Source organism: Amblyomma americanum, chromosome 2, assembly GCF_052857255.1.
Source record: "Amblyomma americanum isolate KBUSLIRL-KWMA chromosome 2, ASM5285725v1, whole genome shotgun sequence".
NCBI lineage: Eukaryota > Metazoa > Arthropoda > Arachnida > Ixodida > Ixodidae > Amblyomma > Amblyomma americanum.
The window spans coordinates 162,708,247-162,780,335 of record NC_135498.1 but is presented as its reverse complement, the minus strand read 5'-3'; the positions used below and the strand labels follow the sequence as shown (position 1 = coordinate 162,780,335).

The window sequence follows — 72,089 nt, the reverse complement described above, 5'->3', positions numbered from 1 at the left end:
CTTGCAAAAAAGGTGGTTGAAAACGACCTCGATAAACAACAACGGCACACCTCATTGCTCTCGGGCAGGTTACACGCTTAAGAGCACGTTTATCTCAAATTTAAGAAATCTGTGCAGCGCTATTAAGTTCTGCTTACCCGCTCATACAGTCGAGTCCCGGAGACGTAAGCGCGGTGCAGGTCGGTGCCCGTACGTTTGGCGAAACGCCTACTGCCGTCAGGCATGACGGCGACGTGCTGTGGAATGGAACCCAGCTGCAGGCACCATAGCACAGCCTGCTGGTACCACGGCAGCTGGCCTTCCCACAGCATTTCGTCAGAGGTCTCTGCAGGACGGAGCAGCGAAACAGCGCTGAGAAAAAGTCTCGATCCATTGTGTGTGTCGTGCTTTTATTTTCCAGCTGACGACGGTGCTGCACCTAAGGTGCCACTAACTCCCACTACCCCAGAAGCTAGCGGCTTGACGTGTGTGTGCTCTTGGCTAAGTTTGGTGCACTAAAATGAGCTTATTTTTGACGCGTGCGAATGCGGAATGTGGAGTTCTTGCGTAATCAAAGTTTTGGAAGGAGCTGGATCGCGTTAGCTATGGTACTGTGCTGAAAAGAAGGAAAAGCTTTTCTATCCGAGAATTGTTATGAGAAAAAAACCTGACAATTTAGAAACTTTCAATCTATTGCTTGATGGGGTGATTTTAATGCATATTTTAGCTTTTAACTACCTGGTTTATGCAGAGAAAATTGTGGCGTTTGACAACTATGCCTCGGTGTTCTTTAAGCTAGATGTTCAAAATTATAGCAGATTCTCTTGCAATTGTTGATATTTCTACCAAATACATGATATATAAATATTAAACCAATTTAAGCTATAATATTGTCAGTTTAACCATTTGCTATAACATGCCAATCAAGGAAACGATGTCTTTTTCGAGCTAAAAATTCAGATTGCCCAAAATAATAAAACGCTGCTCTCTCATGCAAGCAGAATGCCTTGGTGTTATTTCGGAAGGAAATTTGCCATATAGCTATCACAGCTGCGAGTCTTGTCTTGTAAAATTTTCTGCACTATTGATGGATACAACTCAAGAGCTACGCGTCAGATGCCCCTTAAAGCCGGTCGTACTGCCAATGGGATCGACTGATTTCCATGAGGTTCTGGTTAATCCGATTAAACCGTCATTGTTCCCGATTCAGCTGCCATCCACTGCGATTTCACGCTAGCAAGTCTAAGAAGAGATGTCAAGGGGGAGAATCAGGCAAGGAGGAGAATCAGCCGACGCCATTGGTTTGAAAAGCTCTTCGGAACGGTATTTAGCGCTTTGTTCTTGAGTTCTATCTGTCTTTAGTAATGTTGTTACAAAATAATGATCTTTCCTGCCATTCCAGATTAAATTATGAATTCCTAACTTCTATTATTTTTTATCAGTCGTGTGGGTTAGGGTAACACAACAACCACTAATATTCGAAAGCGGTTTCCTGTATACAAAAATGCTCTTCGCACCACCGGCTTTGTATATATGTCGCACCCTCAGAGGAGTTTCACATGATTATACAATACTCAAGAGAATCCCTTGTGCCATTCATATTTATGAGGTTGATATTTTTGAAAGCGGTTTCCTCTATAAAAAAAGCTCTTCGCGCCACCGCCTTTGTATATATTTTTCAACTTCAGGTGCGTTCCACATGAGTATTCAATGCTCAAGTAAACCCCTTTTGCCGTTCATATTTATGACAATGATATCACGCGCAAAACAACTTATCACGCGGTGCTCACCTGTACTCAAAGGCGAAATAGAATGATTGTATTACCGAGAATTTCACGCCACTTCACGGAGCCCCCAAGTCGATGGTGTCGACCGATCGTCCATACACAGCAAATAACCACAACTAACGAAGGCACCTGTCAGCTACCTGTGGTTACGAGATTAAATGTGATGTCGTGACAAGCGGTCGACGCGATTGGCTGAGAAGCCTTCTTTGAAGTATGTTTGCCGCCTTAATCTTGATTTGTACCAAAACGATAAATCCGATACACGGCTCTGATATACTCCGCTATACTGTTTACATTGTCCTACGAAGTCATACAGGGGATGAATTGTAGAGTATGAAGTAAGTGGTCGGACAAATTGCTTAACATGACGGAGTACCCTGAGATGCAGAGCAGAACGGTGGGTCTGAAATTTAAAATAAATAAAAATAAAGTTGAGTAGCGTTGGAAGAAACTTTAGATAGCTAGCGAAGCATTTGAAATGGCGAAGGATTACATCTGCTTAGTGCAAGCAGTGGCCGCATGTCAGAACTACAAGCGCGAAATAGCTACAGGATAAGAAAGAATAGGGTGGAGCATATTTGGTTGACACTCGCACTTAATAAATAGCTGGTTGCAAATACCTCAAGAGGAAAGTTTGAGACTGTTTGATCTTGGCAGTTGTTTCCAATGAAACAAAAATGTGGAGGCTAACGAAAGGTTGTGAACTGAAAATGAGGACAGAGCAGCTAGGTATGGAAAGGAAAATGATTGTTGTAACGTTGAGAGGGAGCAGGAGAGAAGAATAGGTCAGGCAAATAACGCGAGGTAATGATCTCCTAGTCAAAGACAAGAAGAGGGAACGGGCGTGGGCAAGGCACGCAATGCGAAGGCAACATAACTGGGTAAGCGATGTTCCCTCAGTTTAAAGATGTGGATTTCAAGTGAAGGCAAAAGTAGCAGAGTTTCAGGCGGTAGAAATCTACAAACATCAAGCAACGGAACCGATGAACCTGAGGTGGTCAAGAAAATTTGCAATCATACATAGCTCGTAGTCCGCAGTGTTGCTCCAGCACGTAAAATAGCTCTAAAAGAATATATTCGTGCCTGATATCCTGCTGCAGCCCGAGATGCGGGAACGAATCTGCCCGGGGCGACGTCGGCGCAGTTCGATGAGTTAGTTCGTCGGGGGGGGGGGGGATTACTTACATAATATAGCCGTCAAAAAACAACAACAAACGACGTTAGCCCTCTGGCCGCAGGCACCACTGGGAAACAACTGCTCGAACCAATGAGCGTAACAATGTTAGCTCGAGATCAATCGTCGCTTCTCTATTTTCCGCACCCGCGTCAGCAGCCTGCTATCCGTGGATGACGAGTACTGAAAGACTCAAGGCTTACCATTTCGATCTTGTGCTCTGGTAGCGTCCATGCAGTGCGATACGTAATTTTCTTCTCTGCACGCCCGTTCGGTTCCGCGCGGTTTCTGTTTCTGCAATCGTTGGCACGGATGAGCACTGGAAAAACAGTGTGTGCTGATAGAGCTGCAGTCAAATCAGGCCAGTCACCTTCTGGCGCTGCTCGCTGATTGAAACAGGTTTCGGAGTGACAGAGCATTTGTGGAGAAACCCCCCTGGTTTCTCCGCCTCCTTCTCATACAAAGCACTCACGGTGCTATGCAACTAAAAGAACAGGGAGCAATGAGCGCTAGCACCTGGTAATTGAGTTGGAACTGGAATGTGCCGCTGCAGCTGCTGGAAATATGACGCCAGTGCAAGCGAGGACTGAAGCCCACGGCCATCTCGTTGGAAGATATTGAGTGCGCTGTTGAATTCAAGATGCACGTTGAAATGTACGCTGCTAAGCTCACTGGCACAGGCGAGGAGAATGTACGAAAAAATTATGCAGCACTTTCGAGTCCAGCGTTTGCCACATGAGTGGCCTCCTTATAGATCGAAATTTAGTCGAGGGCGATCAAATCACACCAACTCCTCCGAGAAATTTTATCAGCAGCCAACTAGTTTCATAAGAAGCAAAACGGAGAGAACGTAAGAGACAAGAGTGCAGATCTGGAGAGCTCTACAGCAGTTGTGATGTTTTACCTTGAAACACAAGCCCAAGGGAGTACGTGTGCGTGAGTGCAGGTCTTGACAACCACGGGAAAAAAACCAGCGAAACAAAGGCATGTTCAAGTTTAGAAATTAAGTCATAAATAAAACAGTGACCTGACAAACCGCACACCAAAAAAAGCATAGAACAAGACCCGAAGCACGTATATGAAATTTGTAGTAACCTTCCCATCAAGTGGTCCTCACAATAACAGCTCTTATTGTTGGGAAAGTTGGTTATGCTTGATGGGAAAAGAGCGCAACGGCACACGTACACAAAATGAGGTGAAAGGACGCAATGTAGCGATCACTAAGAACAGTAGTTTCTTGGCACGCCACAAGTATAAATGCAGGCGAGAAAGACACGAGATTTCCTCGCATGTATATTATACGTACGGAGGCCTAATAAACAAAACTTCTTAGTAAGCGGTAAGTTGCATGCTTCCATCTATTTTGTGTGCTTGTTCCATTGCTATTTTTCACCATTACTCACAATGACAGTCGAGGCATGGCGAGACTACGCTTATGCCCTTCAGGCATGCAGGCAGTTTATAACAGGTGTGGCTTTCGAGATTTCATTCGTTAGTTTTCTTGAAAAATAGAAAATTGGTTTTGAGGAAAGGAAATGACGCACTGTCTCACATATCTTGGTGGACACACGAACCACATCGTAAGGGGTGAGGAGGAATAAACTTTATTAGACTTTTCTGTCGTCGTTATCCAACTTTCGCTCCAGATGGCCTATATGAAGGGGTGACCTCGAGGATACAACATGCGATGTTGGCTTGTACTTATACGTTTGTCTTCACGGCGTATTATCTTTTCCCAGCTGTCAGCTGTGGGATATTGCAGGAACTTTCTGGAGGATCTCCCTCGCATCCCCAGAGAATATGATCATGATCTGCGTTAAACTTGTTGTCACAAATTTTGCAAATAGGATTAACTTCACCTTTTGTAATTAAGGACAATCGATACGGGCTCATAAATTTTTTTCTCTGAGCTCTTCGAAGACCTGTGGCTTGTGTCCTGGTAAACTCTGGGTGTGGGCGTAGGTAAAGATGTCTGTTTTCGCTATATATGTTTGTCATCTCGTTGTATGTGGTGCGCGGCTCCGCCAGCGGCTCATTTTTGCAGACGACCCGGTTGGTTAGCCCTGGGGCATATTCGTCCGCCTTGTTCCCTGAGAGCCGGAATGGGCTGGCACCCATACCACGGAGCTAGTGGATGAAGGTGTGTAATTATTGAGTTGGGACGTGGTGAGTTTTCCCACTCTGCTCCTCTGATAGCCGGTGATTGCGTGTTTTGAGTCACTAATGACTGTCTTCGTTCGGTGATTTCTAATGGCCAGTGCTATGGCTGCCTCCTCTGCGTCTTTGATGGAGTGGACAATTGTCGTTACGTTGATAATTTTGAAATTAGGCGTAATGACACAGACCGTGCACCTGCCAGGCTCTTGCTTGGCCGCGTACACATCCACATTCTGTTTGTCGATGGCCTCCGACCTTGCAATTCGTCTGTCATCATGTCGTACCGGTGGCATGTTTTTGATTAAAGGTTTGACCTTGAGCTACATTCTTCTATTTTCAGGAAGGACTGTGAGCTCAGCTGCCGTGTCAAGGGCCGAAGACCAAGATCGCCTAGGTTGTATCGCCCAGCATCCGTTCTCGACAGGCGCTCTCTTTGTGCGGTTTTATTTCCCTACGTTAGCTCGTCGAGGGTATTATGCACCCCAAGTTCTAGTAGCTTGTTGTTACTGGCAAAACTGGGTATACCCAGTGCCACCCGGTACGCACCAGGAATGATGCTATCAATTGCCTCCCTGTCCTTTTGCCGAATAAGATAATACGGAAATGAGCATGCGGTTTTGCTTGAGAGAAATGGTTGTGAGAGCATACAGAGGTCAAGCTCCTTCATGCCCCCGTATCTCATAGCGATTCTCTTCATCAGCCTCCATTCTGTTTATATGCTGTTTTCAGCTGCTGAATAGCCTCCGTGTTTTGCGTAATGCTTTGAACCAGCATGCTAAGTACCCTGATAGTCTTGACCTTCTATGCTGTTGCCGTTGAGAGTGATGTTTATAGTGTCGGCCGATCCGTCCACTCTTGGCTCTTTGTGTTTGTTCCGAGTGAGGAGCAGTATGGATTTGTTCGCTGAGCATGTTAGACCCTTAGTTTGAACATATTCTTGGACTGTGTCGACTGCCTACTGCAGGGCACCCTGTACGAGGCAGACTGAGCCTTGATGCGTCCAGATGGTGGTGTCATCCGCATAGATCGAGTGCTTGATGTTACATATGTCATTTAATTTGGCGGGTGAGTCCTTCATGACCACATTAACCAGGAAAGCGGAGAGAATCGCCCCTTGCAGGGTGCCTCTCATTCTAAGTGTAATTTTATCGCTTTTAAAGCCGCCCATTTGCAGAGTGGCTGTCTTGTAGCATAGAAATATTTTGACATAGTCGTACGTACGCGCTCCGACATTCTTTTGGGCTTAACCCTTCAACTGTCGAAGGCTTTGCTCACATATAACCAAAGTATGGTACGCGTTGCTTTTAGTGGGCCTGATGTGCTCGAGGAGTACGGCAGTCTACACAAGCGTTGACTCAAATCTCAGCCGTATCATGAAAGTACGTCTGGCCCGGCTCAGCAAGGAGATAGAAGAGTAAGCTCTAAAACTGAGAAGAGAGCATTGGCATCAAACGTGTGGCACGCCGTAAAGGAAGAGATAAAGGAGGGAGTGAAAGAAAAAAGTAAGAAGTAGGTGCCCTCGATGAAGTCTGCGGAATATATTCGACCCCCTGGCGGTCTTTAACGTGTACTGACGTCGGACAGCACATGGGCGCCTTTTGCGTTTCACCTCCATCGAAACGCGGCCGCCGCGGCCGGGTTTGAACCCGTGAACACCGGCTCAGTAAGCGAGCGCCTTAACCACTGAACACGCCGCGGCGGGTCTTTTAATTTTCTTGATCCTGTGAAAAAAAACTTTGGTGTTCTCGAGTTAGGATAGCAAGCACATTTATCGAAATGAGAAATAAGATTTACGTCATTCTCGATGAAAGGACTCAATTCTGCGGGAGCGAGTGTTTAGCGCACTGTGCCGACTCTCTCATGTAAACGCGGACACTGTAGACAGGAATCTTGTATGCCGCTGTCGGGATGCGGGAGATATAACACGTTGGGGGGGGGGGGGGGGGGGCGTACCACGTTCTGATTTGCACGGGTCCCTCCTTAAATCTTAGTCTACTAGTTTTCAAAATGTTGCGATAACATGCAAGGCGATGAAAACACGAGTCGGGTGCCAACTTCCACAAGGCTTTCATTCGGTGTGGGCTGAATACCACGCATAGGGTAGTATTTTAAACCGAGATCGTTCCCGGGCTTTATCACGCACTTTTACGCATATTTTGTAGCCACAGCGCGGCCACAGTCCTTAGGTGAATAAATGAGAAGCGTGACTGCTAAATCCTTATTCATCTTGTTTCTCGATTTCTTGGGGTCTGCTACTACCTCCCTTCGGCGTAAAATTTTCCAAGTCCGACGAATTAAAGATGGCGGCCCCATAATATATCGATATAGCAATCCAATTGGGAAGTTATTGGTGACGTCATTAGTCATTGATTGGTGAGGTCACTGATTTTGTGACGTCATAATTAACTAGACACATGACTGTTTAATAGCTTATAACTCTAATTAATGAGGTAATCATAAAACAATTTGATATTTCGAATCCTCTAGATGACTAGAATACGTTAGATGCCAATATTAACTAATGAAGTCATTATTTAGTTATATTTAGCTATTATTTATTTGGTTATAAATAACCATTGGCGCCATGATCTACTTAATGTCATATCAGTGACGGGCTGGATGAGTAGAACATATTATACAGCAATATCACCTAATTACGTTAATATTTTATTATAGTTAGGCTTAATGTGGGGGCCGCGATATCAGCATTCGGCAGCTCTCAAGGCTACAAGCGCCCGCTCGCAGTGAGGTATGGAAAAGTAGCCTAATCGCGTGGTAATACATCGCATGGACGATAGATTGCGCTACCAAAGAGGTAACGCTCGTTATTTCAACGTCTTCTAGACGGTGGCTGCATAATTTTCTTCATCAGGACTAAAAAAAAATTTCAAAATTTCTCGTCTTGGTCCATGCCTTTCTCTATGCCGTCAGTAAGCGGCGCGGTTTGAATTCATTTCTTCTATCAGTTTTTAGTGCTTCCCGAGGTCTAACCGGCTGGCCTAGTTTGTGTGAAGCTTGACAGGGTGACCTTGGCCAGGTTGCAACCGTACCACTTTTTAAAATACTGTAGCAGTAAAGAAAGACGACGAATTTCCGTTTCAGGACGCTGCCTTCAGAAGTGCGCGATTATATTCACGACTATATATTACTTAAAGTAGAATCCTCTGCTAAAATTAGAATTTACTGCTTTTTCTTTCTCGTTTTATTTCTCATTTTTTTGTACAAATTCTGGTCTCAGACATAAAATCATCCAAATACTCCGCTCCTTGTCCATGAGTACGTTTGTATTCGCAAAGCACCCAGGTCAATCCCCCGCCGTGGGTGTGTGTCATTAAGCCTGAGGACGTCATCATCATCCTCACGACTTATTTTTGCCATAACCAGCAAGGCGCTGCTTTCTTTTTGTCACTGCGATGGAAGTGCATGCTGCTGGGCCTCCTTTGGAGCCAGGTGGGTTGGGAGCGGCTGTCCAGAAAAAGCTCCTCTACCCCCGGAGAGCCTGAGGCACTGAGGTGTACTCGGCGCCAAGTGATAACGCTCCGACCGACGACGGGTTCATACAGGTCGTTGGCAAGAAGGTCAAGCGTAGACAGGGAGAATCCTCCTCATCAAGCCTCTCAATGATCATCAGGGCGCGAAGTGCTCAAGCACATACTGTCTTGTTTGTGCCACAGCAACCAACCGCCAACCTGAAGCTGCTGAACAGGCAAGCCACCACTATGTATCTTGAAAGACTCGTACCGGGAGCGATCAAAGACGTGAGAGTAAAAAATTCATAAAACGTCATTGCCACTAATCTCATGGCGCGGAGCGCACTAGATATGGTGACCGCCATCACCAAACCCGGCAATATCAGTGTCCGCCTTCTCGTTCTCCAAGACAGTGGCACGACTGGTGTAATTTAAAACGTCGACGTCGTCATCTGTGACGCCGATCTGCCCACGTTAATCAAGCCGGCGGCCAACAGCATTTCAATAACTCCCGTGTAGTGCCTCGGAAGGTCGAAATGCATCATGCTGAATCGCAAGGGTGAATGTACATCATCATGAGCGAAGGTTGGCCACTTTCGACACCCAGTTCAGCCTTTCGTCCCTAGGCTGCTACAGTGCATGAAGTGCATGAAGTTCGGCCACGTGAGCGGCCTCTGCAACAACATCGTCGTGTGCCCGAAGCGCTCCGAGCCACACAGAGGTGACGTTTGCCGCGCAACTGCAATGAAGTGCGACAACTGCCATAGCCCTCACGACTCTGCCTCTAAAGTTTGCCCCCGCCTAACGACTGAACGAGTGGTGCTGAAACGAATAGCATCAGACTGTTCTATGCACAAAGAAGCCGCTGCACAGGTCAGACGACGTCGTTCGCGCCGCCGAAGATCCTCAAAGAAGGCCGTCACCTTAGATGGGGTGGGGGGGGGGGGGGGGGGCGAAGAGCCAATGAGTCGAAGAATTAAAGAAAGTTTATTTCCAGACCTACAGGAAATGGGCCTCGCGCGAAAAGCTATAGGGGTAGTTTGAGAGATGCTCGAGGCCCGGCGAAGGCAGAGCAGCAGAACATGTGCCCATTCAATGCAAAAATGCTCATAGAGAATGAAATTATGCATTATAGAAAACATCAAAAACAGAAGAAATAATTGCGATCATGAAAAAACTAGAATGAACAGACTAACGATCAACGATCGTCAAGCGGTATGCAAGCATCTTGGCTGAGCCTTAAAAATAGTGAGTACTCATGACAAAGCTTGCAGCTTGTCCGCCTCCTTCAACAACCGCACTAAATCAAAGGAACCCTGCCTCTAGTGACGCCCGACTTACTCCCTCAGATATTTCTCAGCGACCACTACCAAAGCTTTGTGCGCCCACTGAGTCAGGGACGTTGCACACTCCCAACGTTGAACACCTACGGCTGACCCAGACAAAAGCCACAATGTGGACCGTGGCCAAGATATGTAAGTCATTGCAATGCTCACATCCTTGATGAATGTCAGGCGTGCTTCGTTCGCTAGTTTGTGCCCGCGAGCAGCACACAACGCACTGGAAGTGACCGATGCGTGCGCTGACAAGTGCACACCTCGACGACTAGTCAGCGCTCATCCTGTTCGATGTGTCCTTCCTTTGTGTATCGTATTTTTAAGCACACGTATAACCTGTAACACTGACAGCCAGCCACTGCAGTCTGATCTTGAAGCGATAAGCACATGGTGTTCTAATTGGTTAATGCCTTTAAATCTTTCCAAAACTAAGCTCATGTCTTTCACTAACAAGCCACGTATTCCTACCGCCTACTTTCTTGATAACAATAGTGTAGAATTCACCACAAGTTACAAGTATCTTGGCATTAACCTACAATGCGACTTATCATGGAATCATCATATTAATCTCACTCTTGCCTCCGCTAACCGTACTTTCGGACTTCTCAAACATAATTTAAAAGAGGCCGCGACACATGTAAAAAAACTAGCGTACACCACATTAATCCGTCCGAAACTCGAATACGCGTCTGCCATTTGGGATCCTCATCAGAATTATATCATCAGTAACATCGAAGCCCTGCAAAACCGTGCTGCGCGATTCATCTTTTCTGATTATTCATGTTACACCAGCGTCACCTCATTGAAGACTAAAGCCGAGTTAGATAACTTAGTACTGCGCCGAAAAATTTCCCGTCTGTCACTTTTCCACAAGCTTTATCACCATCCTTCCCTTCATGATGAATTCTTTCAGCCACCGCCAGTTATCTTTCCACGTCGCGATCATCCTTACAAAGTTAAACGCATTAACTGCCAGTCATTCCATTATGCCTATTCTTTTTTACCACGCACAATAACCGAATGGAACGCTTTGCCATCAGAAATTGCCACTGAATCTGATCTAAATAAATTCCAACATCTTATGCACTCATGTTTCAACAACTAAAAAGGTATTTTTTGAGCGTTCTTTTCTTCCGCCTTGTCTTCTTTTTATTTTATATTTTTTTATATTTTTTTGTACTTCAGCGCACCTTTTCCAGTGTTGTCTTTTTCTTTTTCTAGCGGTGCTGTTATTTATGCTCAAATTTTGCTGTTATGTGCATTGTTGCGACCCTTTCTGTGAATGCCTATTTATGATTAATATTTTGTGATTTCTATTTTATTTTAGTGCAATATTTTTAACCTTATAACAATGCTTTGTACTTACTCCCCCCCCCCCCCCCCCCTGTAATACCCTCAAATGAGGGCCTTTGGGGGTATTTTGAATAAATAAATAAATACATTTTTACCGTGGCTTCCACACCGCTCTATCTATTCACAAGAGGGTCGACAGAAGCCTCCGGAGCCGTGGACTGTCGGCCCACCCATATACGCTGCAGCCACCACCATCTTCAATAAACGTTTACCGGCTCGCTCAACTGCAGCCCGAAGGTCATTGCAAGGCACAGTTTCGCTTCCTGAGAGCGACAGGGTAGAGTGACAAATTGCGACCGCGCTCCTTGCGACCGCGCTCCTCGCCACTTTTTTCTTTCCATTTATAATCCCTCCTTCCTAGTGCAGGGTAAGCAACCGGTGCCAACTTCTGGTTAACATCCCTGCCTTCCCTCTGCCTCTATCTCTCAGTCTATCACTAAAGCCCCCACTCACCGATTTCACCACCGTCTGTCTGGTGAGTGGAGTTTCTCGGGAACGAGCCCACGAAATTCGAACGCAGCGGCCGGGAAATAGTAAGAAAGAAAAAATGCGAAAATGCAAGGCGTTACATGTAACAAGTGCCACAGATTTAATGAAAAAGCACTTCTGGCCTCAAGAGCGGCGTGTACAGGACCTGTCGGCACTGTGTGTCGACTGAGCTTGTGGACAGAGCCTTTCCGCAGGAAATGTCAGTAATCCATTATAGGGGTAATAAATGGAATATTTGAATAAATAATTACGTGATTAATTTGAATGAATAATTATCTCACGAAACCTCTAATTAAATGGGTAATACATTAGGCGAAGTAAATAATTAATAGAATTAGTCAATTACCCCACAAATTAATCGGCAATTTAATGGAATTTAGGAGGTTATTTGCTAAATTAATTATATGTACATCCAATTCTATTCAGTTAAGTCACAAAAAAGATTAACTGGGTAATTGACCGAATTACTTCAGTGAGTGAATTCACACATTGATTGGAAATTTACACGAAATGATGAACGAATTAATTACTACATGAGCTAGTTACTTTAATTTGTTAATTAGTACTTTGGTGCGCTTAGTAGATGCTCTAGCGACATCATCCACGTCGTCGGATGTGGCAGAGCCAAAGTTGCAGCGAAAACACGACTTTGAAACGACCAATTTCAAGAATAAAGAAACGAACACGCAGCGACGCAATCTGCAGTAGTCAGAGAAATGTTTTTTCATTACTGCACCTAAGCAGACTTGAGTCCCCCTGGAATTTTTAAAATAGCAACGTGCTGCACGAAGATTTGAATGAAGCAAGGTTGAATGCAGTCGCCTTAGCGACGCCTGCGTATCAATACGATAGCACTAAAGGCCCAGTTGTCTAGAACATCAGGTGGCGTTGTCTTCATCGAAGTAGTGAGCGAAAAATCATGGGCATGGCTCTGGTAGGTGGTCTACACAGAGCAAACTAGGAGACAGGTGGGCCACATAGGTCACGTGACCTTGAAGCGTAGCACAACCTGCCTACAGGGTAATGAGCAAGCTTCCCACCATTGCAGGTGGCAGTTTTACTAATGATTGGTTGACCAGGAAGAGCAACCTGGGCCTCCCAAGGCCCACCGCGGTGAGGACCCGCCATTGCAGGGCAGTGGTACATCGCTTAAGCACTGCACCACTGGGTCAGGAGGGTTATGAGGACTCTCAGAGATTTATGAATGTAAAGAGAGAATGCCCTTCTGCACATATGGGGATTACGATATTGCGTCATACACTTAAGGTAGAGCTTAAGTGTCCTCTCCATTTTTTTTTGTTTTTACCTTGAATCATAGAATGCAAAGAACAATGCAATTTTTCATTGAAGAGCACATGATCACTACGTTTTCTTTTCAAATCGGCGAAACGTGCAAATTATAAAATAGCGTTCACAGTAGCAGCGGTAATCCGGGGACGACTTTCCGAGCTGCAGCCACCGGATGCGCCTTCGCGGAGGGCAGATTCTTTGCCGCCACGAAGTTTTTGCCGATGCCCGCGGCCTGGACGGCCGCTTGTCCTCTGTAGCGGCTTAGGCGAGCCTTTCGTGGCGGGGCACCAGTCCGGACATGTTCTGCGCGAGGTCGGTGCCTAGCGGCTCGCTGTCCAGCCTCCATGCTACCAGGGCTAGCAGAGCAGACACCAGGCACAGAACGGCACCCGCCACCAGGAAGCAGCGCGCAAGCCTTGACAGCCGTGGCGGCAAAGGCTCAACCGAGAGGCGATGGGCACCGGTGAGATCATACAGCTCGGCGGAGGCCTGCGTTGCGGAGCGGCGGCGCTTCATTTAGGCCCCATTGGGCTAGAGTTGTTTGCTCCAATATTTCTTAGTCGTGTGGACATTCTTGTGCTCCGACTACGATACCAGAGGCGGTGACTGAGTCCTCTGGATTGCTGGAAGCACTGACGTCCTACGCGACGGCTGTCACGATTGAGGGGTATTGGAAAGAAATGCTTCGAAATGAGGTCCATCTGGATAATATCAATATATTCGGCGAAACTGTCTTGAGCATCCAACTGTCAACACAGTAATATGAGTGCCTTTGCTGTCGCTGAATTATTCGTTTGCACATGAAAAGCAAGTAAATTCTGAATGTTGAGGAGTTGATTACAAAAAAGTGCGATAAATTATAAACAACGAGAAAAGTTTGATAGTTAATAGTTCAATAAAAATTTGTGTGGTAACATATAAATGAATAAAAAGAAGCGATCATCACTGACCAGGCCCGGGAATTTCGCGACTTGTAAGGAATCTGTTCGGGTTCCTGGATCGTAACAAAGCGTACAGGACAAGTGGTTAGAAGTTAACCATATGACTCCACTATATGCCGCCATCACGTGACAATTTGTTATTTAAATTTCAAGCATGTCTTCACAACCTCACTAGAATCAAGGAAGTCGTACGGATTTAGAACACGTCAGTGCTCAGTGACTGCGTCGCTTCTTTGTCAGCAAAGTATTTCTGAGAGTGAAATTTGAAGTGAAAATGATTTATTGCCGCCATACGACTGGTTGACAACAGGACTGATTGACGATAAAGAGCGTTACGCATGCAAAACGACACAACCAGGAATCGCACGGCGAATGCAATGCAATGTGGTTCAACTCAGATATGCATATTGAGGATGTTACACCCAGGAATTTACACGATTTTTAAATATCGGCTTCTTTAAATAGAACAGCGCTTTTTTGAGCATAGTATTGTGAGCGGTAGAGTAAATCATAATATGGTTAAGAAGTTCTATATAGCAGGCTGGCTAAATATTATCGAATGGTTAACTTAATAACAATTACTGTGGCTCCTTATTGTGGCCCCTTAATTTTCGAGAGGCGTGTAGCCCACGGTAATATACATATCAGCTCTTTAAAATTTCTAAACGCGGTTACCCTCGCGCTGAGGCCCAATAAATACTGGCTACATTGCGCCAAAATACACGCGCTTTCGAGAAGTGTGCAGGCAAAGCAACATCTCCAGTGCGCGTAACTCGTCGAACTATTCAAAATTTGTTGGGCCACAGAGCCAGTATAAAAGCGTTTTCGAAACAAAACTCTTATGGTTATTACTAATGGTGGATTATTCAATATCAGTTAATCAGGCTGCTAGTTTGCATATCTTTGCACTATACTTATTTACTACACCGCTGATAATGCTCTGCCGAAAAAAGTGCTCTACTAACTCGAAAAGCTTACATTTCAGAATTCTGTAAAATCTTATTTGCAACACCCTATATAGAGGATGTGTGACAAAGTGAAGTTTCGAGTCTTAGGTTTTAGCTTCGATTATTTATTTTAGAAATTTGGTTACATTGGTTTACGTTTTACTAATAAACTCATTGATACAGTTAATACCCTCGCATTCCACTTCAGCTTGGTCTCACAGAGGACAGAAGGTGAAGCAGGTGGCAGTCATACGAATACAGCCGAGGTCCACAAAGCTGTCGCGGGGCTATGACTATCTTCGGCGGCTGATTTTTGAGACTGGGACCGTGTTTCCTGTCAGGTAAATAGTATCACGATTGGGGAGCGTACGAGCGCAGGAAAATCAAAGTGCAGCCTTATAAAAATAGTTTTTACCTAATATACGTTCGGCGGTCGCACGTGAATAGAGGCCGTATATATTTGACATTCCCGCAGACTCGTCCAATGCCTGCTCATGGTGCTATTTTATTGCTCATTGTAATGATAATGTTGTGTCCTTTGTGGAAATGCCAGTGCCCCCCTACTACAACTCTACATCCTTTGTGAAATCAATGCAGGCCCTCCCCGTCAGAGCGTTCCGCTAGCGCGCAGAAAGAGCCGCACCTGGCGCGAAGTCATGGCGCGACTGCTTTCCGCCTCGTCGAGTGGAGGCAGCATCCGCTGCTCGTCGTCGGAAGGCGGTGACAGCCGACCGGGAGACGGCAGGGACCGCGTCAACGCCAGCAGCGAGGGTGCCGCCGAGATGATCCGGGGAGTCTTCCTCGCCGAGAAGGGCGGAGTAGAGACAGATTCGGGCTCATTGGAGCTACTCCAGCCGGCCGGCTCCCCGAAGGACTCCTTTGAAGAGTATGCATATAAAAAAGGAAGGAAAGTTTCAGAGTTAACACCCAGCCATTTATTTGAATACATTGTGTTCTCTAGGCGATTCTTTAAAGCACATAATGGTAAAGAGCAAGTGTATTCGTGTTGTGTGCCGGCGAGACTATCTGAGTACCGGTGCCGGAATGCATATCCAGAGACTAAAGAAAATCAAACGCAAATATTCAAAAGAGAAAACAAAAAATAAATGTTGCAAACCGGTAGAATCCTCCGAAACGTTTTGTTGGCGTTGCAGAGTCAAAAGCTGCACTCACAAGGGCGCTTAGCCAGACATCCTTTTCCCGGGTCCTTCGGAACCTCGCTTAACCAAGGAGTGGCCTCATCCACCACGCCCGCATAGTCCTCCGTGCCGGTGGCCAGATCACTGATGCTGGAAACGGGGCTCTCGTCCTTCGATGTGGCGTTGATAACGTATTCCATCGAGCCAGCTCGTCGATGCGTACCAAGAGACAGCCTGGAGGCGCTATTGTTTTCTTCCTCTTATTCATCGCACACCGAAAAGCCACGCGCTTCAAATAAAAAAAATTATCTGCGTTCTCTAGAATAATTCGCCCCTAAAAGAAATAACCAAGAAAAAAAGGCGCAAGGAATATAAGAAGCTAAACAGATCCCTCAAACAGCGGTTAGAAAATATTCGTCAGCTTTTCCTTTTCTACGGCTAATCATCCATGTGTGGGCCGTGGTTCAGGAAGGAGGAGAACGAAGGTTACACGATTACATAAGTGCAACTAATCGATTATCTTGTTAGCTATACACAAAATTCTTTCGCATGTACAAAAAAGGCTAGATTGATTCTATTCCGGATGACTCATACCTCTTGAATTCATTTTATTTTTTCCAATTTTTTTTTATCTTGATTCAGTCTTCTGACGTTTCCTTCCCCGCGCAAATGCTTCATTGGCATTCTACCCTATACCTTGGCCAATCCCCCCCACGTGGGTATGTGCCATATTACTTGAGGAGAAGAAGAAGAAGAAGAAGAAATGACGCTTCAGTGTCTACTACCGGCAGACTCCCTTGCTAATTGTATAAAAAAATTCCGTATTCGAACGAGCTTTCTTAAATGTCTGACATTTGCCCCCTGTTTACTTTTTTTTTCTTATTTAAATAATCTTACTTATCGGTCAAGCACAACCATTACCTTGGCACCAGTTTGCCTTATTGTCTTGGCCCTCCTCACTGAATCCTGGCCCTGACCAATTACCCGCGTGGGTATGTGCCACGGCAATAAGGAAACAACAAAAATATCAACTCTATGGTGTGTGAGACCTTCTTCAGAAATCGTTATGTTCTTCGAGGTATCTGGCAGAGGCGCTGAGTGTTGCTTTAATACTGTTATTCCGTCTCTTCACAGAACGGCTACTAACTCGCATAGAACTCAGCAAGGACGACCCAGTACCATGGTCTTCACTTCCGTCGCCTACTCCTAGTGCTGGTTATTGTCTGCCAAAAGTGGTAACAACAGTGGAGCACAGGAGAACGATGGTTATGCAGCTGGTCTGTGCCCGGCGCCCATGTGTTCCTGTAGTATGCATGCCTTTTACCAGGAAAGCTATGCACATCTTAACCACGGTTGAAGCCGTTCCTGTTAGTCTTCCGTAGCGACCATAAGTTATGACCTAAGGGCCACCGCCACTACAGAAGGTCGCATCAGTGTGCAGCTTAGTACACCTCCTCCCTTCGGCACCTTCTCCTTATTTATGCCTTTTCCACGCCCCTCTCCCCGAGTATAGAGTAGCAGGCCAGCGACTATTACTCTAGCAAACCTCTCTCCACCATTCCGCACATTAAAGATGTCACTCTACGGCTGGGTTAGAACAAGGCTTTCTCTCAGTTGTTGCAAATTAGGCTCTGCTCATCTCGTGCAGGCCCAGGAGCTGATTGTAACACTGCCATATAATAATAATAATTGGTTTTTGGGGGAAAGGAAATGGCGTTGTATCTGTCTCATATATCGTTGGACACCTGAACCGCGCCGTAAGGGGAGGGTAAAGGAGGGAGTGAAAGAAGAAAGGAAGAGAGAGGTGCCGCAGTGGAGGGCTCCGGAATAATTTCGACCACTTGGGGATCTTTAACGTGCACTGACATCGCACAAAAGGAAACTGTTTTAGTTGTCTCCTGTCGACACATTACAGTTTCCATTATTTATGAACGGGCATTGAATCCCAATTGTCTATCACGTTGCAAATGTTTTCCCCGTATACTTTAAAAACAACGGTAATATTTTAAAAAGAAAGGCCAGTTTATTTAACCCCTAATTTGTAAGCATAGCTCAAATAGTGCTGTTAGGCCGAATAGCGCTAAATTTAAAATCTTAAAACGTACCGTTGTGTTTCAATCCAATTGGTTTCGGGGCGCATGCAGATATCTAAGCACAGAAAACAGTACGCGGCGCTTGTCACACTAGATGTTACAAAGCCTACGACAGCGTCGAGCATTGGAATATGATTTGTTGAATGAACCCTGCATTTGTAGTTTAAGCTTGTTTTCTTGTTTTGAAAGCCGGGTTATTTCTAACATATTTGCAGAAGACAAATTCATTCCTCAAGGAGCTGTTCTTTCGTCTTCTGTTCCCAACAGCTTAGCCCTACTTCATGAATTTTCGCTTGAAAAATCATGTGTACGCTGAGGCCGTTGAATTGCTAGCTTCCACAAGTGTCATACATTTTCTTCATTAGTCTTTACAGTTGTGCGTAAATCTTAAGGAGTAATGGTTAACGACTCTCACTATTACTTCTTGAAATACTGTTTAAGAATTCACAGTCATGCAGACTAACACGTTTTTAACAACGCGCGAGTCTATAAAGAGGCGCACGTATTGCGGCTCCTGGGCTTCACAAGCCAATGGCAAAAAAAGATTTGTTTCAACCCCTCTCACTTTCTTTAGTGACCACCAACATCTACTGTTTCCCTGGAGCAGTCAACTTTGGGATACCGCAAGGTTTAACTTTATTTCAAGAATATATGCGAGCAGCTGATGATTGGGTGTTGACTGGAACAGGTCTTAAAGACCGAGCGTCAACTGTACATACTTCGACATAGTGCTGTCGATAGTTTCAGAGATGCTATGCTTCTGCTTCGATCGTAACCATATGAAGTGAGGCTATCAAAATTGCTTTACTGTATTTTCAATAGATGCACCAGCTTGCGGCGTTGGTGCAGCGTGGATAGTCGTTGTAATTACTTTTTCGCTTATTTCAACGCAACTCACAGGAAGTTTCCTTATTTTAATTTTGTACGAATCACCGTTCTGCGCGAAACAAACTTGAGGACTGCGTATAATCAAAAGAAATTACGGAAAAGTACTCCAGAAGAAGTTGTTTTGCTTAGGACTTACACTATACTTTTAGTTGCATACAGTGCGACGGGAATTCAGCGGTACTTGTTTCAAGGTAGAACTTATTCAAGTGATAGTATAGGAAAAAAGAAGGAAGTTCATGAATGAAGGCATATGGTTTAACATGTTCAAAAAACATTCACTCCTGTTATAAATGTCTTGCGCTGCCGAAAGACTGCATCACAGTCGAACCGTTCAATGGCTGGAAGGTAAATGTCACGATATTACGGGTTCGTATGAAAAAAGTTGAAAACTCGATGGAATGCTAGAAATCCTGTATATGGACCAATAAATGCAGAACCAAAAAAATAGAACAAATTGTTTCGGAGTGGCAGCAGTTTCGTTACGAGTCACTGCTAAACGGGACAAAATGTGTATGGCTAAAGAGAAAGCGTTCTAGTCAGCAGCAATTTTATTACCCTTTCATCATATGGTTTCGACAGTTCTGCTTCTATTAAAATGGATGCGACGGCGAAGGTGAAGGTTAAGAATTGGCGTTCATTTTGTGACCTACACCTTAAATCGAACTATGTTGCAAAATAAGTCTTTATAATTAAAAAAAATCGTCCTTTTACAGAAAAATGAGACGATGACAAACCAAAGTGCATTGAACAGTATAACAAGAAAGGCATTTTAGTGAAATCGGTTAAGAATTGAGAGGTGAAAGCTCGTTGCACAGCTGAGAGAAAGACGTTATCCTCCTGACTGCACAGTTAGACGGAAGAGAAAGGCTGGTAAGTCACAGCTTGTAATTCTTCGCAGTATTAGGGAAGAAACATTCCATTTTGGGGTTCAAGAACATACTGCCGATTAACTCACCGTGACCGGCAAATGAATTCAAGGCCTCTATAATTTATTTTAATGTTTTGTCACTCACCATAGTTATATTGTTTCCGATAGTATGGGTGTTTCTCCACTATTAGAAAAAGATATGAGCAGTGAGCTGGTCACGCCTACTTCCATCCGTGTGCGCACTGTGCGGCCAGTTGAATGGCGAGAGAAATCTCAGTTTGTATTGACACTTTAGTGATGCATAGGGTTTGCTCTTATCGAAGAAGCTCTGAAGCAAACTGCCATCAAAAGGCAACGTATCTCATCGCAAAATGTTTGGCGCTGAGGAGGTACGGTAGCGCAGCGTGTGTGCTTAAGCATTGTTAGAAGGAATAAGCGCATTTAAGCAGTTCTTCGAACTCCACGTATTATCGAAAGCGTTTAGCATCCATACTTAACCAATAGTACGCTTCCGGGCGCAGGAGAAAACTGTGTCATATCATTTTACGAACTTTTACAATCCAATAAAGGTGTTTGAGATTACCCGTCCGGTATAACTCGCTTCCATTCTTGAGGAGGCGGTGGCGCTCTGCTGTCTAAATCGCCTGTGTCGTCTGCTTACTTAGGCCTCTTGTGTGGTTGTGTTACTTATCCGAACAAGCAGGAATCCCAAAGAACTATAGCAGGGCTGTAAGGTTTTCTTCCCTATTTTGTCAAATTGCTTTGTTCTCAAGACACCGGAATGAGGCAAAGCTTAGCGATTGTGGGACATGACTTTTTTTATGTGATTTATCGCATACACCACGGCCCAACCTCTAGAGTGTTTCGACACAACGCACCCCATTACCCATAGCAAGTTCGAGCAAATCAATAAAATGAGTTCTTCGCACCAAGGCGGCTGTCTGCAACACAGACGCAGCTTCTGAACAATATGTCATTCACAGTACAAAGGCGTGACAGGGAGGGACACAGAAGCGGTGGTTTTCTAGCTCTCGTAAATCCAGTACTGCCTTCATTTATTATTGATTTTAAAAGTCACCACGAAATTCTCACCGTGAGCTTATCCCTTTCTGAGTGGTCTACCATAATCATCGCTTGATATAGAGCGCCTGATTGTGACATCTCCATCGGCAACCAACTCTAATATGTACTGCTCAATTTAAACATCCGGTTTCCCAGAGAAAACTTTACACTTTGTGGCGGACATAATTTTGGATAACTTAATTGCCACTCCTCGTCAGTCTAAAGGCTTGATGGATTTCGAACTTATTTTTAACTTTAGTCAGATATTCAACATGCCAACATGTCACCAGGATCAGCATCACTCTTGACCTTGTTTTTGTTTCTAATCCTGAAATGATCGACTCAGTGCCTTGCATAGACGGTCTCAGCAATCACAACCTAATGCTATTTAACTTAGCAGTCTCGAAGCCTCTTTGTTACGGCTTGACTAATTTTATGCGTGATTATAAGAGGGCAAATTTCGCTTTCCTAAACGCTGAGCTCAACAATTTCTTCCCTTCTTTTGAGCAGCTCGCTTTTCCAGGACTCTCAACCAAAACTGGTTATTTTTCAAGCATAAACTGTTTGGCGCATTACCATCTGTGGCGATGCTGGAAAACCATGGCTCAGTAATGTCCTATAGAAGCTTGCAAAGAAGGAAAAAATCCCTTTTTCGCATAGCTAAGCGATCAGATTCAACCCTCGAGTGGTAAAAGTATTTCACATGTCGAAAACACTATACCAGCCTACTGAAGGTCTCCAATAAGAAATTCTTCCACGAGGATATTCTGCACATAATGACAAAAAATGCCCCAAAATTCTGGAACCTACTTTCTCCGACTGATCAACAGCCGCGCAACATATCATTTTCTAACCCGGACGATTCGCATGTGTTGCGAGATGAACGATCCGACTTAGTGAATCCTTACTTGTCTACAATTTTTACTCAAAAGCGGCAGTACATATTCCAAACCTTCCTGGTTGCAGATTTCACAGATGCCTCGCTTTAGTGTGTCTGCGGAAGGTATTGAACAGATTTATGACAAGCTAATATTATCAAGTAACCCCGGACCCGATAGCGTTTCCGCTAAATTATTTAAAGCAACGGAAGTCCTAGCCAAACGAATATTGCAGACAAATTCCACCCAGTCCCTCGCTGAAAGCGCTCTTCCGAATGACTGGGGGATTAGCAAAGTAGTTCCGGTAGTCAAAAGTGGTAACCGGTGAGATCCATCATATTATCGCCCAATATCTTAAACGCGCAATGCTTGTAAACTAATGAAACACATCATTTATTCTCAAGTTGCTTACAACTCGATAACAACGCATTTTTATTCTCTAATTATAACGGCTTTCGCTCTAGTCTTTCTCGCGAAACGCAACGTTTAGAATTCCGATCTGATCTCGATTTAAACCGTGATTCATTCCTTCAAACAGATGTATATTTTTAGATATTTAATGCCATTTGATCGTGTTCCCTGTTTACGACTCATGTGTAAACTTTTTCTCGCAACGTAGACCCATTAATTTTATCTTGGATAAAAAGATCCCCCACCGACCGCTTTCAGTACACCGTTATAGGAGAGCTTCCTTCAGCCTCAATGAAGGCACACCCTGGAGTTTGAGAAGGCTCAGTTCCTGGCCCACTTCTTTTTGTCATCGATATTAAGGAACTTCCGTACAGTGTTTCATCATTCATACGCCTGTTCGCGAATGACTGTGCCCTTTACGCGCCCAAATTCACCACAAACCGACGAGATCATGCTTAGGATAACTTAATTTTATTAGATAGCTGGTGCAATAATTGGCTGATGCCGATTAATATTTCTAAATGCAAATTCATGCAAGTTTCCCGCAAGCGCTCAACATAACCCACGCGTACTAATTATACTCGGTCTAAATTTCACTAGTAAAAACCTTTCATTGCGTTGGCGTCTTAATTGCAAGCAACTTAAATTGGTCGCAATATATCACGGAACTGGTTGCTGAAAGCTCTAAAATATTTGACGTTATCAGAAGAACATTATCGTTGTCACCCTCTTCCGTCCGTGAAATGGCATATGAATCCTTCGTATTTTCAAAACTGGAATAAGCATCCGCAATTTAGTGTCCATATGAAACTTACATAATCTCTAGAATCTCACCCGAATCGCGCCGCTGGCTACAGGTCTTCTAAGTACGACTAAAAAATCAGTCTCAGCAGTATCAAATAATCACTTGGTCTTCCGAAATTGGTCTTTTGCCGCAAAATTTTACGAAAATGCTCCTTTCACAAGTTATTCTATCACTTACAACCACCGCGCCAATCTCTTCGCCCACCAGCACGTTCGTCACGACGTTTGTTTCAGAACGTGCTGCTTTGAGAGTACCGCGACCACATGAATGAAAGCCTGCGGGTAAACCATTCCACATAGCGATGGTGTCGCGAAAGAACGACTATTTAAAGACATTAGTTTTACACAAGAACGCGGAAAGTTTTTTAGAATGAGAGGAGCGTGTAGGAAGGGGAGATGTGTGCGCAACTACAATTCCTTCCTCCAAGTTTATTTTATTTTGTGATAATATCAGTAGAATTATTTTAATTTTTCTCGATGATGACGCATGGCCAGCTGCTGAACTCCTTTACAAGTTTTGTCCTTTCACATGACAAGTTTGATGTACTTGAACAACTCAAGATGTAGTTCGCTTATTCTATTTGGCTGCCTTCTTTGAATGTGTCTTAGCTGAATTTTCATTTCATTGTAATACATTTTATTGCGCTGTCTTTATTAATAATGTATTTATTTTACTCGTATATTTGAACTGTTTTACTGCTTTTTTAACTTCTTTGACTTTGTGCTCAATGTATTGTCCCATGTGCGTCGCCCCCGTTATGTAATACCGTGTAAAGGGTCCTTAAGGATCCAATAAATGATGATAGACCCGCCGCGGCGACTGAGTGGTTACGGCTCTCGGCTGCCGGCACGAAAGACGCGGGTTCGATCCCGGCCGCGGCGGTCGAATTTCGATGGAGGCTAAATTCTAGAGGCCCGTGTACTGTGCGATGTCAGTGCACATAAAGAACCCCAGGTGGCCGAAATTTCCGGGGCCCTTCACTACGGTGTACTGTGCGATGTCAGTGCACATAAAGAACCCCAGGTGGCCGAAATTTCCGGAGCCCTTCACTACGGCGTCTCTCATTACCTGAGTCGCTTTGGGACGTTAAACCTCCATAAACCAAACCAAACCAAATGATGATGGTGATGAGTGAACACCTCCGGGACCATTTATTTTATCTTGCCACTCGTTTATACAGCTTTCGCGACGTCCTGCTGTGAGGATTTCGTCCTGTCCTGACCACTGGTGCACGTTTTTGATAATGTATGCATTCAATAATTTTCGGAAGAGCGTAATGTCCAATTTAAGCATTGCCGCTGTTTCATACGGTGTAACGCCTTTATGTTTTCCTTTTCACTCTCAGTAGGCGAACACACCGAGGCTGAACATTGGTGCTTTCCGACCATGTTCGCCTGCAACGAGTCTCTCTCATGTCTTGGCCCTCCTGCACTCAATGATGTATGTCGCGTATGTGCACGTTGAACCCGCTGATTAATTATGCTGCTGGGATTTCCTGTTTGAGGAGAAAGTTTACTACCGCATGGGTGCTTGAAGGACACATCATGGACGACTATTTCGTTTGGTGAGCTAGTGGATGGAGGATGCAACCTGTTGATATAAAGCGACAATGATCTGCCTAGAGCCCTCGAACGGCACTCTCAGGTGTGTGTAGGTGATACCTGCTTCTTGGCGGGTTGGATAGAATGTTTTGGAACATGCGTAAGCCGCTGTCAAATGATGGTGACTGCAAGATGGGGTATTGGTAAAGACGCCACTACATGTAGTTTTACGCTACTCCACTGTAAAATTGCTGGCTATTCACATGGTGAGCAGTCAAAGACTTGCATATAATTCGAAAGAAGAGCGGTAACTGAGACGATGCTGAAGAAATGTCTGCTCAAATAAGGCCAAAAAAAAAGAAAACCACGGACAGCCAAAGAGAGAGCACATGGACAGAGCGCTACATATTTTTGAAACATGGGAATCAAACAGTGAATCACCGGTACTAATAGGATATGCGCATTTTAGCGAACAACATGGCCGCCTTTTAAGCAACGCTTTCATCGGGTTGAGCGAAAGCATTGGCATTGAGTCTTCACTTCCCGCTAGCGCGCTAAGTCTAGTGGATAATTATTGACGCGGCTATTCGCAGTCGTACATGCTAGAAGGCGCGCTATGTTCGCTGAATATGGGAGCTTTTATATCTTCACACAACTGAATGAGGCGTTAAAGGGAAAGCCTGTGTGCGAGCTGCTTTAACTTTTCTCGTTATTCTTCTCAGCAATTGCAAAAGTTTTTACAGTGATTTCTCCGCTAACTTACAAAGGTATAATTGTCATAACATCCTTCGAAGCACAGAATTTCTTCTGCAGAGAAAAGCCATACGGCTGTCTCAAATATCTGGAGTGGGCACAAAATTTACCCTGAGACTGTGCTTAGACGCGGGAGGACTGCGTCAGCGGAGCCATTTCTTTGCTAACTACGCGTAAGATAACCATGTTAGCTTGCAGATTGCGTAGTACAGTCGAAATCACGAACGAAACAAATCCTATTAAGGGTAGGCAATATGCTTTAGGGCAGCCCTTCCCTGTTTGCTTGCTTGCATGACAGCTACTTCCGGAGTCAGGCTTTGAAGCTCTAGGAAGCAGATGGCAATGTCAGAGAGTTCTTATTTTCGCTCTTTTAGCTCGATAGCATATGCTACAAAAACAAATTAGTCTTCACTAGTTACATCCTATCTATTTGCAGTAATTGCGTCTGCTGTTCCCGGTGAAGCAGCTGTTCGCGTCAGATGTGTGCTCGTTGCGTTGGAGTTGCTCTGAGTTCACCCTAGTTTCGCCATATTTAGAGAGAGGTGTGATTCACGTAGCGGTGATTGTACCGCAACGTGTTTCAGAAAATGGTTCGGGCATTCACATTATTGCAGACTGCAGCTTTGCTGCACCTTGCGTGCGAAAAGTGTGCTAATTACCTTTTTTTCGTTTAAGTCGTTACGGCGGGTTCTGGTCAGGATTTATAACCAGTAACTTCTGAGTGGCTTCTGGCCTAGCATCCTTTGGCCCGTGGCCCATCTTCGCTCAAAAATTCAGTCTTGGGAGTTTTCTTCCTTGTTGCGCAGTGGTCCTCTTGTAACATGCGTTCAATTTTTATGTTTCGTGGGTGCGATGACGACAGTCCCTTTCAGCTGCAAGAAGTTTGAAACGCTGCAGATGCATAATGAGCCACACAGAATGGCCCCCGCAGAATCCCCCCCCTGGTGCTCTAAATGTTTAGAAAGAGTGTGCTTCAGTGAAATTGATGTCGACAAATGAAGATGATCGTTGTCTATGCCGAAAGAATGCTGCCATCTTTCACCAAAATGCGTGAGTGGTTGTGTTACTCAGAGCTAAAAACCAATCAACGTGAACAAACATGAAAAAATAAACTGGCACTGGCTTAGCTCGACTATGCCAGGTTATACGTAGCGAGAGGTACGTTTCCCTGGCTCAGCTTGTTGTGGTCACTGTATGTTTAGCAATGACAGACATTGGGTATACACATCTTTTATTCATTTTGCTTGACAGAGACGAAGACTTCCCGATGATCTGTGAAGTAGCATGCAGCGGTCTCAACTTTGTCGATACAGCATTTCGATTTGGTACAGCCTATTTAGTATACAAGCTCTACAGTAGTTTCCCATTATGTAGTCTGGACGTGAGGGCCGGAAGCTAATTAAAGTCAAACTTTTTATTTCATACACAGACTAAGAGAGTCCTGTTTCCTGTTGAAATCGCCCAAAGTCACACACAACTGTGAAACCGTGCCGTAGGCTGACATAGACGTGACAGCCACATCAATCGTCTGCTTGACAGATGTTCCCGATGCCACGTAGACTCCTTGGATGATAATGCCGCTTTCCAGAAGCCGAACGCAGCAGGCTTCACCATTATTCACCGCGATCAATAGGACATGTCTGACAGCGATAGTACCTTGTTTCACTTACACACAGACTACATCATTCTTATTTGGTTCAAGCCAAGTGCCAGGCGACAACCTCAGGATCGGAAGAGTTAATTTTCTCTTGTCTATGCCGGCGTTTAGCAGCGGCTGGACTCTACACCGCATGCATGTCAAATGTTTTGATACAGACGCCCACTGCATCTCCGCCCTTTATACGCAATCCTGAGCATGGGACGCGAGGTTTGGGTGATAGAGCGGCGTGCGGCGAGGCGGCGACGAAGAACGCTGCGCAGCTGTAGGGTCTTTCTGGTATTCATGATATCGGCGCATGCGCATAACGGCTCATCCGCGTGATATCGCGCTCGGCTTTGAAGGTGGAGCGCGCACGGTGAAGCGGGCGAAGCGCACGCCGCACTTTGCTCCTCTTCCGTTGCCATGGTAACAGTGCATGCGCACAACTGGACTCTCCCATGTACCGCGAAATGCTCGGCTGGTAGCCCAATGCAGCTCTCGCTACAAAAAGCGGTAGGAATTTAACGTAGTTAAACCGAGTAATCGAGCGAAGGAGTGTGTAGCCTGGTTGGCTCATGGCTTTGCTTTGCTGGGTCGTCGGAACGCCTGGAGAAAATATTGATTCAACACTAGTATTAGCTGAGGAAGACGATGGTGTGCATTGCAAAGCTCGAGCGTGGGCATACGAGTCGATAGTATTATTAGCTGGAGAAGACGATGATGTGCAATGCACAGCTGACATATACCATACAAACATACACACACACACACACACACACACATATATATATATATATATATATATATATATATATATATATATATATATATATATATATATATATACATTTACATATGTGCCATATACCTGGGGTGAAGAAGAAGAAGCTGACATAGAGGGATATAGATAAAGAGATGGAGGTAAGGCAGGGATGTTAACCAGAAGGGTATTCTTGTTGGCGATTCTGCACAGATGAAGAGGATGTGGGGAATTGGAACAGGACATGTAGAAGAGAAGAGGTGCACCGCCACAATTTGTCACTCCGTCCGGTCGCTCTTAGGTAACAAAAGAGTCCCTTGTAGCCCTTGTGGCTAGTGTACTGCTGTGGCCGCGATTCGCGTGGTGCTTTCCTTTGATACCGCAGTGTCCTTTCATGTGGATGCTCTTGCCCGATTACCTGAACGTCAGCGTGATGAGCTGCAGGTGAGCTTAGCCGAAAGAACTGGGTGTTGCACGTCCAGTGCTTGCAGCTCGTTTTTCGCTGCTGGCATGCGCAGGCTGAAAATAAGAGCACGCATGTCGTCCATCAAGGACGTGAGCGTTGCGATCACTTGCAGATCTTGACCACAGTCCAGATTGTAGGTTTTGTCTGGGTAAATCGTAGGCGCTGGGCATTGACAACGCGGCAACGTTCCTGACCCAGTGGGCGTACAAGGCTTCGATAGTGGTCGCCAAGTAACATCTGAGGCAGTAGTTCATGCGTCACCAGACCCTTGATTCAGTGTGGTTGGTGGAGGAGACGGATGCGCTGCAGTGGCGCTTAGGGCCTCCCCTTTCAAGCTGACTGGCTTCCTTTAGGACCTTCAGTGGCACGGACGACGTAGTAGCACCTTTCTAGCGGCCTCTGTGTGCGTAGACCGGTCTCGCATCATTTGCTTCATGACCGCCTACTCAGCCTTTGGAGGTGGCAGTCATTCGAGGAACACTCGCGAGGGAAACTCTAGTTGGCTCTCTTCAAGGAAGTCGCGCGGCAAATATCGCCGCTTTGAGCGTCGGAGCACCTCGGGCACACGATGGAGTTGTTGACACGCTGCTCATGTAACCGATCGTCACGCACTTCATGCACTGCAGCAGCTTAGGTACGAAAGCTTGAAACTGGGTGTGGAAAGTGCCCAACCTCCTACATGACAGCACGTACGTAAATGCTATCACGTGGTGCGAACAAGAGCATATAGCAATGGAATGATCCGGATTATAAATTTGCTATTTGGTTAGTATTCAACGACTTTGCAGGGGAAGGTCTTGTTAGTTACATTATACCTCATTTTCGCCTAAAAGCTTACACGGTGCAAAATTGCCATATCACGCGAGTTTTTTTTTATTCGACAAGTGTGCCATGAGACATAAGTTGAAAAAAGGAAGGGGGGGGGAAGGAATGCACGGGATTGAAAGTTAAATGAAGGAGTGAAGAACCGTTGCGCTGAGGTAGTCGCAGAGGTTGCTAATGAAACGGTTGTCCATAGTCGACTTCACGTAGTCACTTTCGCTGTTCCAACGCAGGCCCACCTCCCTAAGGGAGCCGTTTTCTGATAGCAGCCGTCGCTGGGGACGTCCACAAGTGCCGCACATCACAAATGTCCGGTGCAACGCTACAGTGAGGGCACCTGTGAGGTGCTGGCAGATTTTTGGCACGCCACCTATGACGGACAGACGGTGTCAGAGCCGGCCCTGCCCGAATCCGGCGCACGGATACCTCCTCCTGCCGAGTAAGACTACGGAGGAGAGGTTGCGAACACGGAGGAATTAGAGCGCGTGTTCGCTGGCGCAGAACTTCGGAATCAGAAACATGGGACAGGAACGGATCTGGGGGAAGAGGGGAAGGTGGCGAATCGTCTGATGTATGAAAATGAGTCTTAGCATCCGGTTGAATGTTATGTGGGTCCTGGGCATGGCCGCGAATACAGTGTATGCGAACAGGACATGGATACTTTGCGCATAGCACATGAACTGATTGCGAAATCTGGAATGTGCGTCGAACAGCCTTAAGCTGCGTTAACACGTTTTGGCGGGCTAGTTGGTTAAGCATCTTGAACAAACAGCGCGAACAAAGACGACAAAAGTTCGCTTTCTTGTCTTTTGTGCTCGTCTTTGTTCGCGCTGTTTGTTCAAGAGCCTTAAGCTGTTTAAAGGCGGCGCGGGAGTGGGTGTAAATATGAACTGTATTGAATGTTGGAACGAGCGGAAGGGAAGCAATAGCATTATAAATGGCTTGAAGTTCCAACGCCAGGGGAGTTCTCGTATCCGCAGTATACGTCGCGCGAGAGTTGAGATGCGGATGAGATGAACTATAGACAGCAGTAATTCCCTCTCTGCAGAATGTAATGCATCCGTGTATAATATACACCCTTCAGACAGATACGCTGCTGATACCAACAGGGAAACAGTGGGGCGATTGTCAGTGAGCTGGCAATAGGACCATGGTGGAAGTGTCTTTAAACGATGAAGTTGGAGAGACTGTTTTCGAGCCCTATTTGCCACCCGTTGGTCGATGAGTTCACTGAGTGTATTAAGTTGGGCGAACTCCTGTAGCACAGGTATGGGTGGTAAACGAGGCAGATATGTTATGACGCGCATAGCCTCACGATTGATAGCTTCAAGGGAGTCCCACTGTCTGTTGGTGAGACGTTGAAATTGTGCCTGATATACTATCCGTGGCTGAAGGATAGAGCGCACAAGCTGGCGGGCCGTATGAGCAAGTGCGCCACCAGAGCGCATAGCTATGCGACGAATCAGACCTAGAGTAGCGTGAGCCGATTTACGGGTGGCTGTCACCCACGGAGTGCCAGTCCCAGATGTATGGAGGAGAAGACCAAGAATACGAACACTTTATACCTGAGGAATCGGAGAATTATGCACTGTAAAATTTAAAGGGGGAGCTTTCCGTGAGCCGGCTTTATTTCCAATTCGAATGAAACATGATTTAGTAGGAGAGAGTGTTAGACCCAGAGGTGGGAGGTGAGATGTTAATACAACCAGCGCGTGCTCAAGGACCGACTGATGAATAGACGCATCTGGATGACAACACCACAAGGTTATATCATCGGCATACGCAAGCACGCGGATAGAAGGGATGGACTCTAGGGCTCGAACAAGAGGAATTAAAGACACATTAAATAAAGTGATGACGAGAACGGAGCCCTGAGGCACTCCTCTATTGGAAGTGAAGTTACCAAAGGGCTTTCCGTGGACACGCACGCTGAATGTTCAATTTGCTAAAAAGGCGTAAATGGAGAGGAGGAACCGGTGAGGGAGACCAAGAGTTTGAAGGGAGGCAAGAATGGCAGAGTGAAGGATGTTATCATATGCCTTTGTTATGTCTGTAGCGACTACAGTTCATACAAGGTGACTCTGCGAAGAGTGGTCAAGCACGTCAGCTGCCAAAGTAGCAAGGCCGTCCTCCGTTACAATTTGTGGGCGGAAACCAGTTTAGGAATCTGGGTACCAATATTGGCATTCCAGCCACCACGAGAAGCGTGCGGCTAGAATGTTTTCATAAAGCTTGAAGATGGTAGACATAAGAGAAATTGGACGAAGGGCAGAGAGAGATACTGGAGGCTGACCTGACTTGGGTATTGAAACCACAATAGAATGCTTCCAGTCTCCCGGCATGACGCCAGAAAGCCACACTTTGTTAAAAGTATCAAGTAGGGTTTTCAAAGCCCTCCCTTCCAAGTTACGGAATAAGGAGTTAGGTATGCCGTCGTGACCGGGAGTAATAGTAGTTTTTAAACGTTCAATGGAGGCCAGCAGCTCTGCCATGGTGAGGTCAGAAGTAATCCCATCGGAGGGCTCTGTAACCGATAAGTCAGGTGGAGACGTAGCGGTGCAGTCATGGTTTGGAAAAAAAGGACGGGCCGCTTATTGTGCAAATGTGTCCTCATCCACATTTAGCGCGAGGCGAATGCTCTCTGTGTAATCTGCAACCTGAGAAGGGCGCTCCATTGCGTGAAACATTCTCCAAAGATGTAGATTGTCCTGCGTAGAGGACAGGCGGGCCCACCATGCAGCCCAGCGTTGCCTGCCTAGCCGCTTTGTATAGCGCCGCGCCCGTGCGGTAGCGCAATGAAGAGTAGGAAGAGCCGAAGGGTCATCGGGGTTACGAGCAGCGTAAAAATCCGCCTGGCGACGAAGAGTCCACAGATTCAAGAGATATATGTCCGGGTTTGGGTCGTCTTCATTTACAGTAGTGGTAATAGTGTGAGTAGCGAGAACAGCAGAGAGAGTAGACAGTGCTGAAGAGGAGTTGAATGTAGATAAATGATTGTCTGTGCGTACAGAGTCCCATGATGTTATTCGTACAGTGCGGCGTATTTTCCGTAGACACGTAGGTGTGAGGGAGATAAAAATAGGGCTGTGATCGCTACTCCAAGTATCAGAATCAACAGCCCAACGAGGGTTACCGGGGCCTAACCACCAAGTCAAATCAGGTGAATACTGGCCACCTAGTGGGCGGGTAGAAGTATTCGGTTGGTTTAAAAGTTGAAAGGAATGATCCGAAAAGCTCCCCTGTATGTGTGCACCCTTTGAGGAATCCGATGGGTAACCCCACGCAGTGTGCGCGCCGTTGAAGTCACCACCAATTAGAATAGGGATACCCGAGTTGGCAGATCGTAGAAAACGAACCCATCCCAGATTGGGAGATGCGGAGCCAGGACGAGTATAAAAAGAAACTAGGACAAGGGGTGTGCGTGCAGGTTTTACGAGAAGGGTGGTCGGCACCTGATTGTGGCCCAGTGCTTACTCGAGGTGATTCCTCTGATGATTGCTCCCGAGTTATTAGAAATCTTCGAGAGGATTGAGAACGACGCTGTTCCCGGCGCTGGGTGAGTTCGTCTAGTCAGCGGCGAGCCTCCGCGATTGCAATGTCTAAAGCTGCGTCTTCATCTGTGGTGTCCACATGTGATGGATGCACTGGAGGTTTTGGCGTACCATTTGATCCAAGAAGGTGAGCCGCTTGTGCATATGTACGCTGGTGAGGAGACGTATGCTGAGCAGCGGGCTCAGATAAAGGAAGTTCAGGGAAGTCGTTGTGGTCAAATGCGAGAGCTGCAAAGCGATTACTTGTAGGAACATCCATTTTTGCAGGCGCCTTGTGAAACCTCTTCGCTTGCTTCTTCTTTGGACAAGCGGGGGAGCGAATATCATGGTCCGGCGATTTTCACAGGGCACAAGGAACTGTTGGTTCATTCATGTCGGCCACAGCTGCTGGATTAGGGCAGGTATTTTGCATATGTCCTCCTTTGTGGCAGTGATAACAAAAATTACTACGAGGTCAGAAGGGCTGTGGTTTGACGATTGCAGCGTAGTAGGTAAGGGACTTCGGGAGAGTCAACGGGCCTTGCAGGATGAGCAGGTATGAGCCCCAGCGCCCCATAGGCCGTGCTTGCAGTACAACGTTAGTTGAGCAGCGAATATTTGCGCGCACCTCCTCGGGTGGGCTCGTGCTGTCGACATGATAAACAATGCAGCGGAGTGTGTCAGGACCAGATGCAAAATATATTTGCACCGTTACATGCTTGCTGTCATCCAGGGGGATCCGCGTAACTGCGCACATTTTCTGGGCGCCCATCAAGGATGGCAAGTTTTCCGTGATGGTGTTCGATGGGCGATGGACGACAAACCCGCAGTAGTTCGATGAGCCAAGAGCGTGGTCAATTGTGGCTTGAACATTCCGGGCAGAGATGGCAGTCATATCAAATCGCAATGTAGGCTTGATGGTAACGCGGAACGAGTTCGCAGCAGGCGGAAGAGAGCCTTGACTCACGGAAGGCATCTGTGGAGGAGGCTCAGATGCTGGTGACGGCCCTTGGTGGGAATACTGAACCGGCGCGACGCGCACAGTTTCTTGAGGTAGTGTCACAGGCACGGAGGCGGTAGAGCAGCCCATGTCACAGGGCAAAGTCGAAGCATCGGAAGTTGGCGCAGGCTGGAGGCCCGGAGCGCTGACGATTGCGTGGACGTGGAGGCTGCGTCAGGTGGTAACACAGCGGGCATCCGCGTAGCCGTCGTCGACAACGCAGAATCCCAGCAGACGCGTAGTGCGGCCTCTCTCGGCAGCGCCGAGCTAAGCCTAGCTTGCCCCTGAGGATTCCGGTTTGGTTTTCTCAATTGAGAATGCGCCCACCTTGCCGGGAATTTCTCCGCAGGGGCGTCGTCAACATTCAGTCTCACGGAGGGCACTGTCCGACCCACGCCACACGCGAGAAGACAGTGAAAAGCAAGAACACAGAGCTAGAAGCCGACACGTAGCCACCCACTAGGTCTTCGGCGTCTTCTTCAAATCAGCTGAGTTCGCTTGTAACGGTTCGCTCTGAACGTCGCACTCCTTGTGATTTTCCACGGGGCGGTGGAAACCGAGCAGTGTTATACAGCGTGCGCTGCCTGCGCAGGGCTCCATAATGTTCACGAGAGATATTCAAATAATGTTTGCTCTTTGGTTAGTACATACTTAAAACCAGATGGACATCGAAGGTGTATTTAGCTCAGATGTATGTCTATCTCAAGCAAAGAACCACGCATATATATACATAGGTACCTATGGTAATAAATATTTTTAGTATGCAGTGGCAATTTGGAGAGATTACTATGCTCTCTTCCATGGTAAACATGATTTGATGGCTTAAGAGAAATAACGCTCGTAACAAAATGCACGAAAGCGAGCCAGAGGCAGACCCTCTATATCTTTGTAAAAAAACAGGGGCGAGCTTTTGTTTTTTAATACTGTGCCATTATCTCCAACGATACTGAATATCTGAACATCTAAAGGGAACTCACAGTTCTAATGCAGCCGGCGAAAGTGATGTGAGACCAGTAGTGGATAAAAAACAGATAAAGTAGTGCGCACGCATCGATATTCTGATGGCAGAAGTTGGTCACTCTGTCAGTGTTCGTTGTAGAATAAGCCTTCCTAACAGTAAAAGAGGTGCTGAACTTAAATAGTGCGGTCAGGAAACTGCGCGGACTGCGCATGCTCACAGGCGAGGCTCGTCCAGGTTTGCAAGAAAAACACAGCTTTGGACACGTTGTCTTCGAATCCTAAGAGAGCTTGTCGGACAGGCTTGCGCTATTTTGATTAGTATTCACATAACGCAAGTGGGGATCGCATACTATTCTGGCACGATTTACATAAAAAACGAGAAATTAAGTTTAAAAAGTGAGTGTTCCGGATGTATTCCTTGTCAGATAATAAACATAGTCAAACAGACTGGGAAGATGCTAGCAATATGAGACAGGCTACAAGGCGCTGGAAGATGATTTTTTCCATCGTATACACACCAGAAGTGGGCAATGCTCTAATAGTAACAGAGCAGGTACAATGGGATAGAAAAAGGAGTGATAGCATGCGGTCTCATCTAGTCCCATCAAATTCAAGATAGGACAATGATATTGCGAGGTGATGAGAGAGAGAGAAAGAGTAACAACTTTATTTGGTCCATTAAGGTTTTAGCGTTTGGTCTTTGTCTTCATCGCTGCAGACTCTCGACCTTCAAAGCAGGGTTGGGCCCCACGTCCAGGGCTCCACTGAGTCCCGCTGCTTCGCTTGCGTGCTGCACCATTGCCCTTTGGGCGGCGAGCTCGCAGCTGGTGAGCCGGCTCTCCCACAGCTCCGCACTCGGTGTTTTGTGTTGGTGGAACGAGTAGTTTCGCTTACACTCCCAGGTTATATGGTAAAGCGTGGGGGTTGCCCCGCACCACGGGCATGTGTTCCTATACTGTGTAGGATACATCTTCCTAAGTATTGGTAGGTTGAAGAATGTTCCCGTTAGCAGCCTCCCCCAACTAGCTACTTCTTGTGTTAGGCCCTTATGTGGCGGGGAGTATCTAATTCTACTGCCTCTTTGATAGTTTAGGTATGCTGAAAATGCGATCTCCACGGTGAAGTGCTGTCCCCGGGCGTATGGCCGCTCGGCTCGATACGTGATCTCTCGAGCCAAGCTGTCTGCCCTTTCGTTTCCTGCTATCCCCATGTGTGCCGGAATCCAGATTAATTTGTGGATTGCTGTTTTTCTGAGGTGTACTGCTTCGCGGAGGATAGCTAAGGCAGCCGTGCAGATTCTACCTTTCGTAAAGTTTCTGCATGTCTCTTTTGAGTCCGTTAGGATGACAAATGATTCGTCTTTTCGATAGCCCGCAGCTGCTGCCAGCGCAACAGCGACCTCCTGCGCTTTCGCTCTCCTGACGCTGCGTGTAGTTGCTCATGTGATTAGATTGCCTGCGTTAGCAACTACCACCGAAGCTGTCTTGTAGTAGCTTTCGCGTCTATTCCATGGATACATGGTTGCAACCATGAAGACTGTGTTTTCTAATTTTGCTAAGTACCTCTTCACACAATCTGCCCGCGCCTGTCTCCTGGCCGCGTGGAGATTTGGGTCCAGGTTTTTCGGAATGGGATTCACCTGCAGTGTTTTGCGGATCTCGTCGGGTATATCGGCGGATCGATCGAGACGCCCCCTTAGGTCGTGACCCAACCTTGTCAGGAGCGCTCTTCCTGCAGCCGTGTGTCTGAGTCGTTGCAGCTGTGCTTCGTGCTGTGCTTCTGCCAGCTCTACAAAGGTGTTGCTCTTCCTAGCTGTAGCAGCTTCTCATTCGATGTGTTTCTTGGTAGGTGGAGTGCCGTCTTGTAGGCCTTCCTGAGGATTTTCTGTGTCTGTTCCGTTTCGCTTTTGATCATGGGGTGGTATGGCAGCGAGTAGATGACACTACTTACTATGAGGCTTCTTACTAGTTTTGTCGTGTGTTCTTTCATTCCATGTCTTCTGTTGGAGACTCTGGTTATCATTCTGCCTACCTGTTCGGCCGACTTGCCGAGCAGGCAGAGTGTGTGGCTGCATTTTCTGCTTGCTTCCAGCCACATTCCTAGGACTCTTATCATGTTTTTCTCCGGGATGTTTTGCCCCTCTAATTTCACTTCGAGCGGCGCGTCGGTGGGATGTCTTCCTACCCTCAATAGTTCGGACTTTTCTGTAGAGCAGGCTAGTCCTGTTTTCTTCACGTATCTTTCAACGCATTTTGCTGCTCGTTGTAGCAGTTCTTGCTTTTCCCCCAGGGATCCATGGTTCACCCAGACCGTGATGTCGTCTGTGTACATCGCGTGCTGGATGCCCTGGATTCTACTGAGTCTTCTCGCAAGGCCGATCATCGCCACATTAAATAGTATGGGCGAGATGACCGAGCCTTGGGTTGTTCCTTTACTTGGGGTGGTGAACTCATCACTCCTCAGCTCCCCTAGTCCCACCGTGGCCATTCTGTTGGTCAAGAAGTTTTTGACATAGTCACGGATTCTTCTCCCGCAGTTGGTGTTGTTTAGCCCCTCCATTAGAGCGGCGTGGCCGACGTTGTCAAAGGCGCCTTTTATGTCGAGTGCCATGACTACGTTCTCCCCTTGTTTGGGAATTGTCTCCAGGACTTCTTTATGCTGCAGAAGTACGTCCTGCGTCGAGAGGTTCGCCCTAAACCGAACATGGTGTCTGGGTAGAGCCTCTTGATTTCTAGGTGTTGCTGGATGCATTTCGTGACGATCCTCTCGTACAGTTTTCCCAGGCAAGAAGTGAGGGAGATTGGTCTGAGGTTCTCGATCTCAAAAAATGCGGAGTTCTGTTAGCTCCGAATATAGAAGACGTCGTGAATATCAGTTTCTTGACTATCAGAAGAAAAAATTGGCACACTTTTTTGACAAGGCCGTCCACTAAAAGATGCTGTAGGTGAACACAATAGAGCGACCGCAGTTCGAAGATACTTTGACAAATTCACTAAGCATTACCAAAAAGTGCCCAGAATCCCTGATGCTTACCTCTTCAATTTTCTTTAACCAAAAGCCTGAGAAGTCTTCTTTGCCCCACTCTTTGTAACTAAACGGAAACCGGAACGAATATCTGGAACCGTTTCGAACCATTTGGGTGCGAGCTTCGTATCAGTATTCACCTCGAATGGGGAATATTTTTAAGAGAAAATGTTAGTTTGTCGCGGCTGGTTGTTCTTAGTATTGGCCACGAAATCTGCCTCAGTTAAAACGAGGACAAACTAGCCCCGACAGTGTTTGGTTTGGTACCAAACACCTGAAGAAACGACTCAAGGGAGAAGAGGCCTTCGTCTTGCGACCGCTACAAACCAATGCATATATTAACTCCAGGTTTCTACCCCTACCCCTTATCAAAGATGTGCCGATATCGTAATGAGTACCCGTCCCTATACCATATGGCCGTGCCAACTCAACCCGGCAGTCCTCCTCATCACCAACCCCCGCCCCACCCGTTGGGAAGCCGTGTTAACAGGTCTCGGACCTGGATAACCAGCCCTAGCTGCCAGACTGGGCAAGGGTGACGGCAGCCGCTGCAGGAGCATTGGACTGAGGGCTCCTGCTGGACGGGACATACTTCTAGTAGACAACATGTTTCATATCGCATTCATTATCGCCATCTCCAAATAAATACTTTGCTTTCCTGATGATTTCGAGACGGCAAACTGACCGTACTGGATGCCTCGAGGTTAACGCGACCGGTGATAAGCATGGAATTATATTAGTGAAGGGTCCACAAGGAAACTTTATAAATAACATATTTGGTCATCCTGCGTGGGGGAAAAGTGATATACAAGAGGAGTGAGGTCGTTCAAGGTCTACTCTTACACTTCTGTTTATAGCGGAGAGAAGACCCCATGGCACACACTTTTATCTGCCCAGCGACTGACCCCTGGAACATTAACCGATTCGCTGAGCCCGCGTATGTGCATGCGCACTTCAGCTGCACAGAAAAGTGCTGTTGGAGCCGCGATTATTGTAGTACGGTCCGCGTCGCTAAACAATTGCGTTTTTTTCTTTCGACTCTATTTCTTCTTCCATGGCCGCTGACCCTGAAGACAGGGTCAATGGTCTCCGAGGCACAGTACTTGCGGAACAACGTGGTTTTGCTTAGACGCAGATATCAGCGCAGTTGTTCAGAAGCTGTTAAAAGCAAGATCGGTAAATTTGATTTTTTTTGGGGAATGGGTCAAGCTACATGCCCAGAAACAAATAATCGCGCTTGATCATTTTTTTCCGCAGAAATGTTTGTTTCTGACTGTTTTACGCTTTTAGTTTGAAAGAAAAACAATTTCGCAACTGCGGCTCTTCTCAGGAGTTTTTCACAAAGCACACCCAGGACGCAGAATATACGACTGCGCCATTCCACTTTTTGTCGCAGCGCAGAGCCACAACCACTCAATTAGTGCTTTGAGCTCAACGAAGCATCCAAGTTGAAATGCAGGCATAGGATGCGACAACACGAGAACGGACGCAGCTCTTGCTTGCATTGCTTAATGCAAGCTCGCAGCCACGTTTACGACATCCACATGTCTCCTAGATGAAGGTAATCGAAAAAAGCGCGAAAGGAAGTACTTAAGGCCCTAAGGCTAACAATGAAAATAAGACCAACGAAACGACACTCGTGTTTCTTGTTAACAATGCTTCCAAAAGCTCGCGACGTGTACGGCGCGGAAATAAAATTTGATTGATGTTTTTCAGGCCCCGCTATCCAGAACATAACTTGATGCTCGGTAAAAGGGATCATGTGCAGGCGTATGTGTACTAATAGCGTGTGTAAATCCTTCCTTTGAAAAGTTGGGAGTAACATTGACGCAGTGTCGTGCTTGTCTTCCTTGAAATATGCATAACGCAGTAAATTAAGCAATTACAGAGGCCGCTGTTTCCGACCACACGTGAAGTCAAGCCAAGGAATGTCTGTCAACTATTGTCCATTGCTGGAAAGGCACATAAAGAGATGCTATAAAGGAAAAAATGACAGGATGATTACAACACCAGGTAATGCGAATTTTCATCGTAGCTATAAACGAACTCGGATATATATATATATATATATATATATATATATATATATATATATATATATATATATATATATATATATATCACTAAAGGTAATGAAATGATGCGCTCGTTTGACAAACATATGTAGGAAGCCAACAGTCACGAAAACCAAGGTACGCTGGGGAATGTTTCTTTTTTAAATTTTATTGCCAATAGATTGGCTCAAGAAAATTACTTTTAAAGCAGCAGAAAAAACAACCATGACGGCGGTGGAATCCGAACCCATGACCTCCGAATATCGCGCCGGGTGCTCTACCAACTGAACTACCGCGACGGCGGTCCAATGTGCTGCTTTTCGTGGGTGTCTATGTTTGCGTGTAAGCGAACCATGAGATTGTTCACCATCGCCACCCTCGTTCATAGGGGTGGACGTAGCACGTCCCGTAATACCGCGAGTGTGACGTAGAACGTCATCTAATGGCGGGGCGGAAACAGCCAGAACCCTCTTTTGCTATCTATGACATCAAGACTGCCAGAACTGAGACCCCTGTTAAGCTTTTAGCAGACAAGGCAAATGAAATGAGGGGCTCGTTTGACAAACATATTAAGGAAGCCAGCAGTCACCGATACAGAGGTGCATGGGGAAAGTTTCATTTTTTTAATTTGTAGTGGCGAACAATTGATTTAAATAAACCGAGACCATCGTTAATATATATATATATATATATATATATATATATATATATATATATATATATATATATCCATGTGTGTGTGTGTGTAAGTAGAGTTTCAGAGATATGCATATATGTACAGTCTTTGTCGAAAATATCAAATCCAAGGGGCCGACTTCTAAGACATGTAGTGGGTTCTCTAGCAGCGCTGGACGTCAAAAGGCTCGCAATAAGCAAGGACGAGAGCCCTATGCTCTTCTTGAGATTTGGAGCGCTGGCGATGCACAACGATCCGTACAGCAGGGCCCACAAGAAAAGCCATTGTGATGTATATTTTTGGTAAAGATTTAGTCACCATTCCTCACTAGTCCGCCGCTGAATCCATCCTCGGACGGCACGTTTTGCAGCTACCGCCGTAGACAGAGCGTTATCCCTTCCTCAGCTCTCGCCATAGCAACCATCGAAGCCACCCTCTGCCCTCCTTCGTAGTCACAACCACGGCTGACTTCCCTTGGCACTACGTTCCCTTGGTAGCCAGGCTCCTGCGCTCATCTGCTCCTTATGGCGGCAACACCGGCGCTCAGCCCACGGAAAGGGTGTTTAACAGCTACTCTGTAAAATGATAGAGCGAGAAGCAAAAGGGGGGGGGGGGCCTTAGTGCAGAAACTAGAGAAGACGCAGTCATCTTCCGAATTATAGCATGAAATCCGAGACCTCCAGGAGCAAAGTACCATTGGGAGCGGGGCTGGGGCTTTATTGGTAATGATAGGATAGAGAACGGTAATATTATAGGAAAGTTGTGAATCAAGTCCAAATTGTTCTCTGCGTAAAAGAGAAGTGCACAAGGAAATATTCACTGTGCTCCCAAAACACCTGTAATTATTCTATTCGTGCATTAGAAACTGTTGCCATCAGCCGCTTCGGCCGTTACAGACGTGAGAGCACATTCTGAACGATTTGAGGCCCGCGTTTGGCTGATAGCATTCATAGGCTCCCAAGCAGCACAGTTATTGGCCCAACATTGGTACTGTATTGGCAAAGCTGGCCCTACACAGGACCAGCATGGAACCATCCTGTTGCAATATTGGGCCAATGACGAGTGCTGCTTAGGCTAGATTCTCTTAGCGTAGATCAGATACCTGGCGCTCACCAAGTGGGGTTTCGATAGAGCGTGGAAGCTCCTGGTAAGAAGCGCAAGAATGTGGCGTGGAATGTAATACGAGTGCATCAAAGACTGCTTGCTTCTCTCGCTATGCAGTGTTCTACACTGCTACACACCACTCCGCTTTGCCTGCTATTGCGGGCAGTGGCATGTGTCCTAAAGCACATGTACAATAAGAATGTACCGAAATATCCTTTATTTCTTCATTGCAAGATAGATCATGCACGTACATGAGTGTATCTTGCGATCGATTCAGGGTGTGGCATCTCCGGATAAACGAATCACTACCTCCGGCTCCACTAATGTTCTTGAAGGCATCTATTTTCTAACTCTGTGGCCACTGCCTGAATTATTAAGACTATATGAATAAAAAGACATTCCGTGGGACACCTCTGATAATGAGTGTCGGACAAATTAAATATCTTAACCACAAATTCAACACATTTCGAGCTCCTTTGTTATCGCTGCTCTTCAAGGGATGAGGTGGTTCGGTCAGTTAAGAGAATTTGCAAAAAGTAATACTGTTGGACAATAGCGTACTGTAATACACATGCTGGTTCTACGGTAAATTCCGGGACTACATGTTTTGTTTTCGTGATTTTGGGATTTGCGTCTGTGATACCTATATAAATTGTATTTATTAGTTCTCTCCATTGGGTCTCTGTTATCGGGCATGTTTCTGTATAACGATGGCCGTCGGTGGTAAAAGCACGCTACACAGACAAATGTCAGGATGATGATGATGATGTCCTCAGGTTTAATGGTGCATATCCACGGCGGAGAGGAGGAGGAGGAGGAAAACTTTTTTATAGGATTGGCTAGGGTGCATTGCTGATACAAGCGCACTCATAGGCAAGTAGTAAAGAAATTCTATAATGTTGGGACCTAGAATTGAACTTGGATTAGGAATGGAGAAAGAAAACGGAAATGAAAAAGCAGCGAATGCTCACAGTAGCATAGGAATCTTCCTAATGCAATTACATATTCGTGAATAAAATCGCACACTGCTTTCAAGGCATATCCTTCGGCGCTTGTCCCGAAGATTTAGATAACCGGAATAGGTAGAGGACGCCACAGTTGAGCAAGCGGATCTCCAAGTAAGTTCTACAGAGCGAAGCGAACCGCCGACAAAAGAAAAAAAAGTGTTATATGGACTCAATTACGCCACAAGGCTCACAGAGGTTGGACAAAGATAACCTTGATCGACATAAATAGAGATTTAGTTGCAGTATTCTGCCGCGCAGGAGGATCATCGAAACCTCACATTGCCTTGAACTGCACATCCGCACACTCCAAGAAAATGCCAAGTGTTGAAAATCCGCTGCAGCAAGGAGAGGCTCATGGCTTAAGTAGTGGGGACGCGGGAATCGTTGAAAGCGTGCTACAGTCAAGTAGACAGTGCTAAAAAATAATCCATCTTATTAAAAAGAATGCCGCACTGCCCGGGAACCCAGTGAAAGCGTACTTATGTAATATGTGGTGGAATAAAAAAATTGAAGGTAACGTTTCTTGTATTCCTCAGTTTTTCTAGCGCTGTCTTGAAAACACAAACAGGGGTTCAAGCTTTTACCTTGGGCCCCCAGAAAAGAAAACAGAGACAAATTCAAGTATTTGCCGTATATAGGTCTTACAAAGAAAGAGCAGAGTGTCCCGACGCATACCAAATCTTTTGTTGCTGATCTTCACCAACCAGCCAAGGGCACGCTCACCTTTAAGCAAAATGCTTCTCAAAATAAAACACCCTTACAGATACTTTAGGGAATCCTTATTAAGGCCAACTCAATGGCCAGAAACTCGGTGACAAAATTAGGGGCGTAGCCAGGGGCCATGGATGAATGTCTACGGTCAAGAGGCTTAAATAAATGCGGAGGCGGTTAACTGGTAGCACAGAATTTATTGATACAGAAATTTTTGACAGCAGGGAATTAGTGAACAAAAGCTGAGGCAGCTTATATATAGGCCGAAAACACCAAAGAATAGAGACGGATTCGTTGGAAATGAACAATGGCAAACATGGGGTTTGCCAATCCAAGAACCGGCTCAAAAGACCTCAAAATGTGCGCAAAGTAAAAAGCTGAAACCGCAAATTTAGACCAGGTATCTGCGCCTCCAAGTACAACACGGCATTAGCCATTGATTTAGGCAGACCTAAGCAAAGGTGCAGAGCTCGTCGCTCATAACAAACAGGAGTTGAAGCTTATTCCTTGGGCACCCAGAAACGAGAACAGAGCCGAATTCAAGTATTGGCAGCACATAACCCTTATAATGAAAGAGCAAAATGTCGCGACGCATACCAAATTTTTTGTTGCTGATCCCAACCAACCGGCCAAAGGCACGCTCACCTTTAAGCACAATGCTTGTAATATGGGGCAGCCAGTCTAACAGCGGGACATATAGTATACGCGAGTATTTAAGCGAATCAACTTGCGGGATTAGGATAGAGTGATACGCCAAAGAAATGTAAAGAGGGGAGGACTCTGGAAAAGCAAGGACGGCCGACTCTTTGACATTTAAGGTTAACATCAGGCTGTCGAGCCAAATTTCTAGAGCATTTAATTACTCATGCAACAACTGATACAGGATATGAATATTTTTGGCAGAAGCGCAAGGAACAGCATCATCTGCATGGACATAAACTTTGACGACCGGGTGAATAGTAATTGCACGCAAAAGTATGTTAAACAATAACGGCGAAAGAACGGAGCCTTGTGGGACACCTGTAGACTTGGCGTATGTGTTAAAATTTAACGTACCTTTGGTGCAAAAGAATGATCTGTTCCTCAAGAACTCTCTTATCCACGCGAAGAGGTACCAAGGAGGTAGTGCACCAGCTAAAGTTTGAAGCAGGCTGCTGTTTTCGACGCTGTCATACGCCTTAGCAATATACAAAGTAATCAGAGCATATACCTCTTTTTGCTTCATAGCAACCTTAGTACGGCTCTCCGAGTCTATGTGCGCGGTCCAAATTGAACACCCACTGCGCAAACCAATCTGAGCCTCACTGAAGCTTAGAGGAGACAGAACATTATTCGTAAGGTGGCTGAAGAGTACCCGTTGTACAAGTTTAACCAAATTTGATGTGAGAGCAATCGGCTGTATATTGTCGAGTCAAAACCCCTTTTCTAGTCTTTTAGCAAAAACATTATTTCCGCTGTTTTCAAATTTTGTGGAATCAAGGCTTTTTCCAAAGATGAATTGACAATCTGCAAGAGGTCCGGGGCATATCTTGCATTAGTATTTTCAGCATGCCAACTGTTACTCCTTCAACCCCAGGGGCAGCCAACTGCAGAAAATTTACTACAGACGCCAAATCAGATAAAGAGACCTCAGTGAAGGATGTACCTAAATGAAATGGAGTTAATGGAAAGGCTCTGCGAGCATGAAAATGCGCAGCAAGGCCTTGAGCTTTGGACACCAGTTGGTATTTATCTTCCCGAGGGGGAAACACTGTGGTCAGAACGATATAAGAAGAGGGAAGCACGTTAGTACGTTCCCTGTATCTATAGAGAGACTTCCGGTTGACTGGGGTTATACAAATAAGTGTTCAGATTTGCATTGTGATCATCCTTAGCGTTACATATCGTTCTTTTAAAATATGCTAAAGTATTTGTAATTTATCCTGTTCTTAAGGCACTAGATGTGTGCTTGGATCTTCTATGCGCCAGTGCTTCTACCTCTTCTGTCAGTGCGCGAGGAGGGAGACTGCTCAGTTCACGAGGAAGAAGAAAGCTGTGTGCCCTGCAGCGGAGCCCAGCAGCCAAACAATGAATTTTGCTCGCCAGTGGATTCGCAATGAGCGCAAGCGGCCGAGGAGCCAAAGGTGGGCACTGCTCGAGGTATTGATCCATGTTGTTTTTAGCGCACCGGGGAGAAAACGGGAAATCGCGTACAAATGAAGAGAATGCCTCAGATAGAGACATCTTTTTGTGTCGAGAAAACGGCGTATAGAACCTTCCGCCATGAATACTCAGTCTTAAAATAGTGTATATTTAATAATAAACAAATTATAAGAAAAGGAAAGGCATAGTAATTATTTTGCCTCGGTAGAAAGCTATTTGCGCCACAACGGAAGGGATGTATAGTAATTGTCAAAAATATGCAGCACAAGCAGTTCATGCGTGAGCCTTAGAGCACGGCTCGTTTTGCACCATCACTGGCGGCAGCTGGCGTACTCGACCCTCCCGAACCAGGACTGCCAGATGTGCTTGAGAACCTCACTTCATGAGTTGGAAGCAAACCACTTGGGCTATATATTTTTGACAGAAGGCTGTACTTCATTAGCGTATGTTTCAAGGCTAATTGGTTCTGCCTATGAACTCTTAAACAAGGCGCTACATGGCGCTTGTGCTTGTCGTCTTCTCTTTTTTGTGTGTTAATGCTGCATCTTGTTGAAGAGTTCACAAAGAACTGACGAGGGAGGGGGGGCGAGAACGACAGTACACAGGGGCGTCGCAGTGGAGCGCTCTGGAATCATTTCTACCACCTGGGGTTGTTCAACGTTGCAGGGACACCGCACTGCCCAAGGGCGTCTTTTGAACATTGCCACCAGTGATACGCGGCCGTCGTGGCCGAACTGTTGCAGCATCACCAAACCTGTGTTTCTCCATTCTTGTGCTGGTGTTCTGTTAGGCATATCGTTTGCGTGATGAATTAAAGGCGATAAGCCGTACTTATTTCAAGTTCACAGGCTGCCTACGCTAAACATGCGAGGGTTCCTGTCGAGATTGCCGCAGCTAGTGTTTGATCTTGAAGCAGTTATTTTGCACTTCTTGCAGCGTAGGGAGGGGCTGTGGTTTGAAAAGCATCTGGCATTAGCCACGTATCTGCAGTTCTGAGAGTGCTGCATATGCCATGTGGCACAGGCAGCTTTAACAGTCGCCAAATGTGCGACAGTTTCTGGAAAAAATTTTGTAGCTTTTTCATGCGTGAAATCGAAACGAAGAACTATTTGCGGTCGAATGCACCGCATTCAAATTCAGTTGCGTTCGCCCTCTCGCAGCCCTGTGTACGTGCTGAGATTGGACAGTCCGCCAAGGCGCCCTGAAGGCGAATACTAAGACGTCCACTTCGCCCTCTGGAAGCAGCGGTTCGAGGGGAAAAACGCCATTGCATTCTCCATCGTGCTCGCACTGCTCATAGGAGCCGCCGCGTGCTTCGCCTTTGGAACGAACTCCGTAAGTTGTTTCATGTCAATTCCTTGCATGTTAAGGTGGGAGTTCATTCCGGCAGTAGAAATTCTTTATTTTGGGCAACGTTCGCGTGAGCATTTTGTGCGTTTTTCTTGTTCAAAGCGCACAATGCAGGCTTCATTTCAAAGCTTAATATATACTCTGTCAACGGACGCGCACCGCTGTAGCGTACATGACTTACCAACTGCACAAGAGATGCTATTGCAGAAAATGAGGTCAGTAGAGTCGTTGATTTGACATATATCTGAGAACAGGTCTGAAGAAACTACTTCACTTAGGAAAGTTTCGCGCGACCTACTTATAGTTATATATTTATCTCCTATTATATGGCCTGAACACGTGAGTTCGTTGAATTGTATTTTATCAGCAGACAATACAATTTGTTGGGCGAGTTGGTGCTTACGATGATCCATAACAGCGCGACAGACGGGACAGAGAAGAGAGGACACAGAACAGAGCCCTGACTCACAAATAAAACTTTTATTGGCCGCCAGTCAGTATATAATGCCTCTCGTGTCGCCACACAGGCCACGTAGCAAAACATTGCAGGCACTGCAAAGATCACGAAGTCGAAGAAGACGATGACGACTTAAAAGCCTGTATTCCACTCTACAATAAATGCTCTGTGATAGCAAAGAACTGCGACTCGCCACCTAGGGAAATAATAGCAGCCCGCCTGATAGCTAGGATCCCTGACCAATGTATCAGTACTCCCTCTGTAGCACTGTCAGATAAGGAAAACAGTTACCTTGATTGTGAATGCTAACTTGTGAACGCAAACTTGTGCCTGCTGCAGCGGTGATATTTCCGACGTATGACTCTTACCTGTTGACACGTGCCTGATGTACTGGTGATTTTGAATGTTACTCGAGTCAAGCGTGCTTGTATCCTTCCCGGCCACCAGGAAAGTATTTATACTGACTGGCGGCCAATAAACGTTTTAGTTCTGAGTCAGCGCACTGTGTTTTGTCCTGTCTTCTCTGTCCCGTCTGTCACGCTGTTATGGATCAAAATTTAATCAGCAGCCTTTTAAATAAAAGAGATTTTGGTTATTTTTGGCATGAGTATCTGCTGAGTATCAGGGTGCACAGCATGTTTTTACCCCTTGAGACTGACAACATACAAGTGCTTTGTGCGAGGTTTAATCAATTTATTTACATTCGTTCGTGTTAAGCCGTTTAGCCTTACTAGCCATATTGCGAGAAAAACCGGCGTCGTGTTTAGTTTGTGTACTCTCGGATGGCAGAGAAAGTCCCAAAGATGGCAAGCAAACCAGGGCGATATCATCAAGCGGCTCTACGGCGCACACATCAAGCCAAGCAGCGCCAATTAAAACAGTAATTTGCATGATCATTTTTCTTGTATATTCCCTACCGACTGATCTTCATGCAGCATCGGATTTCCCTAGTACATTGCTACCAAATTTGAGCAACCGCTTGTCGTACAGTACTTTGGGTGGTGTTAAACGATTTCTTATTGTATATAGCGCACATGTGTAAGTAAAGCTGCTGTCAAGTTTGTGCGAGGAATTCGAACCGACAAAATATGCATCTTAAAACTTATGCCTTCCAAGTTTCTTTACCTCTTCTCAGGCGTGTTAGGTGTCTACCTAGATGTCAGACAGTTACTGCACCATTTTGTTTCCTCAAAAACCAACCTTCGTATTAAAATTGGACTCAACCGTTCGTGGTACACACTTGCGGGGGGTGCCACGTGATTTCTCAGGTTTAAGGCTAGCTCACGAAAGTTATACGAAGCGCGTGTTCGAGTGTTTCAGTCGGGCCTTCGTGCATTCAGCGTTTGCAGACGCAGCATTCTGAGGCACGTCCTCGTTTGATTTCTCAGTGCGCAAACTCCGACAAGGTCGAACGCTTACACACTGATGTCTTAGCCTTGATAGCACGTAAGCAGTCTTAAGTTGGTTGGTTGGTAACAACTGTATTTAAAAGTCCTGCAGAGCTTTCGCCGACGGGGCCTTAGGTCTCCCACGTGGGGACATTGAGGTGTTGCCTCACCGTCGCCTCGCGTGCCTGCTGAATGGTCCAGAGTTGATCACCGAGGCTGGGGCTGCGCAAGGCAGCGGCCCACCGCGGCGGGAGAGTTCCGGAGTTAGCACCGTCCGGGTTTTCGCTACACTCCCAGAGCATATGGGGTAAAGTTGCTATAGCAGTGTGGCAGACTTTGCATATATTTGTCGGGTATGTTCCTGGGTAGAGTCTGTGGTAATGGGCCGGGTTGAGTGCCCTCTGAAGTTTTTAATTGCCTTTCCAATTTGAAGATAGTGAGGCAGTAATAAAGAAATCTTCAAATTGAAACGGCAATTAAAAACGAGTAAATGATTTATTGTTGATTAACCTTCACCCACTGAACTAGTATATTGCCCGCCCCGATTGGCGACAACATTGATACTACGCACCCTGATTCTCAGATACTCATGCCCAAAATAGCCAAATTTTGCTACACTTAAAAGGCTGCCTTCAAATTCGATTCTATTTACGCAGATTTAGAGATACGTTACTAGATAAACATCCATTCTATGTGTATGTATGCCCCAAGAAACTGTGTTCCGCGAATAAGTTTCTTCACAATTACTCTGTGAGCTTGGTCATATCAAAGAAACTTGTGACTCCATCACCTGAATTACACCCTTTTGCGCAGTTGCTAATGCAGCTACAATAAAGCGGTGTGCATCGATTGACAGATTGTACATGAAGCTTGCGAATGATGCCTACATTGTGCACAGCACAATGTAGGCACCACACGATCCCATAAAATGGCGGAACGCAGGCAAATAATCTTGCCCAGCTCTACCCTTCCTCTGCAAGTATCCAAGGAATTAAAAGGAACAGTGAACGTTAGTATAACGGATTATATTAACTTCATACTAGCAACTGGAGTAGTGTTTTTAAGGGCTTGTACAATTTTGGCACACCTATATTAGTTCATAACGCACACCCTGATGCTGCCGCCGCGGCGGATCAGTAGTTATGGCGCTAGGCTGCTGACCCGAAAGATACGTGTTTGATACCGGTCGCGGCGGTTTAATTTCGATGGAGGCAAAATTATAGACGCCTATGTACTGCGCAATGTCAGCGCACGTGAATGAACTCCTGGTTCTCGATATTTTCGGAGCCCTTCACCACGGCAACCCTCATAGCCTGAGTCACTTTGAGACTTAAACCCCCATAAACCATAAACCAAGCAGACTTTGCTCTGTAGTGACAGCAACCTCAGTTAGAGACAGAGAGGGTTTTTAATGCTTGCAACAATCAGCAACCTGGCAGGCAGAAATTGGTTTGGAAAGTTAGCTGCTGGTTAGGCGGTTTTTTAACCCTCAGTAATGTACGAGTATGTGTCCGTCGCGGTTATTTCCGCGAAGCCTGCGCTCGGTATGGTTGAGATGTACTTGATCCCTGCTTTCACTTGCACCAACCAATGGCGATACCTCATTCTTTGACACCTTCTTTCTACACAGATTTTTTTTTCATGAGGGATCCAGGTGACCCGAAAACCTGACATTGAGCTTCTGTCTGCCTTTTCCAACAATACACGTCGCCCACGTAGGCTTTTCCAGGTGTCACGCCCAAACAAGCCCCGGTGTGGCTCACCAGGAGTAGTCTTCAAAATTCGGAAGTGGCGCCAGTAATAAAAATGGCTGGTGGTTTAGCACTGATAAGCCTGAAACATTTTGCGAAGGCACAGTTCTTTGGAGGTGGGCTCAACCGCGATGTACTTGAAAACGCAATTGAGGTCTCCACTGACCCAGGGAGCCAGCTATGCGCGTCTTGAATTTTTCATCGTCAATGTATGCCGGCAACTTATGCTCCACTGCCGCATTCCTGCAGACATGTTGACAGCGCGAACGGGTATTGCTCTAATGCTTTGTTTCTGTCACAGCCTTGTTCACACCAACGCATTCAGTACAAATCCCTGGCACTACCGCCACATAGTCAAAGCGTGAATATTAGTTTTGTAGTAGTATTAGATAAAGAACATGATAATATGAAATGCACAGAGCGAGGGTGCGTTGCAGGTTAACACGAAGCGTAATTGGCTGCGGCCATAGCATAGTGCTCTCAAGCAGTGGCTAGCGAAGCTGTTTGTTCGCGACGCCACGGGTTTGTATTTCAGTCGAGGAAATTTATTTTTATTTACTTATTTTACATAGCACAAATCCACAAATATTGCAAGTTCTTGCTCATGGCTTATCCACCAGAATAGTGCTAATCGTTTCACTCACTCTCCGCCCCGCCGTTTTTATGTGTGGGGCATGACGTTCCAAGCAACCCATGCGCATAATAGACTGCGTTACACGGCCGTGTTCATCTTTCAAGGACAGGGTTGTCGCCTGGAGTGATATATGCTTTCTGATGATAAGTGTGCGCAGTGACTGTTGACATCAAAAGGGAATCATATTCACCGCCAGCGAAGTGCTCTCAGTCGTATATGATGGCACCTGCGCCACCGCCGCGACCGGAAGTGCCGAAAATCGTACCTTAAAATGATGGCTATTTTGTATGCTTTTTGAATGGAGAATTAAAGCTGTCGTTATTGGCATGTCACAAAATTGTATCGGATGTTCCGCCAAATTTCTGCAGTAGTCATTGCCCCAAGGAAATTTTTTCGTGCTGAGAAATCGTTTTGTTGCAGATAGTCATTGCCGTCATGTTTCCCACGGCAAAATGAACCATACCAGCGGATTTAGATTTCTGCTGGATCAGAAGGCGTAAAAATAAATGCTCAGAAACACATTGTGCACACCCAAACAACAAATATTACGGCCATCTTTCGGCTATAATTATGCCCGAAAGGATAGCAAAGTATTTATCATCATGAGCCTTCACGTCAACGCTTTTAATTAGTTCGAAGGATTACGTCAGCGTAAATCCGGATCAATCATTGCAAATTGTAATCGTGCTGATGTCTTCGACAGAAACCCACTAGAAAGGATGATGAAGTTGGGCTGTAGGAATTGAATGTGGCTGTTCGAACTTAGGGACAGAGATGAGGTGGCTCTTGGTGTAAGCATCTCGCAAGACAGATCAGTGATTGCAAACAGATGGTGAATACACAATGCAGGGGGAAAAGAGTCTCTTAGCCATTATCGAAACTGTGGAAACATTTGTTATGCGCACGGTTGTGAAATGAGTTAGCTCGAGTATCTCTCTGCTAGAAAACCAGCTGCATTTATTGAATTGAAATTCTCGGCTCTCCACAAATTCTCGAATAAGATGTTCAGCTCAGTCGTGTTCTGTAGATGCATACAGGCACTATATTGTTACGTTTTCTTTCGTGTGTCAGCTGAAGTCGCCTGGTACGGTTTTTACTTATGCAGCTGCTGCATGGATGGCTGGGACAACTTTTATTACACGAAAAAAAATTGGCGATGGTATAGCTTTGGTTAAACCTGGAGTGACGCAATATCTACAGTTGGCTGAGTGGATCTTGGTCACGTGATCAACCACGTGACGAACCACGTGATCACCACGGTGCCGCGCCGCCAGCAGCTGCTCCGCACCACGCGACCAAGCACGTGAGAGCGTGGTGACGCAGCCGCAGGGTGGCTGCGCCGCCACAGGGTGCCAGTGCCGCCGCGCTGAAGGCTCGGAATGCTACTGTAATGTAGCTATCGCTAGAAAAACGAAATCTTCCTCCGTCATTCCCTACTGTACCAGGAGTCCACGGGCTTGTGCTTCGCATAAAGCCCGATCCACCAGCCATTTCTGGCCTACGGGCTGAGCGGTGCGTAAAGCAGGCTTCCAGGAAGAATGAGAGGAATAGGAGAGGGGGTATTGCCTGTGGGGAAGGACATTCCCAAAGGTAGTGGAAAAGTGTGGATCTGGGCCTGGTACAGGTGTTAGAGTGAGGAGGGAAGCTGGGGTGAAAGCATGAGGCATGGTAGTGTTAAATAAAGCAGCCCGTCTGTATTTTCGGCATGTGGCGCTGGATAAGAGCGACCAAGTATTGTGGGGTGGTGGCAGTCATGCGGCTGATTTTGTAGAATGTGGTGATTTGATGATATGTAGAAAGGACCGATGTGGCCTCTTGCGCAGGGTTGGGTGCGTGATCGCCTGGGCTCCGGGAGGAGAGTTCTCTCGCATACGCACAAACGCGCTCTTTACCGGGGATCAAGGCATGCACAGGGATCCACGACAGATTAACTGTTTGGTAGAGAGAGTAGGCTGTGGCAAGATAATGATGTGTGGCCGGCGTCGCCACGCTCTTTAGGTAGTGGCGGTATGCGGCCTGGTAATCTGTGCAAACTTCTGTTATGTTTTGGTCAACGGTGGAGTGGGCAAGCACAATTACGATGGCTACTCCTACCGCCTGTGCAGGCGAATTAGTTCGGATAGTGGCGGCGGCCCCCCCTGTGCCGTCTTCATAGGCTGCGACTGCCGTGAAAATTCCTATTTTACTATTTTCTGCCGCGTCGACAAAAAGGATATTGGAGCGGTTGCTATACGTTTTTAAGTAATAGCTTGCTCGAGCCTGCCGCCTACTTTGATGGAGACTAGGGCTCATATTGCGGTGTAGGGGCTTCTGGCATATGTGATCCTGCGTGCGCAGAGAAATCGTGTAAGGTGTAAGACTTGTTGGCGTGAGAATTGTTGGATTGAGGCAGAGCTGTCGCAGCAGGCTTTGTCCTCTTTCCGTGCGACTCAGGCGGACTAATTGGTTGGTGCGTTAAGCCTCTATTATTTCGACCACGGTATTGTGGGTACCAGTGGCTAGAAGACGTTTCGTGCTAACCGTCCGCGGAAAACGTAAGGCGGAAGTGGCACCCGTGCGTATTAGGATGCCTGCCTGTTGCGTTTGACGCTGAGTGTGTATGTGGTATGGGAGGTGGCATGTAATGCGGCTGATGATTAATGTATTAATCATATGGCGAGTCTCGCGTTCAGGCAGCCTACGATTGCGTGCTGCCGCAGGCCTGATTAGTGTAGCGACTTGTTTGGTCTGCCTTTGCAAGAGCTGAAGATTTCAACGTTAAATTTGGCTTCCGCCCGAACATCTCAGCGCAAGACGTACTTCTCACCCTTAAAGAGTCACTCTTTTAGACTAAGCGCCGTACATATCGCTACGCGAGCCATACTGGCCCTGGATATTCAGAAGGGTTTCGACATAATCAGTCATGATCATATACTGACGACATTGGCCACTACGAGTTTTGGGACCCGCATGTGGTAATATGTTCGGGCCTTCCTTCAGAGATGCACGGCAGAACTCCACCTTGGGGATATCCCTTAACAGTCTTTCCCGCTGCCTAATCGGGGAATCCCGCAAGGGAGGTCCAATCACCGTTAATTTTCGACATTTTCCTAGCGCCACTGCCAAAGACCTTTGCTGCTCTGCTATTCCAGGGCTCCACTCAGCCATATACGCAGATGATATAACTCTAAGGACAACGGGAGGAGCCCTTGGAACAGCCCGGGATATCCTTCAATTTGCCATATACATCCATATCTCAAATTTACAAACACACGCCTCATTTTCTTTCTAGCTAAATCGAAACTCTTCCAGTTGAAACCCGTGCCCAGTCACCCCTCCCCAATTGAACTGCACATGTACGGGAATCCAGCGCCCATTGTTTCTCAGGTGAACGTTTTGGGCCTTAATAAAATACATTCGATGCAACCGCCACCCTTCAGCTGCTACATTTCGCAGTAAATATTTACATGGTACAGAACGAAAATAAATAATGATAAAAATAATAATTGGTTTTTTGGAGAAAGGAAATGGCGCAGCATCTGTCTCATATATTGTTGGACACCTGAACAGCGCCGTAAGGGAAGGGATAAACAAGGGAGTGAAAGAAGAAAGGAAGAAAGGTGCCGTAGTGGAGGTCTCTGGACACCTGGGGATCTTTAAGGTGCACTGGCATCGCACAGCACATGGGCGTATTTTGCGTTTAGCCTCCATCGAAACGCGGCCACCGCGGGACAAAACAGACTAAGCGAGTACAATTTTATATTTTCTGCCATGTGTGCAGAAGGCCAAGGAATCCGCGCTGCACCAGCAGCCCTTGACAGATTTAGCTGATTCTAAAACAGTATTGACGGCGACAAAGCAGGTAGGTCTCCACAATTTTTAGCATAAATTTTGGTTGTGTTTTTGAGCCCCGGAAGAAGAAGGGTATGTCTGAAGGCGTGAGGACAAGGAGGGTGCTGAAGTAATTTCTGTGTTCGCTGGCTGCGAGAAACTAATATTTCATTTAAACGAATTTTTGAGTTCTCGAGGAAAAGCGAACGTGGTATCAGCAGTGTTGAATTTAATACAGATATGTGCGCATGACAAACCTTTCCATTGAATTGACATAACATTACCACGAAGTGGTTCTGAGTTATATATAATGTTCATGCTCGCAAGCTATAGAATAAATTGATTTTTGCTTAAGGTTGGACACATGTGAGGGGGCCTTTTTTCTAGCTAATTGTTGGTGGAGAGAAGGTAATAAAATAACCTACAGGTTCTAAGGAACGACAGACGCTATACCTGACGTATTTTCAGATGTGTGCACATTTTTAACTGTAGATAATTCTAGAGCCACTACGAAAGTGGTTTTGGATACCTAGTTGCAATTTACGCAGTGCTGTCTCCCTGTCGGCCCCATTTGGCGAAAAAAGCCGGAGGTATACCTCTCACGCCGACATTTTAGCATGATAGTCTGGGCAAGAGGAGTAGCCACTGATTGGTTTCGATGAGCTTCTTTTTCTGGTAAGAACACTGGCGTATCTTCTTTCATCGTCACGCTTGTTGTCTTCACTGAAGAAAAAGCCATTTCCCAGTGATCTCCAATCAGGCCTAATTCCGTGGTCGTTAGACAGGTCAAAACACCTTGTGAGATCATCATAACCTGGCCACCATAGCACGTGGCAACCTTGCCACCGGGATGTGAGCATAAATAAAATAAAGAAATTCAATGAAGCTGCCACCTCTCATGCGTGGCGCTGCATGTGAGATTTGCAGCAGATCTGGATGAGCCGCCTGGGTCTAAGGAGCCGAACAGGTGGCTCTGTTTGCAACATCCACCTGCCGGGGTAGTGGCACATCCCTTATACACTGAACCACTGCGCCAGTAGTGGTACGAAGACTTTCTCCGCGCTAAGAATTTTATTTAGAGGGTCGCGACGTCGCCAGCACGATGTGAACACCGGTGTAGCTATTATAAAGCACCGCGAATTTCGAAAATCTGAAGACCCCAGAAATTTGGAGGTTAGCCTATTCCGCAAATTCCAGACATCCATAATTATGGAAGTTTGCCCACCGAAGACAGTAGACTAAAATGGATTAGTGGGTTTCTGCGCGTGCACTAAGATTATTAGTGGGTCGAATAGTATAACCTGATATGATTGTCCAACGGAAGGTACTTGAATGTTCTAGAAGGCGGTGATTTATGCGTACTGAATGGAGGCAGTGGAACCATCTTCGACCGGAGGTTTGGCGGGAAAACCGCAAGAAGACATTAAAATGCATGTAGACACCATAAGCAACTTAAATGCTATCACGTTTTTTTTTGTTTAGAGCAAGGTTAAGAAAACCCCCAAGTTTTTGCGTCAAAACTCTTTGTTCTAGCTTCAAACAGTATTGCCATCGTGTCTGGATTGGGGTTTAGCTGTCTGTAGCAGCTTCATTTTGCACATTTTACTAACACTGGTGACTATATTAATTACGCGCATTTGTTAATGATGGAAAATGGGTCGGATTTTTAAATATTTGCCAAAGGACGTTTGGTGTAATCGGCCGCCTTGGGCAAGATTGATCCACGGCTATATCTAAACCGCCGGCTTTAGACGACCTCTGTCAAGTCTGTATGAACGCATGACCACACAAGTGCATTCTGGACGAATTGAAATTTCTGGTTCACATTATTTGCATATCTGTTGTCCACCTGACTTAAGCGGGGTGTTCGGTCAGTGCCAGTCTGCTCGGCAAAAGCTGCCTGTGCTGTTGTGGTTGCAAAATTTGAAAGGAACAACATGTGAAGAGCGGCTTCCACCAGCAGGGTCAAAGCACTGGCGGTGCTTGGAGCTGCAGGAAGCGTGACTACTTTTAAAAAGAAGGCTGCATTAAAGGCGCATGAAGAAGGCTGCTGGAATACTGTATCTCAGTCACTGCCATTCTTCAAACGGTGCAGGATTCGCAACCTAGTGGAAAGGACACAGTGACGGCCGACGCACGTTCCACGCCTGTATCGGAAGCTGAGAGCCATCTTGGTCGCAACCAGGCACGACGGACAGAATTAGAAGCTGATGGAACCACAAGCCGACCTCAAGATGGCTCCGTGGTCGTCTCTTCTCCGGAGCAGAACACCCCAGTTACTCAGCGAGGGCTGCGCTGAAAACGTTTTCGAATTATAGCCCTCGATGGTGCTTTTGAAGCAATGTACAGAGCTGTTGTGGTATTTTCGCTGGTTACAGGACGGCTGGCTGGCGAGAGAAGGCTGCGCATTATGTTCGTAGTGAGGCTAATTGAGTAGCGAAAGCAACACTACTGCGGCGGATTTCTTAAACTCAAAAACATATGCTAGAGAGGCAGCGGGGAGGCATGAAGTACAGGAAGTAAGCATCATTAGGAACTTTGGAAGTACGTTTAAAGTCCGATATCGTCCCCTCTGTAAAAGCGCCAGTAGTCCTAATTTAGCGGACAACATTAATGCGGTGAATTTGTGAGCCGCTCAACTTTCACCCCATGTCTAGAATATTCATAAAAAGAGGCGCCGTTTGTAAAGGAGACGCCAGCTCCGTGTCCGGTTCAGAAACGATGCTGGCAATCTATTCTACGATGCTGTACAATCGCCAATGCATAGAATCCTCGACTGTGCGCTGCGAGGATATTTAATTGCTACATAGATGTTTCCTTGTAGATTTATGATTGCGTTTCAGTTGTGCTAATAAACATTTGGTGCAAATTGATTCTAAGTTTCCCGTACAATCTTTGTGAAAAAAATTTTGCAGCACTCCGGCGGAAACATTTCCTCAAACGACTTGCTGACGGCTGAATTAAAGCCGCCGCAGTCAAGCTGTTTGGGACCTGTTATCTCTGGAGTGCGCTCTTCGAGAGGAGTATTTCCCCCCTGCACGGCGACTAGACTCAATAATGTAAAATTTCCATTTTCTTCCCCTTTAAGCGGGAGCAGAGGAGTAGGTCAGACGCTTGTCTTAGCCCCAGTGTTTATTAGTATCCCTTGTTGCGTTTTGTAACGGACGCATTTAGAGCGGTGCTTCTGTGCTCTTGCTGGTATGAAACTGTAGTTTTCAGGGAGCGATTGTCTGTGCGCCGCGCTCTGCGTGAAATGCGTTTATCAAAATTTCAGGATGTCGGCTCGGTATTGTGAGAGCAGCTTCGGCGTAGACGGTGCGCCAGCCACCGCGCTGTGACAGGATGCAAGGAATGAGGTAAAGTACAACCGACGCACAGTTTGGGCCACACCAAAGCATAAGAGGACTAGGCCAAGAAACTAAAACCTAAATTTATTCTTTGGACGAATCGCTACATAAAGGAGCGGCTGAACAAAAAAGAAGCAGCGCCGAGAGCAGACGCAAATACCCCGTTGGGAATATCTACTGAACCTTGGCCGATTTCCCTGCGTGAGTATGTGCCATGCTTACTAAGGAGAAGAAGAAGAAGCTTACGCCACTGCACCTTGGCCAATCCCCCCATGAGGGTATGGTGCCATGCCTTAAGAAGACGAAAAAGAAGAAGAAGAAGACGACTTGACGATTGGTGCCAGAATTTTGTCATCTTCCATGGAAACTTGTTTGTTTATTCAACTACACCTTGGCCACTCCCCCCCGTGTGTGTATGTGCCATATACATGGGGTGCAGAAGAAGAAGACGACGACATGCAGCATTCCCTCGCCAGTCAGAATGGTGGGCCAACGATTGGTTCACTGCCTGTATATTGTCGGAGGCGTGCATGTGATGTCTACGGAATTGACGATGACTTTGACTTGTGTGCAGGAAAAGCCGCCGCGTCGGCTGAGCGGTTGTTTTTGATGACCCGAAAGACGTGGGTTTCATCCTGGCCGCGGTAGACTCATTTCAGTGGAGACGAAATGCAGTTTTCGTGCAATGAGCGATGCCAGTGCACGTTTATGAACCCCAGGTGTACGAAATTATTCGGGGCCCTCCACTGGAGCGTCCCTCGCAACCCGAGTTGCTTTGGTACGCTAAACCTTGTAAACAAAGCCAACTTGTGTTCAGAAAGGCTGTCAACAGGCTGTACTGTGCATAAAGTATGCAATGCATTTAGCGGCAGTTCTCGGCCACTTGAAGCACACAGTGTCTAGAAACCACTGCGAACCTGAAGCTCAAGAAGGCGAACTTATTAGAAACTTCCAGAAACTGTCCGTGCGAATGATATCCAGAAAAGAACACAGTTCACTCCCGAGGTGAATTGGAACCAGCGCGGATGGCAACACAGCAGCTTCAGTTCCCTATTCCTTAGACGTGACGGCTGCCGTCAGTATTTTTTTCAACTGAGAATCTAATATAGTGACACGATGTTCTATGCATTGAAATCATTGAGAATGTCTGCAGAAGGTGGCATCAAATATGTATGCATATAAAAAACACCCACACAACAAGCAGTGCTCGAGGGAAGGCGAGGCTGAGTACTCCTCCGCTAAGGGTCGTGCACTCCGGTTTGGTGTTTGTGGTCACACACGTCCCGTCCCTGAAATAAACAATCATTTGGCTGAAATTGAATTTTGCCCTACCAACAGATACACAGTACCGGTACATAATATCAGCTGTAAGCTTCGCAGTACAACCAGAAATTTTACCAAGGGCTCATCAATCAATTGCGCACCAGTTTGGTATCATACAGAATGAGGATTAAAATATCCTCGCTTTTATAAAGACCGCTGCAAAACAACCCACAAGAGGATAGAGCCTATGCAAGTACCATGCGATGTTATCGCAGGTTAGAGACTGCTCGAATCTTTCTATCAGGTTTCTTTACCTCCTGCTTATCGCTGGCAGCATTGGCTTCTTGGCGCTCCCTCATGACTCTATGATATTGTCTTAAGGCAGATAAGACAGATACGTGCTTTAGACTATGAGGTCTTCATAGCTCCTTGCTTTGTTTCGCGCCCTCGCTGTTAACGCCGGCCAGACCATCGTCCGAAAGGCGCACGTTGTCTCGCCGTACGCGCAAGGCTGCCTTCGAGTACGACCAAAACGAGTGCCGTGCATGTATGTGTGCGTGCGCGAACAGCTCAGCCAGCAGCGGACGCTACATGCCTGGCGAGGGTGTCGGTGTGCAGGCACCGGACAGTCGGCCAGAACATTACGCGAGGCACCAGGGAATGCGAAGCGTACGGGCCTCGGAAGCGCACTTGATACCGCCGCCGCCATGAATGAATTCGGTGGAACAACTTCCGCCCGATTGCAGGAACTCACAGGGCCAGTTTCCTCTCCTGTGAGAAGTAATCATATGCCGCAGAGGTGACGATGATTGCGCCCAGGATAAGGAAATCTTGAGGAAAGAAGAGTCAGCGAGCAGTCGCGCTTAAAAATTATATTTGAAAAAATTATTTTGCTTTCACACCGCAGCTAACGCTAAAACATTCACGTTACGCACTCCTAGCGCCCTGTAGGTTTTTTCTAGGTAAAGCTCTATTCTCATGGGGCCGCCGCGGTGGCTGAGTGGTTATGGCGCTCGGCTGCCGGCCCTAAAGATGCGGGTTCGGTCCCGGCCGCGGCGGTCGAATTTCGATGGAGTAGAAGTTCTAGAGGCCCGTGTGATATGCGATGTCAGTGCACGTAAAAGAACCCCACGTGGTCTAAATTTTCGCAGCCCTTCACTACGGCGTTCCTCATAGCCTGAGTCGCTTTGGGACGTTAAACCCCCATAAACCACTCTACTCTCATGGCCAGGGTGTAGTTCTCATCGGCTTGAACAGGCTGCGGGCAGCTGGCGGCTCATTCACGTCGAGGTTCGAAACCTCTTCAGCTTTAATCTCGGCAGACAGTACGGGCTTAGTAGGCTGACCTATAGGTAGGCATTAGCCCCCAGCTGGAATGAGCCAAACTTAACGACAGCGACGTGATTAGCCTTCCCCGGCTACGCTACGGAATAGAACTGCTGCGACAGCAGTGCGCTCATGTCTATATAGGAAAGTGCTCGTGTCCTGTACGCAGGACTCCTTCACGAAACAAAAGGTGGATTTCTTTCTCGAGCAGTCCACTTTATCTCACGATTCCGCATACAGGCAGCGAGAGGCCTCTACCGGTAGCAAATTTTTGTGCCCGCAATGCTTGGGTTCTGCCCTCTTTTATCAAACGCACTTTGGATAACAATGCTCACCTTCGAGCTTATATCAACAAAGGAACCCCCAGCTGGTGCTCGCAAAGGCATATTCGTCATGGGGCCTCGCATCCTCACAAAAGTGCACTGCAGGAGCTTAGACGCACCTCCTCTCGTTGTGCTGGCCGAAAGCGGCTGAATTCAATGTTCCGCCTCTTTAAAGACAGCCTAGCTTTCTCAGCGGTAGATGGATTTAAGGCTGAACTCCTCGCTTAGCGGAAACCTCAGACGCGACTTGCCCTGGTGCTCTGGAAACTTAGCAGCTTGACGACATAGCAATGGGCTTGTTCCGACGCCTGGTGTTTTTTAGCGCACGCATGCTTAGAGTTTGTTTTTCGGCACTATTTTTGTGCAATAAAGAAGAAAAAAAACAAGTGGTGGCCTTGTGGTAGAGCCCCCGCCTCGCATTAGGGAGGCGCTGCGTTATATCGCCAGTGCCGCCGGGTACACACCGGTTTTATAATGGTACAAGATTTCCCCCGCCTGGTACTCGTCTTTGCTGGGCTGAACTAGCTGTTTGGAAAAAAGGTCTTCGAACAAACAAATGTGCTTCTAATGCACGATATGGATTTCGGGTTGTTTGACAGCGGAAACAATCATCGGCCCATCAACGCAACGGTTATGCCGCTGACCGTTTTTCCAAGCATTTCACCACAAAAATCCGCGCATCAGGTGCAGAGAAACTTTGTACCAATTAGAAGACTGGTGGGTACCCGGCGGCACAGGGTATGAAACCCAGCAGCTACGGAATACAATGCGTATGCTTTACCACAAGGCCATCGTTTTGGTAGCGGGATGGACTCTCGCTATGTTCACATTTCACTGCGCATTTCTAACTGAGCTTCGGTTATAAATGTTTTTCGAGCCGTTCAAAGGGAGCGTGAGAAATCGTTTCGCTTACTCTGCTTGCTTAATCGACGCATTGTACTGGGGGCGCACAATAGTGGTTCATCTGCTTATGCCGTTCTCCCTTAGTCGCACCTAATAGAATGTCACTAAGTTTTCGAGGCTCCGAACAGGACGAGCCTGCTTACCGAACCCCTCAGGCTGGTGAGGAATTGTGTGAGCAAGTGCCAGTTGAACGTGTTTGCATGTTTGAAGAATCCCCGTCCAGAGTATTTGCTAGGGAGACTGCTTCAAGCGACCACAGACCACATGTAAAAGCACGTTCGGCTTTACCAGGCCAGTGCTTGGTGTTCAGCAATTTTTCTGGTGTAAGGTGCTCACTTAAAAGATGAGATTGCTAGCTGCAAATGAGCTTGCAAGGCGGGCCTCTGGTGATTATTGCAGATGGAAGTTCATGAAGACAACGGCATCCAAAGCACTACGCAAGACTGGCAGTTAAACACGCAGGATATTCGGCTGCGGTGATGGCGTAGTGCTCTAATGTAGTGGCCAGTGGAGCTGATCTGCTCATGCCGCTGCGGGTTCGAAACCCGCTCGCCTACATAGAGTGCTTTACCGTAAATTGTTTTGCATAGTTGGCAATGAAGCGTGCTTGCAGCTTGACCACAATGGCAAGGTGCCCCACCATGGCAGACGTGGGCCACCTTGCAGAGGCTTCGGACATAGAAAGATCGGCGAAGTATAAAATTGGGGCTCTTAATGCGACCGCACTAAAACGCTGTTCCTTTACGGCATATGTCCAGCAGAGACGCTCGAGCTGCGGCCAATGGAACATCAACCATGCACGTGCGGGTTCAGCGTCCTCGCTGCCCGGCTTATTGAGTGAGCCCCTTCTGATGCCAACTCTCATCCGTTACTGCGGGAAGACAGCAGCTAAATTCCCACGAGCTGGAGTGCAGCGATTCCGTGCCGCTGCCATTTTCAAAATCAGCGTGGATGAGAACAATGGTAATCCTGTTTCCGATGAAAGCTTATCGAGTGCACTTATTGCTGTGGCCACTTGTTTGAATTTGCCGCCTACCTTGTTTCCGACATTGTCAGCTTCATTAGGAGCAGGCACAGGGCAAAATTATCTGCATCTGTTTAACTTGCCGGGTGGTGTCCTGTGCGTAGTGGGAAAAAAGCTCCGTTTCCACAAGAAAATGTTTTTATTTATTATCACTACATTTCCTCGACTTGCAACTTCACAGGCCTTCTGTTCAGCCACAATGCGAGTACCCAGAGCGCATGCATTGGTCACACTCTTAGAGTAGCGGAGTGTGTGGGCCTTCCACCTCATCGCTGTGAGGCGAAGGGCCGTCGGATCGGCGGAGCACCATGTCAGTCCATTTCACCACCGACGCCTCGCGCCAGGCGCCACAGAACGGTTAGGTAAAAAATTTTCTTCACAGTCAAATATTTTGTAACAGATCCCGTTTTACCTTTCCTCTTTTTAATAGGAACGAATCATTCCTTGCTATCAAGCCAAGCTTGTTAAGCAAAGTGGCACAATAAAGACAACTAAAAACGACAGCCTGTTACGTGTGCGCAGAAATTAATACAGCGCATCTATATCCGTCTATTAATGTAGGAGCTGGTATAAGGTAAAATAGAAGGGCTAATTATAAATAGTTTTTGCAAAATACCAAAATTATCACGTAGGCTACATTCTGTCGCTACGCATGACAGAGCTTCGAAATAAAACTGTACTGGTACATGTTCTTGCTGAACCAGCACATTGAGCAATTTGCAACTGTGTTGTGTTTTTTTGCGAAGCCATTAGTTAAAGGCTTATTGTCAGAATATCTAAAATTTTTCAGAAATTAAAAAATTGCTATAGTGCACAGAACGCCCTCTGCATTTTCTGAACTGCGTGTCGGTCTTTCTCTTTGTAAAAACTAGGTGCAATATTTGACCTTCATTTCAATGAAAGTTTCCGTTGTCTTTCGTGCGATTTTTCAAATAGACGAACGATCAGCCTTATCGATGATGTGCCCAGTTCCCAAATGCCGGGTGAATTGACGTTCACTTTAATATGTTTGTTTTGTTAGCACCAACCGTTCGTTTAGAAGAAATTAGCGCGAATTGGACCGTACTGGAAGAACCGCTTGCAAAATGAAATCCTATCGCTATACGAAAGAGCAGCAGGGCGGCAGGCAAGTGAATCAAAAGCGAACGTTCGTACAATCTACAGAGTTTTTCATTTTCTTCACAGGCGTTCCCGATGTTGATTCATTGTCTGTCGTGCTGTCGTCCAGTTTATCACGGTCGCTACTTGCTGCCTTAGTTACCCTTTCCCGTAGCTGCTTGTGGTGACCTCGGCCTCGTGAACTGCTCGGGCCATTCCACTATAGGGCACCTGCATGCTTTGTACCAGCATGTGCGCCAGCGCAGCTTCACTCACAGACTCGGCCAATTTCTTTAACGTTACCTCTGACCTCTACTTCAGGAATTGATTTTTTTCCTTTTCCCTTCTGATATCTGCCCCTCCTGGCAAGCAAAAATGTAATTTGAATGCCTGCATTGTTTCCTAAAAACAGGTCCTAGTTTCGCATTCATTCACACCTGTGCCGCCGCGGTGGCTGAATGGTTATGGCCCTTGGCAGCTGACCCGAAAGAAGCGGGCTCGATCACGGCCGCGGTGGTCGAATTTCGATGGAGGTAGGTAAAAATCTAGAGGCCCGTGTACTGTCCGATGTCACTGCAAGTTAATGAACTCCAGGCGTTCGAAATATTCGGCGTCCCTCATAGCCCGGATCGCTTTAGGACGTTAACCCCCCACAACCAAAACTATTCACACCTGTTTTTATACAAACTTAAGGTTCCGAGGGCGCGGCACTGGCGGAAATGGGTACTTCTCAGCAGCGCAATAGGTATATCTTAGTTTACGGTAATTGTTTTTCCACCCCAAAAGGAATAACAAGATAAAAAGTAAGCATGATGTCACCAATTTGTTTCACTCGAATGGTATTGAAACTATGGGACAGAGAGCAGCTCTACCTAATCAAAGAAAAAGTAAATGAATGGCGCCTAATGAAGGCCTAGGTCGTGGCAGTACAAGCGACTATTCGTGTTTAGGAGAGTCCAGCCCATTTATTAGATATTTACAGGCCGGGCAAACGCTATTCTCGACGTGCTTGCAATCTAGAACCTTTCTAAATTTTGCGATTGTGTTTTATTCTGGGCTCTCAATGATAAGAAATTATCGAAATCATCTATACTACAACCGCGAAAGTGACGTAACGGGCATTTTACACTCATTGTAATTAGCATTCTCACTCCAGCCTAATGAATGAGGTTCCTCTCGTTTCACCGTTCGTCGGTACCACATGTAAGAGGAAAATAACTTAGCGATGAATAATTTTTTATTTTAAGGGCAGCTCCGGGACTCTTCTGCGGTTATTATGTGATAATGTAACTAATACTGAACGTGTATCTTTCGTCTTTGTTTACTTTCACAAAGATTGCCAGCAATCAAAGATTTCATTACCGCGAAAATCGACACAAGAAAAGTTACATACAACTACGGTGCCTACGGCAGCCTAACTCCCACCACTATCCTTCAGGGTGGCCTGCGTCACGGTGAGATGGAAGAAAAAAGGGCAGTAGGCGGCGCTGATGGTGTCCAGTCTTTTCAAATGACCCGATTAAAGACGTTCTCGTAACTCATTATCGTATTTTTGTCGTTGACATCTTTGCAGAGAAATGAAGTTTTCTTTCTAACCTGAATCATTGAATGCAGAGGACAATGTAATTTGTCCATGAACAGCCACGTCATCAATAACATTTTCTCTTCTAATCGAGAACGCGTGGACATCATCAAACAGCGTTTACAGTGGTGGCCATAAGACAAGGCCGACTATCCGCGCTGCAGCCACCGCGGCTGACCCGTCGCGGATGGCAGATTTTGGGCCTCAGCCGAGTCTTTTGCCTTGGCGGTCGAGGCGAGCCTGTCCAGTCATGGCACCAGTCCGGACACGTTCTGCACTAGGTCGTTGCCTAGTGGATCGCTGTCCAGCCTCCATGCGACCAGGGCTAGCAGCGCAGACCCGATGCACAGCACGGCGACCGCCACCAGGAAGCAGCGCGCAAGCCTTGACAGCCGTGGCGGCAAAGGCTCAGCCGAGATGCGATGGGCACCGGTGAGATCATACAGCTCGGCGGAGGCCTGCGTTGCGTAGCGGCGGCGCTTCATTTAGGACCCCATTGGACTCAAGTATTTGTTCCATTATTTCTTAATCCTGTTGACATTCTTTTGCGCCGCCTACAATACCAGAGGCGGCGTCTGAAGCCTCTTGCTTCATGACAGCTCTTAAGTAGCAGGCAACGGCTTTGTAGGATAGAGGGGCACTGGAAAAGAAATGTTTTGAAACGAGTACTTTGTTTCAACACAATAAATTCGGCGCAACCATCTGTAGCATCCAACTGTCAACGCAGTCATATTGGTGCCGTGGCTGTCGCAGAATTATTCGCGTTCATGTGTAAGTAAGAAAATTCTGACGGCTGGAAAGGCGATTACAAAAAAATAATACGCTAAATTATATACACCAAGAAAAGTTTAATACTGAAAGGTTCGAGTAAAATTTCTTGGACCAGAGATAAAACACAAAAAGAAGCGACACATTTATTAACCAGGTACAGGTACTGCACGGCGTGCTAGGAACCTGTTTCGTTTCCTTGATCGTAACAAGGCGGACAGGACTAGGGGTTGGAATTTAACCGTACGTATCACTCACCGATACGCCGCCGTCACGTGAAAAGTTCTCAGTTAAATTTCAAGCAAAGTCGTAGGGGTTTCGAACTCGTCATGCAATACCAGTGACTGCATCGCTTCTTTGCTGGCAATGCTTTACGCCAACAATCGAAGTTCCAGTTATGATGTTTTATTCCTGCCTCAGGACTGTTTGGCAGGGGGAGTTAAAATCACGCGAAGAGCATTGCGCCACTCAAAAGATCGAGCCAGGAGTTGCTCAGCTAATGCAATGCACTGTGCTCCAACTGAGATATGCACATGTAGAGGATGTGCTGCAAAGTAATGATTTGAACCTTAGATTTTCGTTCGTGTGATTCATCTCTGACATTTGGTTTCATCGGGTTAACAGTTACGAGTGAACTGTCTGGTGCAGGTAATACCCCCGGATTGCCCTACTCTTTTTTTCTCAAAGAGGATAGTATATTAAGCAAATGGCAGCCATATGACCTGTGCCGGGGTCTACAATTATTTCGTGGTGCTGATTTTTGCGACTGGGACCGTGCTTCCTTTCAGATGGTTCGGCGCACGTGTGCAGCAAAATTAAAGTGCGGTGTTATAAAAAACAAGTTTTACCGAATTCACTTGCGGCGATCACACGTGAATAGCGGCGCCATATTTCATAACATGCGCAAGCAATGTTTTGCAATAATACAGCCTGTTCAAGGAACGCAATTGGAGAGCGTGATGTTAAGTCTCATTCGTTTAGCATGAAGGAAATACTTCTATTGAGTTACGAAAAGAAATGTGGTTCTCACGACAGGTGGGCGCAGTAACCATGTGGCACTTAACATGTTTGACATCACGAAACACTGGGTGGAGCAGAGGATAACCCCGCCAGTATGTTTCGATCGAAAGGCTGCTTGGCACATCTGTAATCTTTCGGAAGGCCTCTGTCGGCCGGTTGCAGCAGATGGTGCGGGGTTAAGAAAAAGCGGCTTGAATTAGCTGACGTCGCCGGCTGATACAGAGCGCAACATAAAGTGCTAAACAAAGAAGATAGGCTGCAGTATCGCGCATGCGCAACAGATTTTGCACAAGGCGGCGATTTTCTCTTCGAGAAGCGAATGAGAATAGCCTTTCTCAGTAGTATGCCACATGTTAGCAACGGTGAAGATATCGTCAAAGGGAGCACGTCGTGGGCGCATGCCTGCTGAGTACACGCTCAAGGGATGCAACACTTTGGTACAGAAGACACAACGAGGGGCCCAACTTTCTCGTATATGAAGAGCACAACTGTGTGTGTTAACATTCCGAATGAATTGCAAGCCCAGCGACTGACCCAGTGCGTGCACTGGTTATTTGGTGCCTGTTGACCGTATCTGAGAGGTGGGCTTACTGCCTCGTTGCGTCGTGCTGAGCGGATATACAGGAAAGAGAGCGGTTCGAAAGTATCGTGTCCGAAATTAATTCTTCCGTCGTGCTCTTGAAGAGGCTGCCTGTGATTTCTTACCTCACCTTCGAAGGTGCTGGTTTATGCTAGAGATATTTAGATTTTACCTTCCCGGCACATTCGTCCGACGCATGCTTATGGTGCTCGCGTATCGGGCGGCATATGATAAACGTTGCAGCCTTCGTTGAAACGGCAGAGCCCTGAAACTGCCGCGATACACTCGGCGTAATCACTGCAAGCCTGTAATGTCAGAGCGCCAAGTTCATGGAGTGCATCAGCCGCACCTGGCGCGAAGGGATCCCAGTCATGGCGCGACTGCTTTCCACCTCTACGAGCGGAGGCAGCATCCGCTGCTCGTCGTCGGAAAGCGGCGACAGGCGACCGGGAGACGGCAGAGACCGCGTCAGCGCCAGCAGCGAGGGTGCCGCCGAGATGATCCGGGGAGTCTTCCTCGCCGAGAGGGTCGGAGCAGAGACAGACTCGGGCTCATTGGAGCTACTCCAGCCGGCCGGCTCTCCAAAGGTCTCCGTGGACGGGTGTGCATACAAAAAAGGAAGGAAAACTTCAGAGTTAACACCCTGCCATTTATTCTGATGCAATGTATTCTCTAGTAGATTCTTTAAAGCACATTGATGGTAAAGGGTGAGTGCATTCGCGTCATGTTTAGGAGAAACTAGATTCGAATACCGGTGCCGGTCCAAATGTCCAGCGATTAAAAAAAGTCGAGCGTCAATGTCAAAGAGAGGAAGGCTGTAAGCTGGAAGAAGTCTCGGAAACTTCTTTCCCATTTTTGCGTCGGAGACTCAATCGCAGCACTCACAAGGCCGCTTGAGCCGACATCCTGGACCCGGGTCCTTCAGAACCTCGGTTAACCGAACTGTGCCCTCATCTACCGCGCCTTCATAGTCCTCCGCGATGGTTGCCAGATCACTGATACTGGAGACCTGGCTCTCTTCCAGAGGTGCGGCGTTGATAACGTTCTCCATCGAGCCAGCTCGTCGATGCGTCACGAGAGACAGCCTGGAGGCGATGCTGTTTGCTTCTTCTAATTAACCCGACTCCAAAAACCCACGAGCATGAAATAAAAAAAACCTCTGCGTTCACAACAAGAAATCACCTGCGAAACAAATACAAGGCGAAGAATTATAGGAAGCTAAACAGGTCTCCCAAACAGCGGTAAGGAATTATTGGCAACTTTTTTCTTTTCTGCGCATAATCGTCCATGTTTGGACCGCGGTTCAGCGAGGAGGAGGACGAAGATTATTCGAAATGTCAATTCTGGATGTTCGCTTCTCTCCGTAAAATTTACTTGAAGATTCCGCTCGCTAGATTAGGGCTTCCTCTATCTGCTCCGATTAGTCATCCATCGGGGCAAGCGCGAAGTGGAATGCCCTGAAACCAGTGTGCGAATATATTCATGATTATATAATTATATCACGCAGATTCCTATGCTGTATTGAGTGTTCACTACTGTGTTTTTAGTTCCTTTTCTTTTTTTGTACAAATTCTAGTCTAAGACGTAAAATTATCCAAATACTCCACTCCTTCTTCATGAGTGCGCTTGTATCCGGAATGCAGCCTGGCCAATGCACCCTGGCCGCCGTTGGTGTGTGCCATTAAGCCTCAGGACATCATCATCATGATCATTATCATCGCCACTGCTTGCTTATGGCCAATGCACTTTGCGGGTATGTGCCATTTTATGAGGCAAACAGCCACAGCAACAACTTAAATGTTGCGGAAAGCTGCCGCCATTGCCACGACTGGTGCCATCTCTGTTAGGTTGCGGCTAAGTACCAGGCGGTGCTGCATTTGATCTTTAATTTTGTATTGATTTCCTGCGTTCTTTTGTTGTTTTCTAGGGCGACTGAACACGGGAACGTAGGCTGATGGCCACAAGGTCCCCAGGCCAAGGGAGCTCCCCCTGGTCGTCCTGTCTCAGCCCTGATGAGTTGTCACTTGATTGCATCTTCCATGGCGGAGTAAGCAGCATCCCGGTTGCGCTTGTTCCCGTGAATGGGGGCTAAGCCAGACCTTATAACGCCTGGGCTGTACCGGTATCCTCACCAATCACCTGGTGAGCGCGTTATACCTCTTCATCTGGCGTGTTCTAAACGATTAGTCAGCGGTGTGGACCCACGACGGAGCGCGCCTGAGACCTTAAACTAACTTCGGCTGGCGTGAGCGCCATTCACCGATGCAGCCGAATACAGGACGTGACGAAGGTACCAACCGAGACAGTTATAGCTACGTGTCCGGGGCAGACTTGCCCATCTGAAGTCTAGTTGTGGCCATTGATTTTTTTTTTGTGCCAATCAGTTTACATTCCTCTACAGTCCCGCAATTGCTGGACGTTTAGCCATAGTGCCAACGCCTGTATATGGAGTTTTCATTGTGGTTCGTGCAAAGAAAGCCATGAACTTGCTGGGTGTTCTGAGCACGAAAAGTGCTGTTTTGTGGTGGGGGCCACTCAGCAAGCCGTACTGATGGTCCAGCGCGGCCTGATGAAGTTCAAGTGCTGGAGTTAATTTACGAGGTCAGCAAAGCTATTACAGGGGCTAGTTGGTTGATCATACTGGGAACAAATGCGCTACAAGCGACACAAAAAGGACCCATACACACGGCCGTGTGCCGTCTGTATGTGTCCTTTTTGTGTCGCTTGTAGCGCATTTGTTCCCAGTATAATTTACGAGCGCGGGTGCACAAGACGAGAGGTATTTGCAGCTATAAAGGATAGGGCGTCTGGCTATTCCAGTGTGGCAGCGCGCTATGCAACTGTTGTGGGTTCCACCTTACCGCACGCGATAGCTGCGGCGGTGGAGATAGCTATGACGAGTGCCATGGATTGTTAGGTAGAGAATCTATCTGCGTGCATTTCGCAGGTCATGGCCTCACAGATGTCCAATTGGTTTCAAACTTCCACTGCTCCTCTTTGTGGAACAATCTCTTCAACCTTGGTTCTTACTCCCCAAACTTCTGTGCCCATCGCAACTCACTCAGAGCTTTTGTCGACTCCTCCAACCGGACATCCAAATCACACTGTGGCAGAAGTATCATCTGCAGAGTGCGTTCACATGGAGGCTGAGAGGTGCGCTCAAACGCGCAATGGGTCTCCGCTAAGTGTTGCTAGTCCGTCTTGCCCTCAGACAAAGACGAAAAAGAATCACCTAAACTTTCCACTCAGACAGTATTTTGTAATAGGCGGTAGCCGCTTCAGCTCTTTCAGCAGAATAGGGGGCGCTGAAAGTCTAGCAGTGGAACTGCGGGTCAATGCTTTCCGCTTCAACAGATTTAGGTTGTTTAACCATTGAACTAAGTGTAGACCTAAATGCTCTTCAGGAAACGTGGCAGAAGCTAAAAACTTATCGCTCTTTGACGATAGATGGATCGACAAGAGTTGGCGGCCTGCTGTTCTTCGTGTGCTGAAAGTTTCGCCACAGGGCGAATGTATCATTTACACATATTGTCACGTGGTGGTGACGTTGAAGAACACAGTAGCAATACTGTGAAAGACAAAACTAACTTTTATTGGGCAAACCTGTGCCCACAAAAAGAGGCTACACTTACAGCACAACGGTAGCGGCGAACACGGTCGGCGATCGTCGAAAATCTGATCCGCGGGTCAAGCGCGTCGGCTGTTATATAGCAGTCGTTGAATGTTCGAGACTAATCGTCGGGACCCGCGTGCCTTCCACAAAGTTCTACACCATTTGCGTCAGGCGATGAAATCAGATAACATAACGTTCGGCTACAAAGACAGCGAATAGAAGCATCGATGACTTGTCAGAAACTTCGGATAGACGCAGGCGCGTCCCGCGCTGTGCGATAACACTTGTTAGGCAGCGAAACGTGGTCGCCAGATAAAGATAATTACGTGTAATTACCCCCCCCCCTGAAAAGCATCGCCCCGATGCTGCAAACAAACGAAATAAAGAAAAGCACTCGTAGCAAAGAAAACAACAAAAATAAGGAAGTTCGTCAGCGTCCGTAAACAGGTTTAAGGCGCACCACGTGTACCACTTAAGATCGTGCGCGGCGCCGCTGTGAATGCAAAATGCCGTCTGGCACGACCTCATAGTCCAGTGAGCCAATACGTCGAATGACCTTGTAAGGTCGGAAATAGCGTCGCAATAGTTTATCACT

At 46.6% G+C, this 72,089-nt stretch overlaps 2 protein-coding genes and 1 long non-coding RNA gene across 3 annotated transcripts in view; 1 reads left to right on the top strand and 2 right to left on the bottom strand.

Moving 5' to 3' along the window:
• LOC144120189 (dehydrodolichyl diphosphate synthase complex subunit DHDDS-like) overlaps positions 1 to 6,114 on the bottom strand; it is an 18,394-nt gene extending 12,280 nt beyond the window's left edge. The window contains exons 1-2 of the mRNA XM_077652608.1: positions 6,057 to 6,114; positions 138 to 325 (exon numbers count right to left, since the gene is read on the bottom strand). Coding sequence (XP_077508734.1) covers positions 138 to 325; positions 6,057 to 6,114 — 246 coding nt within the window. The remainder of the gene's footprint in view (positions 1 to 137; positions 326 to 6,056) is intronic.
• A 7,183-nt stretch (positions 6,115 to 13,297) lies between these two features.
• On the bottom strand, positions 13,298 to 16,263 carry LOC144120188 (uncharacterized). The gene is made up of 3 exons (XM_077652607.1): positions 16,141 to 16,263; positions 15,568 to 15,801; positions 13,298 to 13,525 (listed from the first exon to the last, which is right to left on the bottom strand). The coding sequence occupies exons 1-3, from the start codon at positions 16,261 to 16,263 to the stop codon at positions 13,298 to 13,300; spliced, it is 585 nt and encodes a 194-aa protein (XP_077508733.1).
• Positions 16,264 to 45,157: 28,894 nt separating this feature from the next.
• Positions 45,158 to 57,287, top strand: LOC144119223 (uncharacterized). The gene is made up of 3 exons (XR_013312303.1): positions 45,158 to 45,238; positions 46,418 to 46,592; positions 56,743 to 57,287. It is a non-coding gene; the product is annotated as an uncharacterized LOC144119223 (long non-coding RNA).
• Positions 57,288 to 72,089: the final 14,802 nt, after the last annotated feature.

What these genes read in the sequence shown, in the direction of transcription:
- LOC144120188 (XM_077652607.1), bottom strand. Translation starts at nt 16,263, where the DNA reads ATGGAATACGTTATCAACGCCACATCGAAGGACGAGAGCCCCGTTTCC. An exon ending in CCACTCCTTGGTTAAGCGAG is followed by an intron (nt 15,802 to 16,140) that starts GTTCCGAAGGAC and finishes TACTCTTCAAAG; the next exon opens with GAGTCCTTCGGGGAGCCGGC. An exon ending in GCGCCATGACTTCGCGCCAG is followed by an intron (nt 13,526 to 15,567) that starts GTGCGGCTCTTT and finishes TCCGCAACGCAG; the next exon opens with GCCTCCGCCGAGCTGTATGA.